Below are 72,089 nucleotides of genomic sequence, written 5' to 3'. Positions count from 1 at the left end.
TGTTTGTCTCATCTGCATATGGGTAGTGCTTTTCTCTTTAGACCTCATTCTATTCTAATCTCTCCCCTCTAAACCCATCAAATGCCTCCGAGACGTGACCCCGGATTTGTCTTTCCACCGGAGCTCACTCAGTTGATCCAACAGCAGAATGCCTTGATGCAGTTGCTAGTCCAGAACCAAGGCAACAACAACAACCCACCGCCACCACCTCCAGTTCACAACTTAGCCCGTTTTCTGAGGTTGAATCCGTCGGTGTTTTCCAGTAGCACCGAGCCGATTGTTGCTAATGACTGGCTACGCAGGATTGGAAGGGCGTTGACCACCGCAGGTTACACAGATGCTGAGAAGGTGCGTTTTGCCGCACACCAACTGGATGGACCCGCAGCCTCATGGTGGGAGAATTACATAGCCACTTTCCCTATAGCAAATGTCACTTGGGATCAGTTTTAGCAAGCTTTTCGTACCGCACATGTCTCAACTGGAGCTATGAGCATGAAGAAGCGTGAGTATCGCAACTTACGCCAGGGAAATCGTACTGTGGAGCAGTACGTGGATGAGTTCAGTAAGTTAGCTCGCTATGCCCTGGATGATGTGGCCACAGACGCCGCGAAGCAGGAGAAGTTTATGGAAGGGCTGAATGATGAGCTGAGTATGCAGTTGATGGTGGCAACATTTGCTAATTACCAGGAGTTGGTAGACAGGGCTCTTATGATTGAAGGGAAGCAGCAGCAGATAGAGAGCCGCAAAAGGAAATATGGACAAGGGAAGTATAATTCAGGAGCTCAGCAGAGACCTCGTTTTACCCCGAACTCGGGAGGACACACCCACCACAACCATGGAGGCCACACTCACAATTGAGGAAGTTCACATAACCATAGCGGCCCCAAGAATGGGAATGGAGGAAGCAGCAACCAGAACCGTTCCAACCCCACTACACCCGCCAAGAAGGATCTAAGTCACATTACTTGTTTGAAGTGCGGGAAGACTGGACACTACGCCATCGAGTGTTCTAAAGAAAAGAATGGAAATGGCAATGGTAGATCTAGGAAGAAGCCCAACCCTTTCAACAGGGGACAGGTGAACAACGTTAACGTGGAGGAGGTTGAAGAGCAGCCAGATGCAGTTATAGGTAAGTTTTTGGTTAAGTCATTTACTGCAATCGTTCTTTTTGATATTGGTGCATCACATTCATACATTTCGAGGGGGTTTGTGGATAAGTATAAGTTGCCCACCAAAGTTCTTAAGACACCTATGTTAGTAAGCTCGCCAGGAGTAGAGTATATGGCAAGCAGAGGATGTTTTCAGATGCCATTGACCGTAGGTAGGCATGTTTTCCCTTCAGACCTAAAAATTCTGGAGTCACAGGGATTGTATGTGATTCTAGGCATGGATTGGCTATCGATGTATGGGGGAAACATCGATTGCGCCAATAAGTCAATTCTGCTCACTACCCCGGAGGGAAAAAGGATTAAGTATGTATCCAGGCATGTGCCAAGGAGGACCCAAGTAAATTCCCTCTCAGGAGTTGTTCAGGAGGAAGTGCCTGTAGTGAAGGATTACCCGGATGTATTTCCGGAGGAACTACCAGGCATGCCGCCGAATCGAGACATAGAATTTTTGATAGAGCTATTGCCAGGCACCGGACCAATATCGAAGAGGCAATACCGGATGCCCGCAAATGATCTGGAGGAAATTAAGAAGCAGATTAAAGAGTTATTAGAGAAAGGTTACATTCGACCAAGTTCGTCACCGTGGGGAGCCCCAGTACTCTTGGTTGAGAAGAAGGATGGATCTTTGAGAATGGTTGTTGATTACCGTGCATTAAATGAAGTGACGACCAAGAACAAGTACCCACTACCGATGATCAACGATTTATTTGACCATCTGCAAGGAGCTAAAGTATTCTCCAAGATTGATCTGTGATCAGGATACCACCAGCTGAAGATCCGAGAATAGGATATGCCTAAGACAGCTTTTACCACAAGGTACGGGCTGTATGAGTACACGGTAATGTCATTTGGATTGACTAATGCCCCTACCTATTTCATGAGCATGATGAATAAGGTGTTCATGGAGTTCTTGGATAAGTTTGTTGTGGTGTTCACTGATGATATTTCGGTATACTTGAAGAATGAAGAGGAGCACAAGGAGCATTTGCGTTTAGTTCTCGAGAAGCTTAGGGAACATCAGTTATATGCCAAGTTCAGCAAATGTGAGTTTTTGTTGAAGGAAGTTGGTTTCCTTGGACATGTTATATCAGGAGAAGGTATAGTAGTAGACCCTACCAAGGTTCAGTCTGTCACTGAGTGGTTGGCACCCACCTCAGCTGGAGAGATCCGTAGTTTCCTAGGACTCGCGGGATATTACCGGAGATTCATTGAGAATTTTTCCAAGATTGCGAAGCCCATGATAGAGTTATTGAAGAAGGACACCAAGTTCAAGTGGACCGAAGAATGTGAGGCCAGTTTTCAGGAGTTGAAGAAACGTTTGGTTACAACCCCAGTGTCGATTCTTCTAGATATACGCAAGGATTTCCAAGTATATTGCGATGCTTCTCGCCAAGGACTTGGAGGTGTACTTATGCAGGACAGAAGAGTTGTTTCATATGCCTCACGTCAGCTTGACCGCATGAGTTGAATTATGCCACGCATGATTTGGAGTTAGCAGCCGTAGTGCATGCGCTCAAGACCTGGAGACATTTTCTTATTGGAAACCGTTGTGATGTGTACACGGATCACAATAGTTTGAAATACATTTTCATGCAGAAGGAGCTGAATCTCAGGCAAAGGAGATGGTTGGAGCTTATAAAGGATTATGATATGAAGCTGCACTATCATCCAGGAAAGGCCAATGTAGTAGCAGACGCTTTGAGCCGGAAGAGCTATGTCAATACCCTCGTGAGCGGAGGATTACCAAAGGAGTTGGCCGAAGATCTCAGGGAGCTTCGTTTGGAGGTAGTTCCTAGAGGTTTTGTTGCAGCAATGGAGGTTCAGTCAACATTATCGGGAAAGATTCGAGAAGCTCTGAAGGATGACAAAGAAATTGCTGAGATAAAGGAGAAGATGAGAAAAGGAAAAGCCAAGGGTTTTCGTGAGGATGAGCACGAAACCTTATGGTTTGAGGACCGTGTATATGTACCCAATAATGCAGAGATCAGGAAGTTAATACTTCTGGAAGCTCATGACTCGCCATACTCGATTCACCTCGGAAACACCAAGATGTATTTGGATTTGAAGGAGCGTTTTTGGTGAACTGGTATGAAGAAGGATATTGCCGAGTATGTAGCAGTATGTGATGTATGTCAGAGAGTGAAGGCAGAACATCAGAAGCCAGCAGGATTACTGCAGCCTATGTCGATACCCGAATGGAAGTGGGACAAGCTTGGCATGGATTTTATCACCGGATTACCCAGGACCCGATCGGGATATGATTCTATCTGGGTAGTAGTGGATCATTTGACCAAAGTAGCTCACTTTATCCTAGTGAAAACCACCTATACGAGTGCGAAGTTGGCCAAGATATATATGACCAGGATCGTATGTCTGCATGGAGTTCCGAGGACCATCGTATCAGATAGAGGAACACAGTTTACCTCGAAGTTTTGGCATCAGTTGCACCAGACTTTGGGTACCAGGCTAGAGTTCAGTACAACTTTTCATCCACAGACAGATGGACAGACCGAGAGAGTCAATCAGATTCTGGAGGACATATGGAGAGCTTGTGCACTAGATTATGGATCCAGTTGGGATGATAATTTGCCTTACGCGGAGTTCTCATACAACAACAGTTATCAAGCCAGTTTGAAGATGGCACCTTTCGAAGCTTGGTATGGGAGAAGGTGCAGGACACCATTGATGTGGGATGAAGTTGGAGATTGTCAGTTGTTTGGACTAGACCTGATCAAGGAATCTGAAGTGAAGGTTAAGTTGATTCACGACAGACTAAAGGTAGCTCAGTCCAGGCAGAAGAGTTATGCAGACTCCAAATGCAAGGAGGTAGTCTATGAGATCGGAGACAGAGCATATCTTCGTGTGTCACCTCTGCGAGGATTTAAACGATTTGGAGTTAAGGGAAAGTTAGCCCCGAGATTTGTAGGACCGTATCGAGTTTTGGAACGTATGGGAGAAGTGGCCTACAAGTTGGAGTTATCCGAAGGATTGTCAGGAGTTCATGATGTGTTCCATGTTTCCCAGTTGAAGAAGTGCCATGCAGAGATGCCCGATATTCCTCTGAGCGATACAGTGCCCCTGGAAGCAATTCAGTTGGACAGTGACCTAACCTACGAGGAGAAACCCGTCAAGATTCTCGAGTTTGCCAGCCGAGTTACACGCACCAAGGTTATCAAGTTTTGCAAAGTTCAGTGGAGCCACCATACCGAGGATGAAGCCACCTGGGAACGAGAGGAAGACCTATGGAAAGACCACCCGCACCTATTTTCTAGCCAACTCGAATCTCGAGGGTGAGATTCATCTTAAGGGGGGTAGGTTTGTAAAATCCCAAATTTTCAATTTGGATGTTATACATAGGTCATCACATGCATATCATATTTTATTTGCATTTTGTTTGTGATCCTAGAAATCTTAAGCAACTCAAGGACTCACGGAGAGAGTTGGGGATTTCATAATTTTCATATTTGAAATTTCACAAATTTGAAAAGAGGATCAATTTGGTTTTAATATTTTTCTCTCTAAATATTTCTAATATTAAAAATAAAAGAGAGAAGATAATATGACTTCTTCAAAAAGAGAGGAATATTGGAGGAAAATTTTTAGAATCATATATATTTTTTATTTGGATTTTATTTGAGATTTTATTCGAATTAGAAAAATATGCATTATTTTAAAATTTGCATTTTAGGCCAGAAAATGTTCACTTTGTTCGAAATATTTTATTTAGACGGTGCAAATTGTTTTTGGCATTTTTAGCATTTTTTTATATTTTATTAGGATTTTGTTTTTCAGCGGAATTTGTTTTAAAAAAACTCCTTCCCGCCCGGCTGGGCCGAAGGCCCAGCCGAGCAGGCCGGCCCGCCCGCGCCACCGCCTCCCCGCGCCGTGCCGCCGCCGGACTCAAATAGGAGTCCGAGCCAGACTCCGCACCGCCGCCCCCTTGCGCAAGCCGCCACGCCGCCCCCAGCCTTTAAATAGGCCGAGGCCCCCGCAGCCACCACCACCCCACAGCCTGCAGCCGCTACCTGCTCGCCGAGCCGCGCCGTCGCCCCACCCCGCCGACGCCGCACCGCCACCGTAGCCCCGCCGCCCAAGCCGGAGCCCCGCCTAGCCCGATCTCGCCTCGCCGCCGCCGGTCTTTTTTCTAAGAACCGGTAAAAACCGCCGCCGTCGCCCGGTTTTTTTGGTTTTCGTTTGGATTGGTTAGATCGGTATTTTTCGGTTCCGCTAATTAGTGAGGGTTCGCCCGAACGCCTCTATTTGCGAACGCATTCGTATGTTCGTCCCTGATAGCGAACGTTCGCTCGTTAGTCTTTTTCCTTTTTCTTTTATTTTCGTCCAGGGACCTATCCACGATTATTTTTATCGCAGATTAGCCCCTGATCTTCAAACCCTCGCAACTTTTTAACGGTTCGTCCAAATCCAGTGAAACCAACACCAAAATCTTCGTCTCGAACCCCTCTTTCCAGTTAACCAACTTGAACATAATTTTGACAATTTAAAATTTGGTTTCAAGCAGATTTGAGTTCGAACTTCTTTTGATCGTAGTTTGAGTTTCGTAGCTCCGATTTGATTGATTCTTTTTGCAAATAGAAGTTCTTCAGTGGAATTTTCAGTTTGGACTTTCTCATCTGAGTTTTACCCTTGCATCTATGCTTGAGTGCTTATGTATGCTATTGTTTGTTTGCGATAGAATTTCCGGAGTGCGAAGCGTGCTATTACGAGTCTCTAGGGTTTGCAGATCGTCAGCAAGGCAAGTAACACTTTGATCATATCCCTTATTACCCAGTTTTTATGCATTAGTTCCAATCCTCAAACATTGCATGAGTAGGATCTGATTAACATGTGGGTTTGGGAAGTAGATGATGAGGTAGAACCTGTTGTCCTTTATATCAAACCCTGGGAGTTACTTCTACGTTATGCTTATACTGCTATGCTATGCTTGTAGACGTGGATTGGTTGAGTGTATTCATGACATATGTGAGAGTTGTTAATTAATGGTTAACTTAAGGTGGCTACTTTAATACACATCTGGGTAGATTGGTTGAGGCACCCTGGAGCACCCAGTGGTTGTCTGGCACCTGGAGAATCCAGTGTTGTCCTAGGATATCTCGGAGTACCCCTGTGATCATCCTATGGTTCGCCACCCAGGCTCAAAGGGATCATAAGATTATTCATGCTAGAAACTTCCGTGTGCAGCCACAAGCCATTATGGGCTCTAGCATAGTTGAGTAAGTTGCGGGAAACCTTTCCATGATGGGCTAGCAGATGCAGGGGATTGTAGGTGTATCGGCCTATCTATCGGTTAAGGGGACCTCTTCGGAAAGACTATGTCTCGGTCATCCGTTTCTCAAACATCATGCAGTGCGAGAAATACAACGGAGGAGATCGAGTCTTGTGGGGAAAAGTGTGCAAACCTCTACAGAGTGTACAAACTAATCATGGTTAGTCGTGTCCCTGGTTATGGACATCTTGAGTATCTGGTTCTTGAATTATTGATTTGATCTCATCACTCTTTTAATTAATTTGTTGGGTTATTAATATTGTTTAATTGGGATTGAGTTGGAGGAACCTTCTCAATGTTTATTAACCAACTTTGTAGTTAAATAAAATATATTCCTTTGCAGTAGGGAAAAATTGGCTTTTCGCAAAAACATGATAACCATAGAGCCTCCACCGGCCATATATGCATGTAGTGTAGCATTTTCCCTGTTCTTTGCTCTACAGTGTTATTTTGCCAGCATATTCCATGTGCTGACCTGTTTCGGGCTGCAACGTATTATGTTGCAGAGTTTTCAGACGAAGAGTAAGGTGCGCTAGGTCGTTGTCGTGCACTCAGCTATGCCGTTGGAGTTGATGGACTCATTTACCTTCGATGCTTCCGCAGTTATCCTATTTAGATGGCCTTAAGCCATATTATTGTAATAAGTTCTCCTTTGAGACATTCAATGTAATAAGTGTGTGATTGCACTCTATTATAAATCCTTCAAGTACTGTGTGTGTCACCATTACCGATCCAGGGATGACACTTATGCACAGAGATTTGACCGTCTGAGGTCGGATCGCTACAATGTGTAAGCTAAGCAGATGCAGTTTAAACTAATTAGGAGTAATACAAGCTAGACACCATATGCAACATGCAACCAGATATAACACTACCAAGTTAGAGCAAGCACCTTGGATGGTGGAGTATGGGAGTGGAGAGTTGGAACTTGTAATGCAGTAGCAGTACAAGGAGAATCCGTACAGATGCTCCGTTTACGTTGCTGCAGAGGACCACCATCATCGCCTTCCTTACTCTTTTCCTTGCTCTTTTTTGATTTTGCCTTGTCAAGTCAAACCAACAAGAAAAAGGAATAAAATTTGCTCTTCAGAGCTCATTGATGCATGATACTGACGAACACTACTTTCATGTAAGACAGCCGCATGATAGGAGGATGGAATATTTATGAAAAACGGGACGGCATGACATATTGACATGTATGATGTATAAAGTGTAAACTAAGCACAAGGTGTTTGAACTAGTTAGAAGCAATGCAAGCTAGAAACCATATGAAAGATGAAACCAATATCACTCTGCCAAATTAAAAGGGTGGCCTAACAAATGTATTTAACCAAATTAGAAGCAATACATTGCAACTGGCAAGAAATAATATGCAATATGCAATGAATAAAGGTGTCTCATCGTAAGTGATTAATGCCGGATACAGTAGAGAGGCAGTTTCATGTAAGAACATGGTTAACACATAGATGTAGTGTGTACCAAAAATAGGAAGGCATGTCATATTCATAGGTATAATGTGTAAACTAAGCAGATGCAATTTACCCTAATTAGAAGCATTACAAGCTAGACACCGTATGCAACATGCAACCACATATCACACTGCGAAGTTAGAGCAAGCACATGCGGTGGTGGTGTAGGGGAAGTGCAGTCTTCAAGTACAGAGCTACGTTCAATATCTTCATTTAGGCTTGTTGTTTCTTGAGAATCATGTGGAGAGGATGAAACTGCACTCTTTATAAGAGTAGCCCGTCTCATACTAACCCACGGGCGTGACTGCCTCATCATAAGCGATAGATGCAGGATACACAAGAACAGTAGTTTGATGTAAGAACATGGTGTGATAGGCGGATGTAGTATGTACCAAAAACAGGAAGGCGTGTCATATTCACATGTATAATGTGTAAGCTAATTAAGGAGATGCAATTTAACATATTAGGAGCAATACAAGCTAGGCACCATATGCAACATGCAACCAGATATCACACTGCCATGTTAGAGCAAGCACCTGGGGTTGTGGAGTAGGGGAGATGAGATTTGGAACTTGCACTGCAGTAGGAGTAGCGGGAGAATCTGCAGATATCATCTGTTTCGGTTGCTCTAGAGGACCACCATCATTCTGTGCCTTCGTCCTTTTAGATTTTGCCTTGTCAAGTAAACACACAAGAAAAAGGAATGAAATTCGCACTTCCAAATTTGTTGATGCATGATACTGACGAACACAACTTTTATGTATGGCAACCACATTGTAGGAGGATGGAATATGTACGAAAAATGCTAAGCAGAAGTCATTTCAACAAATCGGAAGCAATGCAATCTAGACACCATATGAAAGATCCAACCAAAATCACTCTACCAAGTTATATGTGTCTCATTATAAGTGGCACTTCAAAAAATTAGAGGCAATAAATGTTTGAAATGATATGCAAGATGCAACCAATATTACACTGTCAACTTGAAGGTGTCTCGTCAGAAGTGATTGATGAGGGATACACAAGAAAAGTAGTTTGATGTAAGAACATGGTTAATAGAAAGACGTAATCTGTACCAAAAATAGGAATGCATGTCATATTCACAGGTATAATGTGTTAACTAAGCAGATGCAATTTACCCTAATTAGAAGCATTACAAGGTAGACACCATATGCACCAAGCAACAACATATCACACTGCCAAGTAAGAGCAAGCACCTGCGATGGTGGTGTGGGGGAATTGCGGTCATCAACTAGAGAGCTACGTTGACTATCTTTATTTAGCCTTGCTGTTTCTTGAGAATCATGTGGGGAAGATGACACTGCACTCTTTAAACGAGTAGCGGGTCTCACAGTAACCCACTGGGGTGACTGTCTCATCATAAGTGATTGATGAGGGATACAAAAGAGCATTAGTTTGATGTACGAACATGGTTAATAGACATATGTAGTATGTATCAAAAACAGGAAGGCATGTCATTATCAAAGGTATAATGTGTAAAGTAAGATGATGCAATTTAACCAAATTGGAAGCAATACAAGCTAGACACCATATGCAACATGCAACCACATTTGACAGCGCGAAGTTAAAGCAAGCATCTGGGATGGTTGTGTATGGCAATTGAGATCATCAACTGCAGAGCTACGTTTACTGTCTCCATCTGCTGGCACTGCACCCTTTAGAGCGCTGAGACGCTTAGTGCTTATCTTCGAATTACACTGGAGCGACTTCTGTCTTTTCTTTTTTGTATTCATCAACACTGCGTCAGAGTCTGAAATACCCATGCATAAAAAAACAATAGTGTGAGTATGGGTGAAGTGTGTGCACAAGTAGTACAGTGTAAAGGTAGCAGATAGCAGGTCGGTGAGAAATAAATGACGGCAGACATATGATAGCTCTACAAAATGCATGGCACACGAAATTACTAGATTCTACTCCCTTTGTTCCCGAATATTTGTCTTTCTAGACATTTCAAATGGTTACAACATACGGATGTATGTAGACATATTTTAGAGTGTAGATTCACTCATTTTGCTTTGTATGTAGTCATTTGTTGAAATCTCTAGAAAGACAAATATTTGGGAACGGAGGGAGTAGGATTTGAAATATGAGCACACGGATGGCTGGGAAATGCAGATGCTCCTCCAGCACACCACAAGGTGTGGTCCTATGAAAATAATAGTCGACTGAAAACAAATAGGTCAGTCCATTTTTTCTGCACCGTCCGATGTACAAAGAACAGGCAGATCGCCTTCATCTACCTCCAGCCAGTCAGTGTTACGATCTTCCTCGAAACGCCAGTGACCACCGGCCTTGTCCCCTGCCTCCGCCCTCTTCTCGACCTCACCGCACCGCCGTGCTTGGCACCGCCCCCGGCCATCCCTTCAAGCCCCACCGACCTCCAGATCGGGCGCAAGCAGCTCCTGCGCCCCACACCCCTATGATAGACACTGATGCGCCACTTCCCCGGCGAACAGGCGAACTATGTGCTCCGCGCGCCTAAGCGGGTGCTGCTTCTTTTAATTGCGATTCGACTGACCCTGAATTGGAATCCAGGCGGGCTACTGACCTCTAGCAAAGGTGAAATAGTAAATGGGAGGAAACCTTGTGCATTTAGTATCACAAAGAAGATACAGTATGAAGCGCTCAACTAGTTTCTTTCGTGGGATGAATATGGTGAGAGTAGAGACGTGAGATTTGCACGAATAAGGGAAGAGGAGTACCTCTTTCTGCTGGCAGTGTGGTGTCCTCCTTCTATTTTTCCAACGATCTTCTTGTGGTTCGCTGGAAACGAGAATTGTGGAGGACGGTGGAGCCTTGGACAAACCCATGGCCAAGTTGTTGAGTGTGGTGCGGTGGCGGCGGCGGGGAACCAGATCCGAAGCGGCGAACGACGGCGTAGCGGGAACAGCTCCGGTGCGGACGGTTGCGACAGTGGAGCGGCAGCGATGAGGCGCAGGACAGCATGGTCGAAGTGGTTCTGGTACGGCGCACGTCGGCGTCGGCATCGTGGAGGCAGCTCTGCCTCGGCTTCAGCTGCTAAGTCCTTGAGGGCCTTGCGGTTGCGGTTGTGTTGGACGACGACGTCGGGGTACCTGCTCCGGCATGATGGAGGAGGGCGGCGGTGGATTGGGCGCGATGGGGTGGAGGACAGAGGAGGCTTTGGTTTCGGGGATGGTGGAGAGGGCATTTTGGCGCCCACGGAGTATGAATGGGGAAACAGAGGGAGGAGGGAACTAAGGGTGAACAATGTTTCGGTTTGGGACGCGCTTGTTTGAAATTTGGGGAAAGTTACAAACTTTGCCCCCGTCTAAAATTTCGGACATATTGCGGGTTGGGGGTAGGACAATAATCTCAGGTGTGCCAAATGGTGGGCGGGATAGATTTCGGCCGAGCGCATGGGTGTTTAGGTGCCCACGGCGTATGAATGCTTCTCGGAGGCGGTTGAGACTGGCGTCTTGGTGAAGATACAAACCTACCTCGGTTTAGACCTTTGGACATCGGGCCGATAGGCTACACGTGCCAGAGTCAGGATAGTAATTTCCTACCACCAAACATTAGTCTCGCGCGATTTTGGGTGACCAGAGGCTTATTTGGCGCTTCGTTGAATATTTGGGAGCAGAAGCATTAACGTTTTCGGTTCTCTTGAATTGAACTTTCAGGATTTGTCAAACTTCACAAATCTTTACTCTTGAAAATCCTAAAACTATGATTATTTTGGAATGGAGGGGGTACATTTGAATATACATTGTACACGAGTATATATTAAAAAATATGCAACTTACCTCAGTTCATGCATGGTTCCAGATATAATCTCCTTGGTTGAAAAAAAATAGTTAGACATGCGTATGAATATATAGCATGTTCAAACACACAACAAAGATTGATGCCCCCCTTTAGATCTAATTTACAAATGCCATTATCTCGGGTTCATATAGATGAATGCACTTCCTATGAATTCAAATCTTCAAAACCCCCTTTATGTTGAATTCAACATGTATTCTATTTCATAGCTAGCAATTTGGAATGTATCCATGTAAGTGAGAAATGTATAAAGTGCTTCACACTAACAACATGGAGTGCACTAATTAATGTTTATATATGAATTGCAAAAGCAATGCATTGCCTGTATTTCAAGCCGCTCTCACTCTATGGATCGATAATATGAAATAAACACACGCACATGCTAGAATTCAATAGAGTATGGGTGTCTGACAGACCGATTTTCATTCATACACAAATTGTAAAATTCATGATCTCATCCAAAAATAATAATGTCATTTATATTTTAATTCAATACGTAGAACCGCCTTTTACACGTAGATGCACTATGCCTCGGCCCGTTCTCACAAATGCGCTATATCTCTCTCTACTAACGCATAAGTGCACACACTTTATATACATCAGCATTTCTCTTTCACACATGCTCACAATCTCTCCAGGGGTGTCGGGGTGTCTCACGCACACACTCTCTCTGTATCTCTCTCTCTCTCTTTCTGACTACCATGTGTACCACTCTTTTCACTAATCTCAGTTGGAAAACACTATTTCTCTCACATGCATATATACACACGCACGGTCTCTACTAGCCCTCTATACGCACATATATGTGCCTACGTGTCTCCGGCACGCACATTATGTTTAGGCCTCTCTCGCACACATTGCCCCCCCAGACACACCTCTCTCTTAGTAGTTGGCAGATATGATTCCATCGAATCATTCGGTAGGATATCCCTGACTGTTAGGCTGGATGGTAATATGAGGCAAAGTTTTACCCAAGTTCGAACCCTTGCAGTTGAGGAAAAAGCCTACTCCTGGTACTGTATATTAGTGATAGGGGTGTGTACAAAGTACACGTGAATACCAGGCATTGTGCGTGTGTGCATACTATCGACGAACTAGCCCCCAGGCTTCTATAACATACTTGGGGCCTAGGGTTACAAATCATATATAGTCGGCTTATCACCAGTGGGTATAGAGTCCTCCACGACTCCAGTAGCTTCGTGTTGTACGCCGAGTCCTCCACATGGGTCTTCGTATAATGCGTCTCGGTCCAACCTATGTGGCACAGGATGGAACCAACCCATGAGTCCTCATGTTGACCCACCACAACTAGAAATGATGTGCCCACCCCAACTAGAAATGATGTGCCCACCACACCACACACGCAATCGGTCAGTAAGAAAATAAGCATATACAATAGTACAATGTTATACATGAAAGTTAATTGCATGGTGCGTCCAAAAATATTTTTTCTGCATTGTGAATGTTTATATTTTCTCCTAAAATATTAGTCACCGGAAAGAGAAACGAAGGGCATATCTCTCCTTGTCTCCACCGGACACCCCCTCTTTCTACACCACTTTCACGTACGCACACAAACTATCTCTCGGCCCTCTAAAAGTATGCATGCCCATGACACATTCACGCGTGACGGTCATTGTATTTCAAGCGAAAGCACTATACGGTTGCTGGACTTCAGAATATGCTCATTACGGTCACCGTATACATTCTCGTGGTGATCATACGGTATCTAGCTCACGATACGTCTCCGTATTTTGTTGATGACACTAATGGACATTGTATTTGATGCGTGCTCTGTATTTTGTTGAGGACACTTACGGTCATTGTATTTGAAGCGAAAGCACAATATGGTCACTGGACTTCAGAATAAGCTCATCACGGTCAGCACATACATTTTGTGGTGCTAACCAACCTGTGGTTGGATGGTTAGGAGGATAGTGGTTTCTCGAGCCCACCAGGGTTAAAGTCCTGGTGCTCGCATTTATCCTGTGTTAATTTCAGTATTTTTTCGGCGATGCGCGTTCAGTGGGAGGAGACATTCCACTCGACTACGAGGCACCTATGGTGACTTCGTAAAATCTCAAGATCATATGCTGGCTCACTCTCTCGAAGGTGCTCATAGGGGTAGGGTCTGCGTGTGTGCGCTTATAGTGGTGAGTGCTTGCACGTATATATGAGCGCTTGCGTCTGTACCATGTTAATAAAATACATGTCGTGATTATACGGTCACTGGCTCACCCGTACAACTCTGTATTTTGTTGATGACACAATCAATTGACCAGTCAAACGTTCCACGTGGCGCAACTAGTGTTGCACCATCGGGGCGCATAACCGTGGGGCCCACCTGTCAGCGCGTATATGAAAGAAAGAAATGGTAGTTTGAGTCTGTACTGTGTTAATAAAATACATTTTAGGGTGATCATATGGTCACTGGCTCACCATACAGCTCCGTAATTTGTTGATGACACGATCAATTGACCAGTCAAACGGTCCACATTCAGCAGCGCACATTACCATAGGGCCCACCTGTCAGCGCGTATATGAAGGACCGAAATGGTAATAAATTAGTGGTCGGTGGGAATTCGAAGTCATGAGACCTCTGGTTGGCAGTCGCCGGCGGTGGGGGGCGCGGTGATTGGGCGGTGGCGTGGGGATCGCCGGAGAAAAAGCTCGGCGCGGGGGGGGCCTAAAGGGATGGTCGGGGCGACGGCGGACCGGCGGTGGGGAGTGGTTTCAGGGCGGGCAGGGCGGCGTGGCCGCGCAGGCCGGCCGCTGGCGGCGGCGGCCGGTGGTTCGGCCGGTGGTGGATGTTGAAGATAAACTGCAGACCCTTGATTTTGTATCCAACGGCTGGAAAATCTACTGACTAGAGATGAAGAAGTCAGTCGACTGACGTGTAGCCTCACCCCACACATACACATGCACGCACGCAACACTCGCACAAACACTCGCACGCATGCATGCGTGCAACACTGACACGCACACATAACAAACACACGCACGCATGCAGGCGTGCAACACTGACACGTACACATTCACTCACGAACATACGCACGTACGCACACATGCATGCAACACTGAAACGTACACATGCACGCACACAACACTCGCATGCCTGCATGCACACAGCACACGACGCAAGACACACGCTCAACCTATACGTGCATGCACCCTTTGTTACGGACATCGATTGTTACGGGTATTAATCAATCTTATCTGTGATAAGCAAAACATCGATGTTTGCAGCGGTCTTTATGAATCACAACGTATCGAACGGGCTATCAACGTATATATGAAAATTTTAAAATTCTCTTACATTATATACTAGTAGGCTTATCTAGATGAAATAGATGACGTCACACTCAATGAACAATCATTGGTTTATGAAATGCCCGCTTCTGACCGCCCTGGCCCACCAAAAGTTCCTCTGTCGTGCGCTGCCTGCATTGGGTCACTGACATGCAGGCCATGTACCCAAAGATCCCACATGTCAGTGGAAAAACGGCGCGGTGTCGTACGTCAGAGTCGAGGGCGCCACTCGATGCATGCCCGGCTGAACACGCCTCCTTGCCGCATTCAAACGCCTCCATGAAACCCGTGTGGAAACTGAGAAACCCACTCTGGAAACACGTCCATTCATGATCGGGCCGGCATTAAACGCAACGCCGGCCGAGCTCCTCCCGTTCGCTGTCTATTTAATCTCCTATTTCAACGAGGCCAAACGCCGGCCAAGAATCGCACACCTCTGCGCTCCCCTATCTCCTCCTTCACCATTTTGTCCAATCTTACAATGGCTTACGAAGAGTAGTTATCTCGCATCCAAGCCGGCTAGGTGGCCCGCCGAGCCTGCCGGCTACGAGCTATGCAGCTCGCTGATCCACCTCCCTCCCCTCGCCCGACGGAGCCAGTTGCCGCCCCAAGACGGTGCGCAGTTCAGCAACTCGCCGCTCCAGGCCAGCTCGACGAGGAGCGGCACACGGGCGTCGTCGCTGCCGTCCACGCCGCCGCCTCGTACTGTGCCTCCCGTGTCTGTGTCCGCGTCTCCCATTTCTGTGGCCGAGACTTCCATGCCGGCGGCCGTGCCATGCAAGCAAAGACAGAAGCCGGGTGCGCGGAGAGCGAGGAGTCGGTGGCCAGCGCCTCCGCGTCCGCCGCCATCATCGAGGAGAAGTACAACACGGGAGGCCGCCGCCGCTTGGGTCCCATGAAGGCCACCGCGGAGGCGACGCCGGCATACACAGCAGGTGTCTTTCCGGATCCTTTTGTTGCGAGGACCTTCGTCGACCCCGCATGGGCTCCATGGAAGCGGAGAAGCCCCCTTCCACCATCATCTTGGGCATCAGCCAACCATATCAGTTGGGTAGTGGGGAAGCGAGCGTCCTTTGCGCTGAAGCATATACCTCCGGGGCTCCCAGCAGTCCGGTGATCGTGCTGCCGGACATGAGGAACACAAATGGATCAGCGGGCGACCATTTAGGCCAGGTATTATATACCTGTGCTGTCGAGAACTAGCACCGCTTAGTTGATTTGAATGTAATGAAATCCGTCATGTTTGTATGAAAATCTGGTATTTTATATGAATTCCGTCATTGTTTATGAGAAATATCGCCGTGTTTGCATGAATTTGTCCGGTTGGTTGAGTTGCTGTCAGAATGTGTGCGGCTACGGTTGGATGGCGTAATATGCGGGTCATCGGTCGGTCTGCGGCAGGCTCGGGTGGCGTGGTGGGACAAAAAAAGCACAGCTCGTGCGAGCTCGTCTCCAACGTGCGCGCTGGAGGATGCATGAGCACCCGAGCCATTCCTCGTTCATCGGTGGCAAAGGCACCGGTGGACAAAAGGGTCGCCAATATTTTGGCTACCCCGGGCAAAATCCAAACAGCCCCTCCTAGCAGATTCAAATCCCTCGTTCGCCGTGAAATTTTGCCATGTGTTGTTTTCATGGACTAGCAAGATGCCCGTGCATTGCACGGAACATCAAGATGCATTTTTTTACAAAACACCTGTTGTTATTGACCCATGCTGGAGTAATCCCATGTGTAAAAACTAATGATATCTAGAGAATTTTATCGAAAAAATGGTATCTTGAGAATTTCATCGAAAAAATGATATCTCGAGAAAGATGAGAGATAAGGTGAGGAGGAGTGGGGCATGGTGGTGACTGGTGGTCGGACTGGGTGGAGGCATGGGGATGGACGGCGCATTATGTCTAGGTTTGTATCTCTCTCACACACACCCACGTAGGTGGGGAACGTGCACGAAGAGAAGAGGTGCACGCACGGCGCACGTACTCCCGTCTCTTTCCCAACCACACCCGCGCGGGTACACGGTGGAGCTCATTTCTGTACGAAAAGGCAGCCCACGTGGTAATTTGACACGTGTACTGGTTGTCCACTTGATGGAGGATCGTCTACCACGGGTGGACAAACAAATTGCGACTTGACGCGTTATGTTAAAAAAGAGGCAAACCATGTGGGGCCTACCTTAGAGGCAAGGTTCTATACACTCGAGATGCTATGTACGTATTACTTTTGATGTGTCCCGTCAACTCGCAGAACGAGGAGAAGCTTGCTTACTACACCGTCTCCCCCGCCCACGGGCGCGGTGGCTCGCAGGACGATGTGAAGCTTGCTTACTACTGCTCATTGTATATTGGTTTATTGGTCCCCATTGTATATTGTGTCAAATTTTGACTATAGATTGAACTAAGAAAACGTTCGTCCATGTTACCAAAAATTATATCATTGAAAACTATGTTGAAATACGAATCCAACGATATAATTTTTGTTGACATGCATTAACATTTTCTTAGCTAAATATTTGGTCAAAATTTGGCACGAACTACAAAGGTGACCTATAAACCAGGACGGAGGTAGTAGTACTACACCTTACGCCCATTCCCTCGCCCACGAGCGCGGTGGCTCGCAGGATGAGGAGAAAATTTTACTACTCCCTCCGTTTACTCCTCGTCCCTACCTTGGTTAGAGAGATTATCACCGATATTATTTGGAATATATGCCTTTTAGTAGTAGTAGGAATAGTATAGTGGTATATAGGAGTAGTACTACTACAACAATTTCCTTGGAGTCCGTGGTGCAGCAAGCTACCCTAGGCTATGTTACTACTCCCTCCTTTCCAGTTTATTGCTCAATTTCAAAATCTCTCCAACCAAGGTAGACGGTGAGTGGTGGAATTAATTTCGTAGTTTGCACAAGTAATGTACGCAGAAGCTATGTTTACCGAGGCATTAATTAGAATGAATGCATGCATGACCACTAAATTTCCATGAACTTCTACATGCATTGGTGAGTTTTCTCTTGACAATGCTTGCGTCGGGTGATTTAACGCACCTCGAAATCCAACATGTGATGGTACTACTACTAGTAGTAGAATTGAGACTTATAAAATGGAAAAACGATTTTTTTAGACGAGCCCTATAAACCGGAAAGGAGGGAGTAGTAAGTAGTATACTACCTCCATAGTGGGTACGTACTCCGTAAAATCAGTTTTTCCCAAAACTAAGTCACTCAACCTTTATTTGCTTGTTTCCCTTCCTACCTCGTTGCCTCGAACAGACTATGCCAAACTCCCCTGCCTGCCGCGCGGGAAAAGACCCGCCCTCTCCTTTTTTAGTCCGGGTTTGTATCGATGGATCACGCGAAGCAGCAAAAACCAAGTCGTGTCTTGTACTACTCCGTCGACGCTCGCTTTCATGAATTCTGTACTTCCTCTCGCCGACATCTGGGACATATAGCAACCGGGTCAACGTGTCATGCACCAAATAACAATGCAGAACAGCAGGGGGGACGCACCCCAGTCGTGCTGCCCCAGTAGTAGTAACGAGCAATGAGACGTAAAATCACAATGCCGCACCTTGCCAGGCGGACGAAGCAACCATTATTTCACACTTCGCTTCGCCATCATCTCCTTCAAGAAAACCATGTAGTATTGCTTCTGCCATTGTTCTGCCTCAAGAGGGACACACGCATCGCCTTGGTACATCATGACACGTGGGACCGCGTGACAGGCCATGCTCCCCCGCCCATCGCTCGGTAAAATCACCTCATTTTTACTACTTCCTCCGTATCGGTTTACAGGGCATGCACGTCGTTCTAGGTTGAGAATATAACCGGCTATATTTGTGATGAACAGTATATGTTTATAAACTACATTTGCTTAAGAATCGAATGATATACTTTTTGTGACATAGTAACTCATATTAGTTAGTCAAATGGATGACCGAGAACTACGTGCGCGCCCTATAAACCGAGACGGAGAGGGTAGTACAGTACGTATCTTTTTAGATCAATATAGTCGGGATTCACCAAGGAGCAAAACCAAGTGGTAGGCTGCTCCTGTCGTGTTGGCGTAGCAACTCAAGCAAGGTCAGTCCACACACGAAGTGGTGACACACTTAACAGAACCCCTTTGGCCGACATGTGGCTCATCCACCGTCTTGTTCCACGTGCGATGCACCAAATTACAGTTCGGAGCAGCGGTTGGACTTGGAGGCACCCCGGTCATAGCACCACAGTAGTAGTAAATGAGCGATGAGGGGTCAAATCATAAAGCCCCACCTTTCCCGCATTAAGCTGGACGGAGGAAGCAACCATCATTTCACTCTAGGGAACAAGAGCATAAAGAAAATAGAAAACCAATGATGCGTGCGGCAGCTACCTAGGGCACCCTAGGGTAGAGGCCTCCACTACAAATCCATTTTTTTGAAAGCACCTCCACTACAAATCCACTTCTCCCTCGTCCTCTTGAAGAAAACCGATGATGCGTGCGGCAGTAGGGTTTGTAGGAGTACTACGGCATGCGGGGCCACGTCGTACTAAACGAGAGAGGGATTGAGTTCGAGTCGATGTCTTAATATGTGTGGGCCGCTTGGTTTTATGGGAACGAGGCAACATTTTGGGTTCGGGGACCAGTGGAGATATACGTACAAAAAATTGTGGACGTAGGTTCGACCGAAAGGCAATGATGCATGGGCCCTGCATTTTGATATACCCGCGACCACGTGAATTTTGCTACTCTACTCAAAACTAGTAAGGTACACATGCATTGAACACATGAGATTTGGAAACCAAATTATGAATAAATACATAGTATAACATGTAAAGCTTTGAGTCATATATGCATGATGTAGATGTTCGTTTAGTTCTTATAGTTAATCTCACTCAAAATCAATTAGTTTTATAAAAAGGTTAAGATTGATGGGATTGTGCATTGTAAAGCATAAAGTAAAAAACAAATAATGGCAATTCATTTAGAACAAAGGAGAACTGCTTGTGTTTTGGGAAAGCATGCATGGCCCACATCTCTTATTGGTTGATATGTCATGAAACAAGAAACGAGGAGGGAGTTAATGTACCGTGCCAAAGTGTTTTGGGATTATTTGGTTTTTGGAAAATGACTTACACACCTAGACGGAGGGAGTACAATGAGAAAAAATGAATTGCAGTTAAAAGAATGACATTTCTAACAAAAATGTGAATGTGAACTACATATGTGTGCACGTGACCAACACATACATTGTCAATACAAAATTTAATGCAAGAAATAACTTATGAGTTACATGCACGAATTGATGATGTGGTGCTTGCATGCATAGAGTAGAAAAACAATGTGATTTATGACTTGCATGCATGACGTGTTCTTGTGCCATAGTTGCATGTCTAGGGAAAAAGCTACTAGTGGGTTGTACTAGTTATTTAGGAATAGAAGATGTATACATGGAAGTTGTAGGGAAAGAGATGACATGTATCTCAATTCCTATGAGTAGGGATTGGAAAAGAGATGTCATTTGGTTCAACACATAAGAACTTTTCTATTGAATCTAGAGATGACATGTATCTCGATTCCTACGAGGGGGGATTAGAAAAGAGATGTCATTTGGTTCACATCATACGAACTTTTCTATTGAATATACGCTAATGTTTATTTTCCTTTGAAATTATGGGAGTATACGAATCCATTCATATGAACCAAGTGGCTCTAATGCTACAAAAATGATATCATGTTTATTTCCTTTGAAATGTGGAGTATATGAATCTATTCCTATGAACCAATTGGCTCTAAAGGAAAAAAATCCTATAAAAATCATATCATATAGAGTTCCTATGATATTCCTCCACACCAAAGGATGGTTGAAATTGCTGTAGGTGATACGACGGTCTTTCTTTGTAGACTCCTCCCCCATCTTTATAGTTACCTCTCGAAGATGAATGAAATGATATATATTGGGTATTCTATATGTGCATTTTGGTACATGAAAACTCGGTAAAAGTTTGCGAGGTTCGAATTTTCAATAAAGCTATATGCACTGCATTTTGGAACGGAGGGAGGAGCATACGGCAGTTGCTAACACTCACGTGGAAGATTTGTGTGTAGGAGGAGTGGCTGTTCTGTTAAATGACATGGCAAAACTGACATTGTCGGATGCCGATCTAACGGTTCTTACGGCGTTCGTCAGGAAACGGCTTGTGGCGAACGTTTGTCGGATAATGATTTACGGACACATGCATTGCATTGATTCGTGCCCCCCCTCTCTCATGCACACGTGCACCCTCACGAGTCACGACTCTCCCGAGTCCTCTTGCACCCACCGTCTATCTGCAGGTAGACGTCACACACATATGTGCTCTTCACACCCTACACTCAGAACTTCTAAAAAACAAAAGACGTCGCGCAACTTTTATTTTAGCTCACACGTCACACACTTATACTATTACTCTTGTGGCGAACATTCTTTGGGCATAGTATATTGTACTCTCACGAAGAGAAGCGGTGCACGCACGCACTATTTCTCTCACACCCACTCGCGGGTACACGTAGGAGCGCATTTTTTGAAGCTGGTACAACAAAATCACTCCACTATATATATAAGCAGGAGCCTTAGCGCTTGCTTTACTAGGGTTCTTGTCTTTCACTCTCTCATGCTCTTCAGATCTAAGCAAGACATAGGTGGCCACACTCTCTCTGCTCACGGCTGGTCACAAATCCGGCCGAACCACCTCGACCGGGGCAGGGGTGTAGGTGCATCGTTCACGCTGTTGTCAGCGGCGAGGGAGGAGACCAACGGCTGCCCGCGCGTCCCGATCGGCGGCCGTGCCGTTCTCTCCGATAGGGCGCCGGCTCGGGAGGGCCTCCGACCCCTTCTTCCTCCCTGCGGTATTGTGGCCAAGATGCAGCCTCCCGACGCCGTCTTTGCCACATGCCGACGACCCTCAGGTATATATTCATTCGAAACCTGCCTTGCTCTACTGCCCCAGCTCCCCATGTGGCTGCGTGTGGATCTTTTCTACTTCCGTCGGCTGTTCCAAAGCCACCTAGACTTTTACTATTATTAGAGGTAAAGGTAGTTCATATAGTCGAATCTAAGAGTTGGTTCAAATAGGGAAGAAAGTGGGAAAGCTGTAGCATGAATCTAGGACTTGGTTCTAAGAGGAAACGGGGGAAAGTAGTAGATACTGGCTACCCAACCGGTCTCTTGGTTGAAAAGGCGAAGAAAGCATGGTGGATGGCGAAGGGTGGGGGGAAGTGGAGTCTCTTGGTTGAAAAGGGAAAGAAAGTGAGGGGTGTTGGGGGACAACGCAAATGAGAATGAGCAGGTCTAGATTTCCTGTGCTCACATAGGAAAATGTCGATGAGGAGATAAAAATGGGACAAATGCAGACATGCTGCCTGAGTGTTTGCCGCTCTCGGCAACCACATCTGCCTCACCACTTTATGCCCCTGCTGTCCCTACGCCCATATCGCTACCGTTAATGTAAAATCACATGAAGCATTAAGCAATGCCACCTAATGTCACCATAAGTAATGGTCTAGTGCCGTCGATAAATTGAAGCAATACCACCACCATTTTATGAAGTGCTTCCGTCTTGCTTTATTTCCCATGAATTGTGTTTTTGCATTTACACTTAAATCTCACACCGCTAACATTGCTTCATCCCAATGGAACTGCACAAATTTGATTGCACATTTACTGACCATGTGCTACTCTCATGACAGTAATACTAATGCTATTGTTCTGCATGTTAATCTAGTGGCAGTGTTGATGTGATGTGATGCTACTTACTTAAGGGCACTTTCATACTGTCAATCTAGTGCCAATTATAACACAATAGATGCTGCTGTTAATCATACGCCACTGCAAATATTTGTCACTGTTTAAATAACCGTATTTCGTATTTGCGCAAACAGAGATGTCTGTCTCCATATCGTTTCTATCTGCGCAATCAAAAGTACACACCTCAGTCACAAAATGAGATGGCTATTCCTAGCTGCCGTCCTCTAACCTCCAGTGTTCTAGGTATTCCTACATTGGTAGTAACTAGGTAGAATGACCAACGCAATCTAAAAGAAGCTGATTCGTACGTTTTACTTCCTGATTGCAGTGCAGGGACGAGCGAAAACAACTGCATCCTAGTCCGGAATGCACTTTCTACGAGTTAATCCATGGGCCGAGGACTAGCTAGCACGGCTGCACGGAGGTTTTTGGGACAGGTGCACGGACAAGAGGCATTGTGGTCTGCTTATTTCTGCAAATAGCGGTGTTTAAATTTAGTGGAATGCACAAGAATTTCAGCTGGTTAGTACACTACATGGTTCAGTTCAGCATTCCAGAGTGAACTCCAGGAAAAACCAGGGCGAACTCCAGGAAATTTAAGCCTGCCTAGGGAGGCTCTTTGCTCAGAGAAGCCTTGCTTATTTTTTCCTGATTTGTAAACCTTCTCACAACTTTGTCTTTTGCTATGAACTAGTATCTGTTTGTTATGTTCTATGAATCATTGAGATGTATATAATTGCTTAACTTATGCTTTTCAAGTTTTTTATGAAGCCGAGTTTAATGTGAGTGTTCCACATGAACGCTGGACTAGCGTATTAACGTTTGGAATTTACATTGTGGCCTCAGTTAACTGCATGAACCACTGTAACAAGATACGTAGTTGCTTATATGTCAGACAACAGATTATTGATTGTTAGCTGGTCGATAGCCTAGTGTTGAAGCAAGCTGAGCCATTGTGCCGTGTTTTGCACAACTGCTTACAAGTGGGGTAGCACCAATAGTTTTTACAAGTACTTATGTATCATCAGCGCACAGTTCTCGAACGAGTAATCTATTTCATCAAACACACACTGCTCGTATGATAAACCATGAAAACTTATGTCTTACCATGCCATATTCATGAAAAAACTAGTGATGACACATCTGTCTCGGCAACAATTATGATGGTTCTCACATGATTCACGGGCACACAGAAGTAGCAGCAGTTCCCATATATGGATTCAAACAAAGTACTAGCCCCAGAGGGCTCGATAATAGGCAAGGTTCGGATAATTAGACACAATCCAAACTACTATTAAACACTAGCTGTGGTAACTATTTCATGCCTCGATCTAATTTGGGCTGGACACAAGACGGACCTTGCCATGAACATCATCGAGGACATCCGGCAGCAGCTCAATTCTGTGAACCTTCATGAAGATAACCTTGTGGCCTTGCCACTCATAAACTTGTTTGTGGAGGAATGCCACGTCATCTTCCTGCGTAAGCTTGACAAGAACAGTATGCCTCACAAATGAAGGAGTAGCTTTGAACTTCTTGTGCTTCAGTACACCCTGGACAACACGCCTGACAACAGTGAGGCTGGAATACAACTGAACATCGGTATAACCGCAAATGGCTTGCAGGATCCAACAGCCTAAGAACTCTGTTTTCCCAGTGCGTATATTCAGGTCATCCGCCTCATAGCGAGTGACATGTACAACCACACAATCCTTGTCTGCATCAGGGCTCTAATTGAAACAGAAACAAATTCTGAATTACTTTCCAGTATAAGAGACACAAGTTATTTAAACCACTATGTATAGCATGGCATCGAAGCTAATAGAATTTTGCATTATTCATCACCACATACTTTGATGAAAAACCACAATCGAGATCGGCAAAGAAGAAAATCACCTTGGGCAGCTCAGCGGGGGGGGGGGGGGGGGGACACATCCTCGAAGGGGAAAACTGCTCCTGCAGTGCCACGGGGGGTGTAACCTCAAACGGGGTGTTGACCATCTCATTAGTGGCCGTGAGCATATCTGGGGTCGGCTCGGTGGCCGGCTCCATCTTCTTGGAGCTCTCTGTCTCATGGGGATCAGCCTCCCGCGTCTACTCCAATATCGGCAGATCTTTGCCTGGTTCTCCTTGGTCCCTCATGAAACTGACGAATACTAGGAGACCACTGAAAGGAAAACACAATCATAATGACAATGAAACAAAAAAAAGAGTGAGGATCGGTTACTGCTTTGCAAAAGTTCTTTTTTTTCTCTGAACGAAAATATACCAATATCGCGAATCCGCTTACCTTCCCTTCGTTGGGAGAGAAGAACAGTGGCAGATGCGAGTGTTGGGTTTCTTGAACACCATGAGGGAGAAGGGGATTCAGCGAAGAGTGAAATAATGGTTGCTTCGTCCGTCAAACTTAGACTGCGGGGAGGTGGGGTTTTGTGTTACGACGGCTCGTTACTGCCGCACTACGACCAGGGTGACTCTCCGCCTGCATACTTCCTTCTAATTTGGTGGATGGCATTTGGGCCCGCGCGCGGCATGGCCCGCATGTCGGTGAACAAAAGTAAAACGGCATTCAGTAGAGGGAGACGTTTCGATGACCTAGGAGGAGCCAGAAGCGGTAGTGTATCCACTGTACTAGTAGTAATTGTTTTTCTGGTAGCTGTAGAGTGTCTCCATTGTACTAGTACTAATTGTTTCTCTGGGCCCAAGACAAAACAGCCCATCCACCCTAGTAAATAATAAAATCAATTCAAAAGCCCATATATTTACTTAATGAGAGGCGCTACCCACACCCAGCACACCGCCCCCCAAAAAAACATGGGTGCTCTTCTTCCTCCTCACTCCCACCCACCTCACGCCAGCTCGCTCCACTCGTACCCCCAAATTCCTCACCTCACTCCTACAGAAAACCCCAGCTCCCCTTCTTCCTCACTACTACAGAAAAACCGCAGCTCCCCTTCTTCTTCACTCGCACTACAACTAGGCTCGTCATTCGTTACTCTGCTCAAATCCGTGACCGCGACGCGACGCCCTCGTGGAAAATGGAGTCGGCTGACCCTAGCGCCAAGAAGATGAGGCTCCCGCCAGCGGCGACGCCTGTTGTAGATCCCGCACCCCGCAGCGCGGCGAGAAGCAGCAACCCCGCCCCCACCGGATCCCAGGAACCCGTAGAATCTCGGGTGGACCGCATCAGCGATCTCCCGGACACCGTCCTTGGGGAGATCATCTCGCTTCTCCCCACCAAGGATGGCCGTCGCACCCAAGTCCTCTCAATTTGGTGGCACCCTCTATGGCACGTCGTGCCTCTTAATCTCGACTGTCGTCAGCTATCTCTCTTCAATGATTTGGAAATCCCCAGAGCCATCATATCCTCCCACCAGGGCTCCGTTCAAAGCCTTTGCATCCCGTCATGCTACCTGAGCAAGCATACCATGCCCTGCGCGGTGGACGCATGGCTGAAATCCCCTAAATTCACAGAACTACAGCTGCTTGAGTTCTACTATTCCCCAAGAAATCACCTACCAGATACCGAACGCCATCTACCTGTGCCCTCAGCACCGATGTCCATCTCGCGGTTTTCCTCCTCTCTCCACACCGCCACCTTTGCGCTGTGCGACCTACCGGACAATCTGGTACTAAACCTTCGACTCCCATTTCTCAAGAAACTTTCACTTGTGCAGGTTCGTATATCGGAGGCCTCATTGCACAACATCGTCCACTCCAATTGCCCTGCCCTGGAGTGCTTGGTGCTTGTTTTCACAGTTAGAATCGGTTGTCTCCAAATAAAGTCACCTAACCTTGTAAGAATTGGAATTTCTTTTGACGGAAGGCAGATCATCATCCAAGATGCCCCTTCACTTCAAAGGTTGATCCTTGATTCTAGTTATTCACCGTCGCAAATAACCGTCCTCTCTGCGCCTAAACTGGAGACCTTGGGTGTAATACATGATCTCTGTGCTCATTTCAAGATGGTGTTTGGCTCCACAGTTCTTCAGGTACTTTATATTATCATCTGCACTTGTAACCATAAGCTGCATTTTAAATTTCTGCGCATAAGTTATATATCATCTCGGAGTACACATTTTGTACTAATATTATGTTCTATGCTCAATGAAGAGTTTCTCCATGGATAGCCTATCAATGGTGCTGGATTCTGTCAAGATCTTATATATCCAAATGAATAGTTTTGATCTGAACAAGATTATTGGCTTGCTGCAATGCTTTCCATGTCTGGAGAAGTTATATATAAAGGTGATTATTTCACGCACATTGGAAGCCCGCATATAGTGTACTAGAATTAACCGTTCAGCTGTTGCTCTTTCCACACTCTTTTTTTAGACCTTAACTGTTTTCAATCTTCATGTCTATTTAGGCAACAGGACGGGGTAAGAAAGTTATAACCAATCGGTGGATTCATAAGCACCGGGATTTTCTCACTTCTCATGACATTTGATTGAAGACAATAACGCTAGAACGATATGTAGCCAACCATGCAAACACTAGATTTGTCACATTCTTCCTACTGAATGCGAGGTTACTATTGTCCATCAGGCTTAAGTTTATCAGCAGCATGGTTTTGACGGATGGGCATGTCGAAGAGCAAAAAAAAGGAGTTTCAGGTGGGCAAAAGAGCTTCTGAACGTGCCGGGCTTCTATTTACAACATATTGTGGTCATAATCCAGTAAATTTTACGACACAGGATGTTCATTCTATGGACCTGACCAATCCATTTGACTGTGACTGCCGAAATCACCGCTGGAGTTAGATGTTGTTACCCTTTTCAACCTGGGTTTTGTCTAAACCTGATGAACAATTAATCCTCGTGCTTTTGTACAGTTTGTAAGCTGGAGTTAGATGTTCTTGCCCTTTTCAACTCGGCTGTGACTGTCATATTTTCTTTGAAACAAGGCAAATGGCTTGCCATTCGTTTAATTTAGAGTGAAATATTGTAACAAATCCCAACCAAGGGAATTAACATCACTCTCGCCAGCTGCTTGAGCTCACTGTGCATTACAGAAGCCAAGTGATTAGCCCCCACCAGCACCCACAAACTTATTTCGAACTAGCACAACAAATGGGCTGTAAATTTTCATAGGAAAGGCTGCATGACCGTGACAGATTTGGATTCTGACATTTGGGACCCACGAGGAAATAGCCTATCCAAGGTGGTGTCGACTTACTAGCTAGTCAACAAACGATTCTGCCTACCAGCCATTGGATTGAGATCCAACATCTATCGTGTATCTTCTATCTCTTGTCTTCTTCCTCCAGCCGCCCAAACCAAACGACCCCGTCGGCTCCGCTTGCTCTCGCCTTCCATGGCTGGCTGCTCCTCCGCCGCCCTACCGTACCCTCCAATGTTGGCCAGTCCCTCCCTCTATTCCCCCACACGTCCTGTTATTGTCCGGCGACGTCAGCCCCAACACGCACCTGCACCTGAACCAGTCAACCCTCGTACTCCCCTTCGCGTGCGACTGGACCGGCGCATCTTCCAGGGCTCCTGTTCGTTCCGTCCGAGTCCTCACCGTCGTCCTTGGCCTTGGTTCGCTCGCCGTGCGCTGTGCGCCGCCCTCTTGCGTTGTCAACGTCGTCAACAACCAAGAGGAATAAGGAGATGAATGTACGTGGAGAGGATGACAGTAGGGACCCACCAGCGTCATGGCAGTACGCAAGCAAGTGCCTCGTTATTAAAAGCCCAAAAAATGGTTCCTCCTAATGGTTAGACATCTGGGGCTCACGCCATTGTCAACGTAGTCAATAAACGAGAGAATTACACAACGAGCGACTGACACGAGGAACCCAGCAGGTCGCGCAGTTGTTATTTACTTTTTTAGGAACAAGCCGTTGTTATTTATACTAGTTTTAGCGACGGATCAGGGTAAGAACGGGGTTGTGCAGGGGCTGTGGCCCGTCTAGCCAGGGTTTTATTTATCTTTACCACATCATGAGCCCAGTTTTTTTTCTTGCTGAAAATGGCTAGCCCATTTCTATTTTTTTTAAGAAATACCCAAATGAGGCATGCTTGCTTTATCAGCGCTGCTGGGCTGCAAATCTTTCAAGACGAGGAGAGTTTCATTCGGTTTGCCCAGAAATGGGCTGTATATTTTTAAAACACATCAAACCGGGAATTAGTTTCAATTTTTTTTGTTACAAGATTTTAAATTCCGTTGATTTTTATGCGTGGACAATTATTTGGATTTTATATTTATATAAATTATTTTTCAAAATAGTTTGCATGTGACTCGATATTTCGGGATTAAAAACAGTTGACCGTACTGAAATATGTAAAATTTCGTATAATTTTTAACCATGGCCGCAATATGGGGTGTAATGCTAACAAAAAGAAGATGGGCTCCAAAAAAATTCTTAAGAATTGGCAAATGGGCTGTAAATTATTGGAAATATTGGCAGATGGGCTGTATGCTATTTTCCACAGATTTGATCTGACTTGTGCGCGTACTACAGGTTGACGCATATGCTTTCCTAAAAAAAGGTTGACGCACATGCAATGCCGTGTCAACTTAGTCAACACACGAGAGCGGTGACTGTTGGATGTCCATCCAACGGCCGTCGTGCTTCTTCAATCTCTGCTCTTCCTGCTCCATCCGCTCAAACAAGCGCCGGCGGGACTGCCTGCTGCCTGCTCCCGCGGCCGGCTATCCTGCCGCGCAGGCCTCACCCCTGCATCGTTCTCCCATCGCTAACCTAGCCATCCCTCTACTCACCCACACCTGCTATTATTTTCCAGCGACGGAAGACAAACCAGTAAACCCTCGTACTCCCCTCCGCGTGGGAAACAACTGCCGAGTCTTCCTTGGCTCCGTGTCGTTCCCTTCCTAGGCCTCGCTGTCGTCCGCCGCCCTGGTGCTCTCGGCGCGGCGTGGTCAACATGGTCAACGAACGACATGCATCGGAAGTGGACTGTACGTGGAGAGGCTGACAGCTGGGTCCATGGCCGCACGCAAGGAAATGCCCCCTTATTACGTGCAAAATAATGATTCCTGCACCTGACAGCTGAGACCCACCGGAAGGGCCACTGTATTTCGCGAAAAAAATGTTACCCCGCTGACAGGTCGGACCCACCAGCTATATCTTCGCACGCAAGGAAGTGCCTCCTTACTGCGCACAAAATAATGAATACTCCCCTGCTAGCTGGGACCCACCATAGTGGGAGGCTGACTTGGGCCTACTAAGATGACAGGGACGGAGGGCTTTGTCAACTTAGTCAGTATGAACGATTCTAGCTCCAGTGACCGTACGATGTCCATCCAACGGCCATAGTGCTTCTTCAACCTCTGGTCTTCTTGCTCCAGCCGCCCAAACAAGCATCGGCCGTGCCGCCGGCTCTTGCCTCCCGTGTCCGGCTGTGCTGCCACCGCTGGCCATGCCATCCCTCTATACTCACCCACACCTCATGTTATTCTCCGACGACGGCAGCCTCACACCGCAGCCAAAGCAGTCAACCCACGTACTCCCCTCCACGTGGGCATCCACTGGCACGTCTTCCCCGGCAACGCGTCGTCCCCTTCCTAGGCCTCGCTGTCATCCATCGCCCTGGTGCTCTCGCCGCGGCGTGGTCAATGTGGTCAACGAACGACTTCCATCGGAAGAGTACTGTACGTGGAGAGGCTGACAGCTGGGTCCACGGCCGCAGCAAGGAAGTGCCTCCTTATGACGCGAAAAAAATTGTCCCCCCTGACTGCTGGGACCCACCATCTACATCTTCGCACGCAAGGAAGTGCGTCCATATTACGGGCAAAAAAATGATTCTCCCCCTGACTGTTGGGACCCACCAGCTACATCTTCGCACGCAAGGAAGTGCCTGACAGTCAGGACCCACTCGGTCGAAGCGTACGTAGCGTTGTCATTTTGGTCACGAACGTGTACGTACATACTGGTCGATGTAGAGACGCGCACGTGTGGTAGTAGAGGCGCGCACGTAGCATGTACACGTACGTACAGCGGCCAGGGTGCAAGAAAGTAAATACGGCCACGTACGTACATACATGCGGGGTCTAGAACGCTTAATCGCGCATACGTACGACCAGGGCTCGTGTACATGGCTGTGGCTAGGTCGGAACGGAGAAACTGCGCCGTCGTCGTGTTCATGGGGAGGTAACGGAATGCGTCGTGTTCATCGGGAGGCAACGAAATGCGTGTTGTTCATCAGGAGCCAACCGGCTTGGACGGAACAACCGATGGAAACGAGGCCTGGCGTACCGCAGAACGGAGGAAACGGCCTTGTGTTCGACCGGCCACGGTGGAAACGGGATCCTGTTCATCGGGAGGGGTCTGGCGTACCGCAAAACGGAGGAAACGGACCTCCTACGGTCGAAACGGGGTCCTGTTGATCGGGAGGGGTGTGGCGTACCGCAAAACGGAGGAAACGGAATTGTGTTGGAGCGCTACGGTCGAAACGGGGGTCTTGTTCATCGGGAGGGGTGTGGCGTATCGCAAAACGGGACTCCACGGGATACTGTTCATCTCCACCGTCGACCTCCTCCAGCCTCCACGGGCTACTGTTCATCCACCGTCGACCTCCTCCAGCCTCCATCTGTGACTGTTCATCCATGGGCTCCTGTTCATCCACCCTCCACCGCGCGCTCCTCCACCGGCTACTGTTCAACCAGCCCTCTCTAGAGGGTCCTGTTCAACCACTGAGGGAGTCCTGGATTATGGGGTCCTCGGACTGCCGGACTATATACTTTGGCCGGACTGCTGGACTATGAAGATACAAGATTGAAGACTGTGTCCCGTGTCCGGGTGGGACTCTCCTTTGCGTGGAAGGCAAGCTTGGCAATTCGAATATGTAGATCTCCTCCCTTGTAACCGACTCTGTGTAACCCTAGCCCCCTCCGGTGTCTATATAAACCGGAGGGTTTAGTCCGTAGGACAACAACAATCATAATCATAGGCTAGCTTCTAGGGTTTAGCCTCTACGATCTCGTGGTAGATGAACTCTTGTAGTACTCATATCATCAAGATCAATCAAGCAGGAAGTAGGGTATTACCTCCATCGAGAGGGCCCGAACCTGGGTAAACATTGTGTCCCCCGCCTCCTGTTACCATCCGCCTTAGACGCACAGTTCGGGACCCCCTACCCGAGATCCGCCGGTTTTGACACCGACATTGGTGCTTTCATTGAGAGTTCCACTGTGCCGTCACGTTAAAGGCTTGATGGCTCCTTCGATCATCGGCAACGATGCGATCCAGGGTGAGGTTTTTCTCCCCAGACAGATCTTCGTATTCGGCGGCTTCGTACTGCGGGCCAACTCGCTTGGCCATCTGGAGCAGATCGAGAGCTATGCCCCTGGCTGTCAGGTCAGGTTTGGAAACTTAAACTATACCGCCGACATCCGCAGAGACTTGATCTTCTACGGATTCGATCCCATGTCAGGTGCGCCGCACAGTCACGACGAACATGACTTAGCTCTGTCGTCGGACGGTGTTCGGGAGATCACACCTGTGGCTACTCCGGCCCTCAATCCGGAGCAGATTGCGCCGTCCGAGGACGGGTGGATGGACCCCGCCACGGAGGCCGCACACTCAGCGGCGATAGAGCCGAATACTGACTTCACCTTCTACGAGACCTGTATTGCCGGACCCTTGGATTCGTCCCCGGCCACGGGCTCCGAACCGCCTGCGTCCGTGCCTATCGAATCTGATTGGGCGCCGATCATGGAGTTTTCGTTCGCGGATATCTTTCAGCACTCGCCGTTGGGCGACGTGCTGAATTCATTAAGGTCTCTCTCCTTCTCAGGAGGCCCTTGGCCGAACTATGTCCGGCTCGAGTGGGAGGCGGACGACGAAGAAATTCGTTCCCCACCCACCACCCACTTAATAGCCACTATCGATGACTTAACCGACATGCTCGATTTCAGCTCCGAAGACATCAACAGTATGGACGACGATGCAGGAGAAGAACAGGAACCACCGCCCATAGGGCGCTGGACTGCCACCTCATCATATGATATATACATGGTGGACACCCCCAAAGAAAGCGATGGCAATAAGGCAACGGAGGATAATCCCCTCGAGAAGCAATCTAAGCACCGGCGTCATCGGCGCCGCTCTAAGCCCCGCCATAGCAACAGCGGCGATACCGGCACAAGAGACAATAACGCTGCAGATAGTGCCGAAGACGACGACAATCCCTTCCAGCCAGGCTTGGAGCGCGAGGATGGGCAAGCTAGCCCTAAGGAACAGGCAGCAGACGGAGAATCAGAGGATGACAATTACATGCCTCTCTCCGAAAACGAGGTGAGCCTCGGCGACGAAGAATTTATCATGCCTGAGGGTCCCGTCGAGCAGGAGCGCTTCAAGCGCCAGCTTATAGCCACAGCAAAAAGCCTGAAGAAAAAGCAACAACAGCTTCAAGCTGACCAGGATCTGCTAGCGGATAGATGGACTGAGGTCCTGGCGGCCGAGGAATACGAACTCGAGCGCCCAACCAAAAGTTACCCAAAGCGCAGGTTGCTACCCCAACTCGAGGAGGAAGCATTAAAGCCTACGCTTCCAGCGTATGATGCGGCTGACCGGCCACCTCATGGCCGAGACAAAACGGCATGTCAGGCCGAAGTCCAGCCCGCACCCCGTCGCCGATTAAACAAAAACACCAAGGCCCGGGGCAACACGCGGAACCTGCAAGACGTATTGGAAAACAAAGTAGGACATAAAAGATCGATCTACGAATCACGGGGGCGCGCCCCAACGCGTGACGACGACCGTCACGCCGGATATACTAAAAGCAAATCCGGCCGGGCCGAACACAGCAGACAAGACTCGTATGAACTGCATCATGATATAGCCAGCCACAGAGGCGCCGCACACCCCCTATGCTTCACTGATGAAGTAATGGATCATGAATTCCCAGAAGGGTTTAAACCCGTGAGCATTGAATCATATGATGGTACTACAGACCACGCGGTATGGATAGAGGATTTCTTCCTCCACATTCACATGGCCCGCGGGGATGATCTACATGCCATCAAGTATCTCCCGCTAAAACTCAACGAGCCGGCTCGGCATTGGCTGAGTAGCTTGCCGCCAAACTCCATCAGAAGTTGGGAAAACCTGGCAGACGCATTCCTGGACAACTTCCAGGGCACTTATGTGCGACCACCGGATGCTGATGATTTAAGTCACATAACACAACAGCCCGGAGAGTCAGCCAGGAAATTCTGGACTCGGTTCCTAACTAAAAAGAACCAAATTGTCGACTGTCCGGATGCCGAAAGCCCTAGCGGCCTTTAAACATAACATCCGTGACGACTGGCTCGCCCGACATCTTGGCCAAGAGAAGCCAAAATCCATGGCAGCCCTCACGACACTCATGACCCACTTTTGCGCGGGCGAAGATAGCTGGTTGGCTCGTAGCAACAACACAGCAAGCAACCCTGGCACATCAAAGGCCAGAGATAGCAATGGCAAACCCCGATGCAACAAACACAAGCGCCGCAAAAATGATGAAAACGCCGAAGATATGGCAGTCAATGCTGGATTTAGTGGCTCTAAGTCCGATCAGCGGAATGGGCCACTCAAAAATTACAATTCGGGTCCGTCCAGTCTGGACCGCATACTCGACCGCCCATGCCAAATTCATGGCACCCCAGGAACACCACTAATCATACCAACAGAGAATGCTGGGTCTTCAAACAAGCCGGCAGGGCAGGCGCCAAAAACAAAGATAAGGGATCTCAAAGCGATGATGGCGACGAGGAGCCCAGATCACCGAATACAGGAGGGCAAAAGAAATTTCCCCCGCAAATCCAAACGGTGAATGTGGTAAACGGCACCCACACTCCCAACCCGGACCGGATGCGCACCCTTGGGGATGTCGACTTAACGGAACCAGTCGCCCCACAATATAAACTAGGGCCGATCACCTTCAACCACACGGATCGTCCGGTTAACACCAATCAGGGCAATCCAGCCGCACTAGTCCTCGACCCAATAATTGAAGGGTTCCACCTCACACGAGTCCTTATGGACGGAGGCAGCAGTCTAAACCTGCTTTACCAGGACACAGTGCGCAAGATGGGCATCGATCATTCGGTGATCAAGCCCACTAAAGCCACCTTCAGAGATATTATACCAGGCGTGGAGGCCAGCTGTACAGGCTCCATCACCCTTGAGGTAGTCTTCGGATCACCAGACAATTACTGTGCCGAAGAGTTAATCTTCGACATCGTCCCCTTCCGCAGTGACTATCAGGCACTGCTCAGACGAACCGCGTTCGCTCGATTAAACGCGGTGCCACATTACGCCTACCATAAGCTCAAGATGCCCGGTCCGCACGGCGTCATCACGGTTAATGGCAAGGCCGAACTTTCCCTCGTCACCAAGGAGTATACCGCTGCTTTAACATCAGAAGCAACAAGTGGCACCTTCCAATCGAACCTCGAGTCGACGGCTAGGCTCCCGGACACCGCCAAAGGACTCCGAACTACTTCGCGGCAGGATAGCCCGGCTCGTCCAGAGCTCAATTAAACACTTCGGCGGAGGCCAGGACAGGCCGCATATCGCGGCTCAACCGCTCTCCGGCACAAAAACATTTCTTACATTTCCTTTGCAGGTTCACCCTTGCGCCGACCAGGACTGGCGATATGGAAGCAGCTCGAACACGCAAGGGAATCCTTAGATATTCCCCGCAATGACCATCCGACTATACTCCGGATCCGCACACAGCTTCTTCCCCCTGGTCTCAGCAGGTTCCACAGTCATATCTCTTTTTTATCACATTACATGTACTCATACGCATCGACGTACCATTCAAATACAACGTGTGGATTTATATGACGCTTATCTGCTGTTATTTCTTAATGAAATTCTTTTTTCAAGTGGCATCCGTACACCGCGATATGCCTTAAATATGCCAGGGGCTTCGTTTTACCCACAATACGGCAATAAAGTCCGGACACCTTCATGGAAGTTCGGCACCCTGAACTTATAGCATTATATGCATCAGCTCCGAATCATGTCTTGGGTCAAATGTTGGGTTTGCCCGACTCCCATGTTTTGCTGCCTTACGTTCCGCTATATCGGCTAAGGCGGCACAGGGAGAACTACTGCGATTGAGTCCTGGTTCTTTCGGACGAGCACCTCAGTAGAGAAAGCCGAAAACTGATTGTCATGATACGGCGAGAGCTGGTCAGCTGTTCGAGAGGTTGTAAAATCTTTAAGGATTTCTCCCGCATAATGCCATAACCAATGCAGCATGCGATGGATCGGTTTTTCTTTCGATCAGGTGCTTATAGAGCCCCTCGTGCGGTCTTCCGAACACCAGGGGCTGCGCCTACCTTCCTTTCCTAAAGCTCCTATGGCTAAGTGAGAGTGATAAAGCCCTATAGTCCGATTGCCTGGTTCATTGTGCTGAACACCTCCTTCGAAGGACCCAAAACTGGGATAAAGGGTGATTAGGTTTATCCCGAACACCCCCGTACTTCTTACGTGGGGGCAGAAGCCGACGACTGGCCAACTCTCAGGATTAATAATAAAACGGCCGCACAGGAGGATAAACTTTTATAACAGGCAATAAATAATAGAAATGACCTTGTTCAACATTAAAAAGGACAACATGATCGTATTCATGGAAACATAATGTCCTTGGTGCATTGCTCCGCCGCAAGGCAAGATCCTTTCAGGACACTTTCATAATATAATTCGGCTTACGGTGCTCCTTTCCCTCTAGCGGTCCCTCGGTCATCAGCTTTTCGGCATCCATCTTCCCCCAGTGCACCTTTGCACGGGCGAAGGCCATTCGTGCACCCTCTATGCAGACCGACCGCTTGACGACGTCAAGTCGAGGGCAGGCACTCACGAGCCGCTTCACGAGCCCGAAGTAGCTGCTTGGAATCGGCTCGGCGGGCCATAGCTGGATAATCAAATCCTTCATGGCTAGTTCGGCCGCCCTATGCAGTTCGATCAGCTGTTTCAGTTGATCGGCAAAAGGCACCGGATAATTCGATGCTAGATACTGCGACCAGAAGAGCTTATCCGCATTGTTCCTTTCTTCGGCTCGGTAGAATTGGGCGGCATCCGATATGCTGCGGGGCAGTTCTGCAAATACCCCTGGAGAAATCCGAACTCAAAATTAGAAACATGATTTTCTCCTCAAATACTTGCTTTACATGAAAAAAGCCTTACCCGCCGCGATCTTCCTCGCCTCTTGGATCTCCTGTAGGGCGCCTTGGGTTTCCCCCCGGCAATCGCGTGCGACCTGATGAGCCTTGGCAAGTTCGGATTCTTTCTCCGTTAAACTCTGCCGCAAGGTCTCGCATTTCTTCATGGCCTCTTGAAGCTCCTGCTCAGCTTCAATAACCCTGGCCTCGTGCTTCTCACGAAGAGCCTGCCCTGCGGCTGCCTTTTCCTCGGCCTCGGCAACAGCCTTCCTCAGAGCCTCGACTTCGGTCATCGCCCCTGGCGCAAATCATGAAACATATTTTATCATACTGGAAATTCGTTCGCACTGAACGCGAACAAGGCTTGCGCATACCTTGTTTATCTTCCAACTACCTTTTCAACTGGCCAAGTTCTTCTTTGGCCCGCTCCAGACTTTGATTCAGTCCGGAGACCTCCGCAGTATGAGAGGCAGCAGCCGCTGCAGAACCCTGCTTATCAAAGAAGAGAGATAGATGTCATCAAGTGAGTCTTCCTGCGAACATAAATTGATCCTCTGTCCGGTTCTTTCTTTCACCGAACAGTGTATCGGGGGCTACTATTCATACTATGACACTCTTCGAAACCTCATAAAACATACCTCAAAGCCTCTTATAAGGCTGATATAGGCTTCATTCAGTCCACTCTCAGCAGACTGAATCTTCTCAATCACCGCACCCATAAGGGCACGGTGTTCATCGACGATGGAGGCGCTCTTCAGCACCGCCAACAAAGTATCCGGCACCTCTGGTTGGACAGAGGTTGCCGGTGGAACAGGCACGCCCTCTCCAGCCGAGGGAGGACGCCTACTTGATTCTGGAGCCGTATTGGTCTCCGGAATCGCGTTCGGCTGAGGGCCAAATTCAAGATGGCCCCCGCCGTTGACTCCCATGGGAATCTTCTCCCCCATGTCTCCGGCCCCTGAAGTTTGACCTCCAGGCGCCGCCTTCACGATATCCCCCCCTCCTTAGTCGGGGTCCTTCTGGAATGAAGCCTCGGTGTTATTCACATATTTGGGGGAAGGGGCCTTCGGGGGCGTCCCGCTCTCCATAGCATCCGAGCTCAGCAAATCCTCTGATGAGGATTGTTCGGTGCGGGACCTCGCCGGACTACAAAAAATATGGCTCAGGTTAAAATATTATGCCATGATGAGTCTGGACGAACAAATGTGTTCGGATTTTATATACTCACGAGTTCACCAGGGGCTGGGCCCTGGGATCCCACGCCGGGCTGCTGTCGGCGGCGGCAGTGGACTCTTCCGGAAGAGGAGTTTTCCCCCTTTTTGGCGACTCGGCCTCCAAGTGTATGGAGGCCGTCCTCTTCTTTCTTCCCCCCGCCGAGGATTCGTCTTCCTCCTCCTCGTCCTCTTCGGAGTCAGAACGGGCGTTGGAGCCTTCGGATATTGTGTCCGAAGTGCCACGGCGACGAAGGCCGCCCCGGGTCTTTTTGGCCTCCTTCTCGGTCTTCTTCTTCGGCGCCTTGTAAGGCGCCGGGACCAGCATCTTCGTCAGAAGTGGGTCGGCCGGTTCTTCGGGCAGCGGGGCCGGACAGTGGATCTGCTCCGCCTTCTTCGTCCAGCCCTAGGAGAGTTGTGGAAAACACATCAAGCATTTCCCTTGGGTTATGCGGATAAAACGTATAATGACTTACCGAGCTTGCAGGGCGGGACCGTTGGTACCCACGGTCCTCGGCTGAGTCCGGCCATGATTTGCCGGACTTAAAAAGCACCTTCCAGATGTCTTTGTGCGAGGAGCCAAAGAGCTCTCGCAGGGTCTGGTGCTTGGCCGGATCGAATTCCCATAGATTGCAAGTCCGGTGTTGACAAGGCAGGATCCGGCAAACTAACATCACCTGGACTACATTGACAAGTTCGATGTTCTTGTCTTCCATATCCTTAACGCGCGTCTGGAGCACAGACAGTTCGTCAGACGAAGACTAGTTCAGGCCCTTCTTGGGCCAGGACATAAGCCGCAGAGGGGCTCCGGATCCGAACTCGGAGCAGCGGCCCATTCCGTGCCGCGTGGCTCAGTGATGTAAAACCACTGCTGTTGCCACTCTTTGATGGAATCATTAAAAGTACCTGTTGGCCATGTGACGTTGGGCATCTTGCTCACCATAGCGCCTCCGCACTCGGCGTGCTCGCCGCTCACTACCTTGGGCTTCACATTAAAGATCTTCAGCCATAAGCCGAAGTGTGGCAAGATGCGGAGAAAAGCCTCGCACACGAGTATGAATGTCGAGATATTGAGGAAGGAATTGGGGGATAGATCATGAAAATCGATCCCCTAATAATACATGATGCCGTGAACGAACGGGTGGAGGGGAAACCCTAGCCCGCGGACAAAATGAGGGAGGAATACAACCCTCTCGTGGGGTTCCGGAGTAGGGACGATCTGTCCCGCCGTCGAGAGACCGTGGTTGATTTTCTTGGCCAGGTACCTGGCCTCCCCAAGCTTTTTGATATCCTTCTCCCGGACGGTAGAGGCCATCCACTTGCCTCCTACTCCGGATCCGGACATTTTCGGAAGGCCTTTGTGGGCGGAGAAGACGAACGCTCGGGCGCTGGAGCTCGAGCGAAGGGGAATGGATCAGGAAGAAGAAGGCGTGGGTGCGAAAGGGAGTCCTTATCCCCTTATAAAGGCAGCAGGGATTCTGCGCCTCCCCACTTGCCTGGTAAACTCGCTTATTCCCCAAGCGTCGTGATTGATGGCGCGGTTGGGATATCCACACCCGTATTGATGAGAATCCCGTGATAAGGGGACACGATCTCTGCTTCGACAAGACGTGCCAGGGAAACTGCCTCACAATATGTGCAGTAGCTGGTTGAGAAAAAAAGGGTTCGAATAACGACCGGGCCATGGCGTGATGTCACGCTATGAAATTTGTCAGCAGATTAGATTTGTGGGATATTGTACTCTCTACGGTGGTATGTGGAATTTGTTTTGCAGAGTCAGACACGATCCTTGTGTTCAAAATCTTCTATGGAGTATTCAGAGGAGGAACCCGCCTTGCAATGCCGAAGACAATATGAGCGCCGGACTCATCGTCATTCAAGCCTGGTTCAGGGGCTACTGAGGGAGTCCTGGATTAGGGGGTCCTCGGACTGTCGGACTATATACTTTGGCCGGACTGTTGGACTATGAAGATACAAGATTGAACACTTCGTCCCGTGTCCGGGTGGGACTCTCCTTTGCATGGAAGGCAAGCTTGGCAATTCGGATATGTAGATCCTCCCTTGTAACCGACTCTGTGTAACCCTAGCCCCCTCCGGTGTCTATATAAACCGGAGGGTTTAGTCCGTAGGACAACAACAATCATAATCATAGGCTAGCTTCTAGGGTTTAGCCTCTACGATCTCGTGGTAGATTAACTCTTGTAATACTCATATCATCAAGATCAATCAAGCAGGAAGTAGGGTATTACCTCCATCGAGAGGGCCTGAACCTGGGTAAACATTGTGTCCCCCGCCTCCTGTTACCATCCGCCTTAGACGCACAGTTCGGGACCCCCTACCCGAGATCCACCGGTTTTGACACCGACAACCACCCCTCCAAGGGCTACTGTTCATCCAGACCTCCACCGGCTACTGTTCAACCAGCCCTCCACCGACTACTGTTCAACCAGCCCTCCACGGGGTCCTGTTCATCCAGCCCTCCATGGGGTCCTGTTCATCCACCGGCTCGATCGATCGGGGTACTGTTCATCCAGCGGCAACGACCTCTACTACCACGGGGTCCTGTTCATCCAACCCCCACCGGGAACTGTTCATCCAAACCCCCCAACAACACTCACTATTCATCCAGAGGCAGCATCGATCGGCTTCAATTAGCAGTAGTAGCGAAGGAATCGCTCGATCGGGTTCAGTTAACAGCAATTGATCGATCGCTCGGGTTTAGTAACACGTAGCCTACAGTGCAATCGCTCGGGTTCAGTTAGAGCCCAACTCCTCGCTTGGGTTCAGTTAGAGCACAACGCCTCGCACACACGCGCGGACGTACGAGAGAAACGCGCATCGCCCGACCCCCGACCAGCCACCGTAACCGGAAACTCCCTCGATATTTTCCTCGCCCTCGCTTCTACCACAGTTTTCTCCGTCATGGACGGCCCAAAGAATGTCATGCAGCTGCGTCTCCGGCCCGCCCAGGACGAAAAGCCCATTTTCTGTCATGATTTTTTGTCATAGAAGTAGGATCCCACCACATCTATGATAATACCGGGTTTTGTCACAATTATCGTCATAGAAGTGTCATAAGCATGACAGAAAAAATTCCGTTCGGCCCAAAATGTCACGGATGTGTCTTTTTTTGTAGTGCCTGGAGGTGATGTGGAAGGTACTCGACCAATTCATCACCTGAAGACGAAGGAACTCGAGTGCAGTACAGTCGTGAGCAGGCGCTCCATGTCATCCTTTGGGATGCAGACGGCGACGAGCTCGAGGTGCTTCAGTCGTGGTAGAAAAAGAGCGGGCGCGTCATTAAGGGGGGATAGCAGTTCATGAACTTGGCGAGGCGCAGCGTGGGCACGAAGCGGAGCGCGGACGATGGCAGCAAGCGCATATGCCCATCATTGAAACTGAGCTCCTCGAGCTGATCTAGGGCAGGGGATCGGAACCACTCGTCAAGCTTGGCTCGGTCCTTACCATAGGAATGGAACTTGCCGTGATAAGGCCTCTGATCGGGCCATGGTGACTGCCGAGGATCTAGGAGAATGCATCCAAGCTTTTGCGATAGCCATGGAAGAGCTCGTGGGCGTCGAGGAGGTCGACAGGGGTGCGTCTAGGAGAATGCATCCAAGCTTTCCCGGCGCCACCGCCGGGAAAGGGCGGTTTTCCTCGCCCCATATTTGATTGGGAGGAGGGATATGATGACTGTCAACATATTATCGGGGAGGTGCTGATGAAGTCTAGGCCTGCTGGAGTCGCTTGCAGTTCTTTCTTGACCCGCCTCCGCTTGTTGGCAGCCTCGTTCTCCACCTCGTCGGCGGTGACGGAATCCTCTGTCTCCATATTCACGCCGTGCTCCGGTGCTTCAGCAGCGCCGGCGTCGCCACTCCCTCCGATGGGGCACTTCGACGGCATCCTCATACACTGACGGCTTTGAGGACTAAGAGTGGCTTCGAGGATGCGAGCGGAGAGAGAGGATTGTGTGTGTGGCGAGGATGGGGGTGCCCGCTTTGAGGACTGAGAGCGGCATCGAAGATGCGGGCGGAGAGAGAGGATTGTGTGTGTGGCGAGGATGGGGATGCCGGCTTTGAGGACTGAGAGCGGCGTCGAGGATGCGGGCGGAGAGAGAGGATTGTGTGTGTGGCGAGGCTGGGGGTGCGGCCACTCGAGCGCGCCAATAATACAGACCAGTGGGAGCAAGGCGGGCGGTGGTCAAAGGCTGTCTCGCTTCCCGGTGAGCCTACGCGGCGGACTTCTGGCATTCATATACCATCATCTCATGGAGCAAGGCGGGCGCGCCATTAATATGGAGTAGTGGGAGTGAGGTGGGTGGCGGTCAAAGGGCTAGCTCGCCTCCCGGTGAGCCTGCGCGGCGGACTGCTGGCACGCCTACCGTCATTTCAAATAGTTAGTAGCACGCCTCGGCCTCCCGGTCTGCTTGCTAGCATACGTCTCATCAACTCAAGCATGCCCGTACGGCACACGGGACCCGTGCGCGACACGCATTATATTGATTTTCCTTTTTAATGATTAATTATGCCGCTTTATTGCTTAACCGAAGCACGACACTTACATTGTTGGTCTAACGCCCACGGTTTGAATAAAGAGTTCGTTTGCGATATTGGTTGATAATTATTTATAATTTCCTGTATGTAAGAAGATTATATCAAAACTTGTCTCAAATGTGAAAAAAATATCACAGTCTATTGGTGTCCATATGACACCACAATAAATTTCATGAATTTGAACTTAGTTTTGCATTTATTGAATTTTAAAATCAAGATTCTAGATGTTAGAAATTTCTTGCATGGGGACTAAACATGCACCCAGGGACACGTACGCATATGATTTTGCAATCCATTTTCATGCACTATCACGGGTCTCATGTAGATCAAATTTGATTTTGCACATTTAAATCCCTGGGAAATCAACCAATGTATAAAACACGAATAGATGTTATCTATTTTTTTCAATTTTCAACATTAAACTCCTTTGGTCGCATGTTCTCTGCAGAAAAACTTTGACATGCATTTTTGGGCCACATGCACGCGGTGGTCCTAGGACACTCACTCGAGTGTGCCCGTGAGGTCGCCGCCATCACTATGACATGCGATGAGAGAGGTTAATTTGACCAACAAGGATGGTCATTTTTTGTTTTTGTTATATGCACGGTAGGAGTATATATATAGTACGTGTTGAAGAGGGTGGCCGGGGGCAATACTATGCGTCATATAGGACACTCACTCGCATGCGATGCTTCCATCCGTGGGCCCGCAAGGTTGTCCTCCATCACTTTGACCCAGCAAGGAGGTTTCTTTTTGGGTTGTGTTGCGGTAGGAGTATATAGTACGCGTCGAAGAGGGGAGGAGGGGGCCGGGGCAGCACATATATACTACACACACGTCATTAATCGATCTCGCTCCATGTGGGGACTTTTCGGTTTTCGAGGCAGGTGCCGCAAACATGTTGTGCATATTGGGTATTAAAAACATCACCAACACATTGGGCCACATGCATACGATGGTAGTCACTCATCCGCCTGCGACTCTTCCCTCCATGGGCCCGCGAGGTCGTCCTCCATCTAATATATGACACAACGAGAAAGGTAATTTGACGGACAAGGAGGATTACTTTTGGGTTGTGTTACGGTACGTACGCAGGAGTATATATTACGCGTCGGAGAGGGGAGGGGGCAACACACACACACATATATATATACATACACACACATACAGCCGGTCTATTTTGCTAATATTAGCAGAATAACTATTCTGATAACACTTCCGCAGTGCACGCTCAACATATTTTGATTTTTTTGAATTTTTCGGTACTATTTTTGCTCCAGTTTTACAACCATTTGTCGAAACGAGGCGTGCGATACGCTGTTGGAAAGCTACGGACGAGGCACAACTTTTATATGTCGAAATGTTTTTGAGATTCCTTACGGTTTTAAGCTAATTTTGAACATCGTGCGGCTGACGACGAGTGGCAGCGGCCGTTTTTCGCGAAATTTTACAACCGTTGGTCGGAATGATTCAAATTATACGCCATTGGAAAGATATCGATGAGGCGCACTTTTTCATGTAGAACACTCTCTCTGTTTCCTTACGGTTTAAGAGCAGTTTTAAGATTACTGAAATGCGGGCACTCTGTTTTTCGTGGCACCAAAATCGACGGGTGAACCAGATCAGAGAGATAACCGCACTGCATCAGACGGAAAACCGCACCGCATCAGACGGGTAAGTGAACTTCATGATTTATTATGTCGGACGTAAACTTTCTCAGGCAAGTTTTTGTTGCCTTTTTTTCAACATTTTTTATGAACGAGTGGACCTCAGAGACGAGGGTAAATGAATCGCACGAATATCAAAAGTGAACCACATTAGAAAAATGCTTTTTCTTCGACACAATTTTTGCACTTCATATTTGGCGTAAGTGATCGGCGACACTACCAAAAATGAACCGCATCACTATCGAAAATGAACCGCATTGCTTTTTTTCCCTAGAAAATTTTCGCACAAATGCACAAGTGAACATCTTCACTTTTTAAAAGTGAAACGTAACACGCTCTCTAAGAGGAAACTGCAGTGCACTCTAGTCTTAAAAAAAGTCCACTCCAAAGGACTTTGAAGAACACTCTAAACATTATTGTTCTCTATAGAGCTTGGTTTTTCGATAGTGCACTGCATACATTATTTTGGTTAATGAAATTTGCACTGCGGGGACGAGGCAAGTGGACTGCATTGTTTGTTTGCACGCTACACACTACACACAAGAATTCATCCACATCTCTTTACTCTCTGCATTTTCTCAAACAACAAAATGAACTTCTTTTAAAGGAAAAGTGATGCTCTCTTGTCCTTCGTTGTTGAGTGCACAACAAATTATTTTTCCAACAAATGAAAAACATGGGTGTAGTGGGCTGCATCAATCAGCTGCAATAACCCTTTTTTCATGAAAATGAACCTCTCTAACATACCAATCGAACTGCATTTGACCAAACTTAAACAAAAACAAAAAAGAGTCAACTTGTGAAAGAAGCGAACTACTCCAACATACACAACAAACTGCATCATCACTGGACAAAAATATTCTTTGCACTTTTTTGAAGCTACTCCAACGAGACACAGGGAGTTCGGCGGCAAGGGGCTCGCCCACCTCCAGGAACCTTTGCTATCGATGTACTTCCTATAGGGGAAGACAGAGCTACAAGTGCCCGTGCTATGGACTGCAGTCACAGGTGAAATCCGGGCAGGACGGGGGTCGCCGGTTCTTAGTAGATCGGCGGAGGTTGGAGGAGTTGTACGTTGGCCCAAGGACAAGGGGAACAGCGTGCCTGCCCGACAACGGAGGAGGTGCACAACCCACAGGGTGGGGGCAGTAGTTTTACGAGCCCAGCGTTCGCTGAGTTGCACTTCCCCGTGAGCAGGACTGCACGCCCGTGTGCAGAATCGCAGTCGCCGGCTTGGACAACAACACGAGCATCAAGGACGTAGGCGGCCTCGCCGGAGAGGAGTGAGGTAGGCTGCCTCCTCTTCTCATCGGGGATCTTCTCCTGCCGGATCCATGGCAGAGAGGAGTAGCTGGGGTCGGGCTCACCGGATCCGCGACGGAGAGAGAGGTCAGGCTTGGTGGGGAGCCCTCTCCTCCATGGTTGCCGGGCGGCGATTGTCGGAGAAGTGGGAGGAAGAAGAAGGAAAGGAGAGGGGGGAGGGTGGCTCGCCTCCGGTGCTGCTATGGCCGTCCGGCGCGGTAGCGTGAGGAGAGGAAGGACGACAGGAACCCATGTGGCGGTGGCGATCTTGAGGAGGGGAAGACGAGGGGAGGTGGAGCCAGATCTGCCGGATCCGGCGGCTGCTGGGCGGGGCTTGGCCGCCGGATGTAGTTTGTTGGTCGGGGCACGACCTTGTGTAGCGGCGGTGGGCGAAATAGGAAGGTGGGGCGGGAGGATGATGGTGGTGGGGTGGGGCACCGCGGTGGCTGGGGCTGTCCCCGTGGTCACTGGCTGTCGGAAGTGGAGGCGGGAGGAGGCGGCGGGGGAGTAAGAAGGTGGGAGGGATGGGGGCGTTGGGGCGGCGGAAGGGTGGGGATGGTGGGGAGCCGCACAGTAGGAGGTGGTGGGGCGCCGGAGGGATGGGGATGGTGGGGCCACGGGAGTGGGGGCGGTGGGGCACCGTGTAGTCGTGGTGGTGGGGAAGAAGGTGGGCAACGAGCGCTAGGTGGGGTGGGGGTGGGTGGGCTAGCGTAGTTTTCTCCGGTTGTTGTGCAGTTCGGGTCAGGTGGACGGAGGAGTTCAGAAGTGTGAGCAGAATAACACTAGTCTCTATTCCTAATAGAGCAGTTGGTAGTCTCCATTTCGGGGTTTTTTTCGTCCCACCTCCCACCTTGGTCTGATTTTTTTCGCTGGATTTTTCGTCTGTTTTTTTCCTTACTCCCCTCTCCCCGTAACGAAAAAAATCGGCTGACCACCTAGCGAGTCCCCTCGCACGAAAAACAATCGGACGGAGTGAGGCACCCTCGCATGAGAAAAAATCAGACGAACGAGGCCGCCCTCGATCTATTCTCTATGTCGACGGAAACCACGCCGCTGCCGCCATCGCAGATCCCTTCGCCGCCGCCGATCTATTCGCTATCTCTACGTCGACGGGAACCATGCCCTAGCCTCCATCGCGGATCCTTTTGCTGGCGTCGAGGTCCTAGAAGAGCCGCCACCGCCTTCATTGCGGACCCCCAGGACGTCGTCGGGACACCGCCGCTGAGGTCCGCCATCGCCGCCGTCGAGGTCCGGGAGGGGCATGATCCCAGGGTGATTTGCATCCCGGGGCACCACCCGCTCATTGCCGGGATGCCCGAGCCCGCCAAGAAGTCCGCCATGCCGCGAAGGGGCTCCTGGGGGCACGAACCATAGCTGCACCGTCAGACCATCGCGCTCAACTTCGAGGAGAGGATGCCCGTCAAGGAGCGACGACCCTCCTCCTCCTCCGAACAAGATCCCAAAGTGCCTGTTCCACCTGTATGTGCTCTGCACACCTGAATTGAACATGTTATGTCTTCCTGCTTCTGAAGCTTAAACTGTATGTGCAGGAGAAGAGAGCTCGATGAGCTGCACGGCCTCACGCACAATGAGCAGGACGCCCAGGGAAATGGAGCCCTACTCGCCGGTCTCCGACCGCCGGCGTCGGCAGCACCGCTGCCTCCTCCAACCCTCCTTGTCGGTCGCCCGCGTGCTGGTGCGAGGTAAGCTCAATGCTCTCGGCAAGGTATGTGATCAGATTCAGATGGGCTCTTCTTCAGTTGCTCTATTTGCCTTTTATTTGAACTGATCCGACGCTGGGAAATTTTATTTCAGGAAGCCATGGAGTAGAGGGAGCAGACGCAGAATCTATTGTACACATCAAATCGAATCAATGGTGGTTTTCTACAAGCACATCAGTGCAAAAAATGACAATTGATAGCCTCTCCTGTAGCTATCATACCATGTGTTGTGTCACTAAGTTACAGTATCAACTGCAGTCTACATATTTTCAGATTAATGAAGTTTATAGCCCTCCAATGCAGTATCAGTATGCTTTATAAAATTATTCGAGTATTGCAAAATTGCATGATACATCAAATTGGAGCGTATCCTACTTTTTATGGACTGTGGACTTATGTTGCTTATTTAGAGGCTGCCATACATGGATCAGGTATGATATTGATTGCAGAAATTTCTATACGACTGTTGTGAATTTTGACCTATTTCTTCCTGATTTAGGAGAACTACAATTTTTTGGTGCATGATCTAAAATAGTTTCAACAAATCCTCCCCTAATGTTCTTAATGTTCTGTGGTACACAATTTGGGTAAAGGAGAGCACATTACTCTAATGTTTCTGCAGATGATATTAAATTGGACATTTCAATGGATAATATATGGTATTGACTTGGACATTGGTGTTGTGGAACACTCTAGCAGGTTTTGGATCTTATAGAAGTATCAGTTGGCAGGGTCTGAAAATCACGGTGTAAGTGTTTCAGCCTATTAATCTGTAGATAAAAAAGTCCGTACATCTCTACCAATAAGGCAATAATCCCGAAGAAAGTTCTACTATTGCAAACGCTCCAACTGAACAAGGAATATGAATGTTTAAATGAAGAAAGAAGCCAGTTTCTCCAGAAGGAATACAGAATAATATTTTGGATTATTTACTTGAGGTATTTCCTTGACTTCATTCTTTATTTTCTCATCCCTCATTATTGGTACTATATAATGGCAATTTGGGACGTTGCAGCTTAATTTTTTGGCAACATATGTTGCTTATTAGATGGCCATTTAGGATGCATCCGTGAATTTCTGAATTTACTCTCTTTTAGCTCTGCTAGGAGTGGGATTAATCTTTCTTTATATTGATTGCTCTTTGTTAGTACAACCAATATTTTACTGAATAAAAACTTAACTCTTGATTAATTAAGTGGTAGTTGGTGGAGTACATAATTGATCAATTGTATGGCAGTGAATAAAAATGTAACTCAATTGTATGGCAGTGACCATAATTGAACTGTTGATTAGTTGTCAACGATGTTTTCATAAACAAAATAATAATTTTTTTCTTATATTGGGAAAGTTGGGCTATAGATCGTGATCATTAATCGAGTTCACTTTTTGGGCAGTGTAAGTAATAGACATTGGGCAGTAATCTGGCTAAATTTACTGCAGTATAAAATTTGTAGAAGGTGGCGTAGCATTTTAGTTGTTATTACTATTCAAAGGAGATGCATGTGCTGATTCATTTTAGCAGGAGAAAGTGGTTCTTTATTCCGTGAAAAAATGACAGAACTTGATTCACACACTCCATCTAATTCATGGCCAAAATTCAGGTTATGGGGAAGTGTGTGTTCAAATGAATCTAGCATGCCAATAACATTTGTTGGTTCCTGAGAACTCACATGAAGTAGTACTATATCACACTCTTCCGTGCCAAGGAAGGCTGGATCGCTAGCAAGTCGTCCATCATGCTGGCTGCTGTACACCAAGAATGCCAGCGAGAACATGTATATTCCATAAACTTTTTCATTGTATTATACTCCCTCCGTCCTTGAAAGAGTGTACTTCCAACTTTGTTGGAATGTTTGACTGTATTTATACAATAATACGTCAACATTTATGCCTTCAATTTGGTAGCATTAGATTCATGATAAAATATATTTTCACCATGTACCTTTTGGTTTCACAAACATTGATATATTTTTGCACGAACTCGGTCAAACATTGAGATAGTTTGACCCTCCAACAAAATTGAAAGTACACGATTTCAAGGACAGAGGGAGTATTATGTAAAAGTGGCAAAGTACTGTTCTTGTCATTGCTTTAGTAAACATACATATGCAGTATGGCTATGAAGCTGAATGAATGCTCAATGTTGAGTTGAAGACTTCAAGATATTCATAATTTGTTGTGTGTGTTTTGATTAAAATGTTAAAGTTGGCCGGCCTCAAGCTGCCAGACTATGGATAGAGGGATATATGCCCGTCTCTCTTTTTTGCATGTTCTCTAAATACATGCAACTTATATGGCACAATTTCCATGCCACTTGGAAGTTGTAACACCACATGATTTGGTGATTTGTCAAAGGTCCGTGGTGTCGGAGAAGAAGAGGGGGGCACTGGGCCAACGGAGGAGGCGGCTAGGGTAGGGCAGGCCGACGAGGCATACCACGGTAGTTGCTATGAGAGGGGATTAGGGTGGAGAGTAGGGCGGTATGCTGGGACTCCTTGGTGATTCATGGGGAAGGACGGTGTGAAGGAGAGAGAGCTCTATGACGAAGGTGAGGTGGGTGTCATCCGGTTTTAAAGGAGAGGGCTCCAGCGAGAAATGTCCCGCTAGGGTGGAAACAGAGCGGGAAGGGAAGGATCGACTTGAAAATTGGTGCGTCGTGGGGTGTTTTTTTATGTTGGGCACGTGTGTTGGAGATAACATGGCGGATAGTCTGGACAATCATATTTATTCCCCACATATGGTATGAGCTTTGGGGAAGCCTGGACTGTCCAGACGGTTGAATTTTGAGAAGTCTACTGGTCGCCTGTTTGATGTTCGAAGTTCGAACACACTCAGACGCATGAGGAAGAAATGCGGCTCGACCTTGAAGACGATTTTAATCATTTGTTTTATTTATTTCTATGTATTATAGCGCGTAGCAACGCACGGGCGTTCTACTAGTATTAGCAGAATAAGACTCTTAAGAGGTGTTAGCAGAATATATAGGGCGGGTCTATTCTATTAACTGCACGCGTTGTTTTTTCGGTACTGTTCTCATTCTAGTTTTTTAACCGTTTATCGGAACGATGCGTGTAATATACCGTTGAGAAGCTATGGATTAGGCGCAACTTCGCCATGTTGAAAACTTTTCGAGATTCATCATATTTTAAGAGCAGTTTCGAAAATTGTGCGGCTCACGACGAATGTCAGCAAGCGTTGTTTCGCGTTTTCTTCTAAACCGCTCGTCGAAATGAATCAAATGATATACCGTCGGAAAGATATCGTCGAGGCGCATATTTTTCATATCTATTATTTTCTCTAATTCGTTACGGTTTAAGAGCAGTTTCAAATTTACTAAATCACGAAATTGTGTTTTTGATTTTTTTTTAATTTTTCGGTACTGTTTTCACTCCAATTTTTGAACCATTTGTCGAAACGAGGCGTGCGATACGCCGTTGGAAAGCTACGGACGAGGCACAACTTTCATATGTCAAAATGTTTTTGAGATTACTTAGGGTTTTAAGTTAATTTTGAAAATCGTGCGGCTGACGACAAGTGGCAGCGACCTTTTTTGCAAATTTTTACAAACCGTTGGTCGGAATGATTCAAATTACACGCCATTGGAAAGATATCGATGAGGCGCAACTTTTTCATGTAGAACACTCTGTTTCCTTACAATTTAAGAACTGTTTTAAGATTACCGAAATGCGGGCACTTTGTTTTTCACGGCACCAAAATCAACGGGTGAACCGGATCACAAAGAAAACCGCACTGCATCGGACGAAAAACCGCACTGCATCAGACGGAAAACCGCACTGCATCAGACGGGTAAGTGAACTTCATGATTTATTTTGTCGGACGTAAACTTTCTGAGGCGTTTTTTGTGAGCTTTTGTTGCCTTTTTTTCAACATTTTTTATGAACGAGTGGACCTCATAGACGAGGGCAAGTGAATCGCACGAATATCAAAAGTGAACCACATTAGAAAAATGCTTTTTCTCCGACACAATTTTTGCACTTCATATTTGGCGTAAGTGATCCGCGGCACTACCAAAATAGAACCGCGTCACTACCGAAAGTGAACCGCATTGCTTTTTTTTGTTTCCCTAGAAAATTTTCGCACAAATGCACAAGTGAACATCTTCACTTTTTAAAAGTGAACCGTAACACGCTCTCTAAGAGGAAACTGCAGTGCACTCTGGTCTTAAAAAAAGTCCACTCCGAAGGAGTTTGAAGTACACTCTACACATTATTATTCTCTATAGAGTTTGGTTTTTCGATAGTGCACTGCATATCTTATTTTGGTTAATGAAATTTGCAGTGCGGGGACGAGGCGAGTGGACTGCATTGTTTGTTTGCACGCTACACACTACATACAAGAATTCATACACATCACTTTACTCTCATTTCCTCTCTGCATTTTCTCAAACTACAAAATGAACTTCTTTTAAAGGAAATGTGATGCTCTCTTGTCCTTCGTTATTGAGTGCACAACAAATTATTTTTCCTACAAATGAAAAACATGGGTGTAGTGGGCTGCATCAATCGGCTGCAATAACCCTTTTTCTTCATGAAAATGAACCTCTCTAACATACCAATCAAACTGCACTGGACCAAACTTAAACAAAAACAAAAAAGAGTCAACTTGTGAAAGAAGCGAACTACTCCAACATACACAGCAAACTGCATCATCACTGGACAAAAATATTCTTTGCACTTTTTTGAAGCTACGCCAACGAGACACATGGAGTTCGGCGGCAAGGGGCTCGCCCACATCCAGGCACCTTTGCTGTCGATGTACTTCCTATAGGGGAAGACAGAGCTGCAAGTGCCCGTGCTATGGACTATAGTCACAGGTGAAATCCGGGCAGGACGGGGGTCGCCGGTTCTTAGTAGATCGGCGGAGGTTGGAGGAGTTGTACGTTGTCCCAAGGAAAAGGGGAACTACGTACCTGCTCGACAACGGAGGAGGTGCACAACCCACGGGGTGGGGGCAATAGTTTTACAAGCCCGACGTTGGCCGAGCTGCACTTCCCCGTGGGCAGGACTGCACGCCCGTGTGCAGAGTCGCAGTCGCCAGCTTGGACAACGGCGCGAGCAGCAAGGACGAAGGCGGCCTTGCCGGAGAGGAGTGAGGGTAGGCTGCCTCCTCTTCTCATCAGGGATCTTCTCCTGCCGGATCCATGGCAGAGAGGAGTAGCTGGGGTCGGGCTCACCGAATCTGCGGCGGAGAGTGAGGTCAGGCTTGGTGGGGAGCCCTCTCCTCCATGGTCGCCGGGCGGCGATTATCGGAGAAGTGGGAGGAAGAAGAAGGAAAGAAAAGGGGGGAGGGTGGCTCGCCTCCGGTGCTGCTATGGCCGTCCGGCGCGGCGGCGTGAGGAGAGGCAAGACGACAGGAACCCATGCGGTGGTGGCGATCTTGAGGAGGGGAAGACGAGGGAAGGTGGAGCCAGATCTGCCGGATCCGGTGGCTGCTAGGCAGGGCTTGGCCGCCGGATGTAGTTTGTTGGGCGGGGGCACGACCCTGTGCAGCGGCGGCGGGCGAAATAGGAAGGTGGGGCGGGGGGATGATTGTGGTGGGGTGGGGCGGCGCGGTGGTCGAGGTTGTCCCAGTGGTCGCCGGCTGTCGGTAGTGGAGGTGGGAAGAGGCGGGGGGGAGGGGGGGAGTAAGAAGGTGGGAGGGATGGGGGCGGTGGGGCACCGGAAGGGTGGGGGTGGTGGGGAGCCGCGCGGTGGGAGGTGGTGGAGCGCCGGAGGGATGGGGATGGTGGGGGCCACGGGAGTGGGGGCGGTGGGGCGCCGGGTAGTTGTGGTGGTGGGGAAGAAGGTGGGCAACGAGCGCTAGGTGGGGTGCGGGGGTGGGTGGGCCAGCGCGGTTTTCTCCGGTTGCTGTGCGGTTCGGGTCAGATGGACGGAGGAGTGCATAAGTGTTAGCAGAATAAGACTCTTAAGAGGTGTTAGCAGAATAAGACTCTTAAGGGGTCTTATTCTGCACACCAAATCGCTTATTTTGCTAACACTACATCCGGACTCCCAGCGGCGCTCGGTCAACCCCCACCCCGGGGCAACTTCCCCCGCCACTCCATAGTGCCCGTCCCACCCACTCCCTCTCCTACCAACCTTCTTCCCAGCATCGCCCACCCTCTCCACCTACCTCTCGCCAGATCTCGCCATCACGTCCTGGTTGGCGACGGATCCGGTCCTCCCTTGGGCGCATGCCTCCCCCTCCCCAATGAACTCGCTCCGACCACCCACCCATCGACTGCCTCTGCTCGCCTAGATTCTACCGGAGGCTCCGCAGGCCTCGATCTGGTCCGGCTGCCACAAATGCCGGCGGATTCATCAGGGGAAGGAGCGACCATGAGTGAGGTCTTCGAGGGCTACGCAGGGCAGTACTACGAGATCTCCGCTGCCCACTCCCGCAAGTGCGCCACCGCCTCCACCGCCGACGACGGTACGCACGCACGACCCCCCCCCCCCTCTCTCTCGCGCCAGAACCCCAGATCCCGATTGTTTCTTCTGTATCTTGGTCTCGTCCTCTTCTCTGCCTGTTCGCTTCACCAGAGAAGAAGCGGAAGAAGTTGTGTGAGATCCACGCCGACGTGCAGGAGTCTGAATCGCTGGTAAGAACCGGCTGAACTCTCTACAATTTTTGTTTTGTTAGTCTTCCTTCCATGCTCAGCTGTCAGTTCTAGCTATGTTGTGCATCCAATTTCTGTTTGGCTGGCTTCCCGTAGATCAGGAGGATGGATTTGGAGGTCCGGAAGCACTCCCTGTGTTGGCCACAAAGGTGAAAACCTACGGCAGTCCAGCTCACTCCATCGGGTGATATTTTTTGTTTAGATGCAGCTCACTTTCACAACAGCGTCCGACGAATCGCTGGAGCAGTCCACACAACATGCACGTGCGGCCATCAACGACTCCCTATGCAGTGCACTTGCAGGCGCCGGCTCTTCCATCTTCAAAATTTGTTGGTAGCCACTGGAGATGGTCTAGTCCAGGTCGGCTGGGTGACCCCGCGGTTCACACTTTGTTCACAATAGTTTGTTCAGTGCGCTTGGTTTTATGGCCATTAGCTATTGGATTTTTATTTTAAAATAATCGCTGAAGTGGTTCTGCCTCTGGATGCCGCAGACGTGCAGTTCGGTAGGAGATAATTGCACGTATCATCCCGGAACTTGCTGGCGAGGTCCAATTCAGTCCTGGAAGTTGAGTATTGATCCAATACGGTCCTGATTCTTGAAAATACGTCCACACTACGGTCCTGGAACTTGGGCGGGCAGTCCTGGCTCTACACTTGGCGTACGTACCGCGTATCAGCCCCTGTGCCACGTCATCACAGGTCTCGCCCGTCAGCCTCGGGCCCAGCAGTCAGCGCGGTGCCCACCCGTCAGTGCGCGACGCGGTGGTCATTTTGCGTTGCCCCCTCTCCCCCGTCTCTCTGTCTCTCCACTTCTCCTTCTCTTCCCCGATTGAAAACAGAGGAGGGAGCAGAGCACTGTGAGACGGCACGACGGCGGATGATCGGTGACCCGGCGACCGTCCGATGGTAGTTCCTGAGGCGGAGGAAGCGACTGCGACGTCGCCGAAACCCATAGGGCTGATTTCTACGGTGATGGAGGGCCCTCGACGGCAACTCGATGGCGAGCCTGCTCCGACGTACGGTAAGATTCGCCGACGAACTACTTAGGCACGGTTTTGGGCCGAATTGCGCTCTTTGTTTTGATTAGGTCGTCTGCACATATGTAGTCATTTGTGTTAGTACATTTTCTGCAATTGGGGGGAATTCGGCTAGGGTTTTGTTACTGTACAGTTCAAAGACTGAACTTCTAGTGATTTTTTTTTGCAGTGGAGCGCAGTGGGTGGTTCACTGTTGAGGTGATACATGGTGGATTTTTCTTTGGCAGTGGCAACAATAGGTGCTATTTGGATGGACAGAAGGTTTGCTATGATTACTGTCATGTGGAGAGGGCATATTCCAGATTTTTTGAAGAGTTAGTAGAGCAGTTGGGTTATGAAAAGGCTGGCAGAATTGATATGTACTGGTTGCCCCATGGGTCTCAGATTAATGAAGGTGCTGCTAGGCTATTGTGCAATGATGCAGACATAGATGCTATGTATTTAATGATCAATCGAGGGCACCATTTTCAAATGATATACCTTGATCATGTAGACAGCCATATTTCAGGAGGAGCTGAATGGGATGATGTAGTGGCTAATCCAGTAGCCCAAATTCCTGTTGTTTTCAGTCCAAAGAAGATGCCAAGTAGATATGGAAATGAAAGCAATACATCCTGTAGTGTTGTGGATGAAAGTCAAGATATTCAGAGTCATGACCAGTTATTTGTAAAACTCAGACCAAGAGGACAGAAAATAGAAGAGGAGGAAGAACCAAATGCAGATTCAGATTCAGATTCTGATAGTGATTATGTCTGGGATTATTGATAGTGATTATGACTTGGAGGATGGGGATGAGGATTTGTTCCAGGAGCAGCTACAACCATTGGAAGATACGAAAGGGAAGAAGGTGGTGGAGGACTGCAACTCTGAAGATGAGGAATTGGATGCTCCAGCTTCAGAAGAAGATGAAATGAAATTCAATTTCAAATCATTTACTGATGCAGACATGCATGAGCCAAAGTTCCATGCAGGACAATTGTTCTCTTCAGTGGAGCTTATGAGGAAAGCAGTTAGAGAGTATAGTTGCAAAGAGAGAGTGAACATCACATTCCCAAAAAATGACAAAATTAGGCTTGGTGCAAAGTGTGAGAAAGGATGCCCCTGGTATCTCTATGCACCTTGGGATAACAGGACAAATTCAATAATGGTGAAAACATTTAATGGCGAGCACACTTGTGAGAAGAAGTGGCAAGTCACGGCCTTTACAGCCGGTACATTGCTGACAAATATGTTGACAAGATTAGGGCATGTGAGAAGATAACATTGAAGGCCTTAGCAGGTTTTGTGCAGGAAGATTGGATATGACAATTAAAAGGGGCAAGCTAGGGAGAGCTAGGAGAATTCCATATGATATTATATATGGTGATGAGATTGCACAATACAACTTGCCGTGGGACTATGCAAATGAGCTGAGGAGATCTAATCCTGGTACTACTTTCTTTGTTGAACTTTCAGATGAGGGGCAATTTCAAAAATATTACTTCTCATTTGATGCATGCAAAAGGGGGTTCTTATTAGCTTGTAGGCCCATTATTTTCCTAGATGGCTGCCACTTGAAGACACAATATGGAGGTGTGCTTTTAAGTGCTGTAGGAATGGATCCTAATGATTGGATATTTCCTGTGGCTCATGTAGTAGTGCAAAGTGAAGATACAAAAGCATGGAGATGGTTCTTGATTGCTTTGAAGCAAGATCTTGGCATAAATAACACAGATCTCTGGACCATCATGTCTGACAAGCAAAAAGTAATTCCTTTGCATTATTATCTTACTTCAATATGTATCAGAACTTATGTGCATGCTTATATAGTTTGTAATGTGTGAAATGTCAATGTTTTTGCATGGTTTAATTAAAGCAGTCAAGGAATTGTTCCCTCTCTCACCACATAGATTTTGTGTGAGGCATCTATGGCAGAATTTCAACAAGAGCCTTTAAGAATCATTTATGGAAATGTGCTAGAAGTACTACAGAGGGAAGGTTTAGGGAAAATATGAACCAAATGTTGGTTCTCAGCAAAGAGGCCCATGATTGGCTAGATGAGTTGGATCCTAAAACATGGGTCAGCGCTTATCAAAATGATTTCGCAAAGTGTGATGTGCTGCTCAATAACAATTGTGAAGTCTTCAACAGATACATCCTGGAAGCTAGGGAAATGCCAATCATAAGCATGTGCCAGAGGATCAAGGGCCAGAACATGGGAAAGAATTATGGAAAACAACAAGAGGCCTTGAAGTGGCATGATACTCAGAGAGCACAGGGCCACGGTCAATCACCTCCTTCATGTGACAAATGACAGGATACACAATCGTCTTCTTCCTCGGCGACGATGGCCCGTACGACGACACAATTTCACACGCGACAAACTCTTCAAGTGATTGTGGAGGAGGATCTGTACACAGCGCAATCTTAGGCTCGAGTATCTCCACATCCAGCACTTTGCCAACTTTGGACGGCTCGCGGAGCCACACCATTACCTCAAGCTCGCGCCGGTTCTTTGGCGGTATGATCTCTATCAGTTCACCTCCTAAACCATTGAGCACATCTGACACTGATTGCGTCTACCATGCCTGATCTGGGAGCCCTTCGAAGCTTAACTTACTCTTGTACTCAAGCGCATCCGGAGTGCCGCGAACTCTCTGAGCCAACGCTGAAACTGAATCCACCGACGGCAACACTTGAGCTTCATCGATGGGTGCAGCACCACCGTGCACTTCTCCTTCGTTGAGAAAAACAGCCATAGGTCATGCGGGGGGCAGGCTACCTCGATGCTCACCTCTGACTACAGCACGCCGCAACGCGCCTCAATGGCGCCATGCAGAGCGGCCGGCGTCACAGCCTCATCGTCGTCTCCAACTGCCTTGGACACAAGAACAAGCTTGTTGTACCGAGCCTCCAATGCATCCATTGATGTCGTCTGGGCCAGCAAGACACGGCTCCTCTCCAGACGGATACAGGGCTCACCCCGACGCCAAACCTCCTGGGATACGCCCTCTCCAGCAAACTGTGCCCGTATCCATCACCGCCGGCGACCGCCGCCGACGGGCCATCGCCGTCTTTTCTCTCCGCAGCGAGGGAAATGCTGGAGGTCATGCTCGCGCCGCCCATCGCTGCTGCAAGAGAGAAGCTAGGGTTCATGGGTGGGGAATTGGGGATCCCCCCACCCACCGAATGGTCAACCGTGTTAACCACCGCGTCGCGCACTGATGGGTGGGCATCGCGCTGATTGCTAGGCCTGGGGCTGACGGGCAGGACCCGTGATGACGTGGCACAGGGGCTGACATGCGGTACGTACGCCAAGTGTAGAGCCGGGACTGGCTGCCCAAGTTCCAGGACCGTAGTGTGGACGTAGTTTCAAGAATCAGGACCGTATTGGATCAATACTCAACTTCCAGGACCGAGTTGGACCTCGCCGGCAAGTTCCGGGATGATACGTGCAATTATCTCGTCCGGTAGCGCCCCATTGCAGTTTGGTATTACTTTTCCTGCAGATAGGTGTCTTAGTGCAGTTTGGCTCGATCGGCAATGCAGTTCGGCTGGTTTGTGGATGCAGGTTTCTGTGTGTACTGCTTGTGTTAAATAATGATATGTGTAAATTGCAGGGACTTGTTTTGTAAGAAAATGTTACCCGAGATGCAGTTCATTTTAAAATTCCTTTGTGGTTAATTTTGTAAAACGAGAAAAAAACATGAAAAATAAGGAATGGATATGTATGTTTTGAAGCTCACTTTGTTCTCTCACATAGTTCCCTATAAAACTCCTTTGTGGCTCACTTGGTACTCCGAAACAAAAACACCTCAGAAGAAGCTCGCTTCTCATTACATGAAGTGTGTTTGGTCCTCAAATGTGGTTCACTTTTGAGAGTGATGTTGTTCACTTGCGTCCAGCATGAAAATGCAGAAAAACTAGCGAAACAACAAAATAGTAATGCCGTTCACTTCGATATATGATGCGGTGCACTTGCCCCCGTCTCTCTGGTCCACTCTTGTTTATTAAAAGTGTTATAAAAGACAATAAAAACTCACAAAAACTTGTCTGAGAAAAGTTTACGTCCGACAAAAGAAATCATGAAGTTCACTTGACCGTTTGCTGCAGTACGGTTTTTAGTCTAAAGGTGTGCGGTTTTCTGTCTGATGCAGTACTTACGACGATTTTGGTGTCGCGAAAAAACAGAGTGTCCGCATTTCCTTAAAATGAAAATTGCTCTTAAACCGTAAGGAATTGGAGAGAGTGTTCTACATGAAAAAGTTGCGCCTCATCGATATTTCCAACGACGTATAATTTGAATCATTTCGACCAGCGGTTTGTAAAAAAACGCGAAAAAAGGCCGCTGCCTGTCGTCGTCAGCCGCATGATTTTCAGAATGAACTAAAAACCGTAAGGAATCTCAAAAGCATTTCAACATATGAATGTTGCGCCTCGTACGTAGATATCCAACGGCGTATCATACGCCTCATTTCAACAAACGGTTCAAAAACTGGAGCAAAAACAGTACTGAAAATTGCAAAAATTTCAAAAAAACCCGAATTCCGCGATTTAGTAAATTAAAACTGCTCTTAAACCGTAACAAATTAGAGAAAATAATAGATATGAAAAATATGCGCCTCGACGATATCTTTCCAACGGTGTATCATTTGCTTCATTCCGACGAGCGGTTTAGAAAAAAACATGCAAAAAACGCTCCTTGCCATTCATTGTGAGCCGCACCGTTTTTGAAAGCTGCTCTTAAACTATGATGAATCTCGAAAAGTGTTCAACATGGCGAAGTTGCGTCTAATCCATAGCTTCTCAACGGTATATTACACGCGTCGTTCCGACAAACGGTTAAAAAATTAGAGCAAAAAAGGTATCGAAAAAACACCGCGTGCAGTTTTTCCGACACGAAGTTCACTAGTCTCTGTATTGCAGTACCTTTGCTATTGATAGTGCAATGCCCTCGCGTTGAGCGTGTAGTGCGGAAGTGTTGTCAGAATAGTTATTCTGCTAATATTAGCAGAATAGACCAGCTGTATATATATAGGGAAAATACATCCTACCACCCAGGGATAGTTACCCCACATTTCTTATATACTACCATATGATATTCTGTATACTATTTTATCATTATAAATATGTTCATATATTATATATAAGATAATCCAAAGTGGATAACATGAAAAAATTGCAAGTTGGCCCATGATTTTTATTATATTTGTGAAATACGTATATATTTGTACGTAAAATGAGGCATACTAAAAATACGATGCATACTACCTAAAAAGTTATATATATATATATACTACATAAACATTCTTATATACTACATACTACACGCACATACTCTCCGAATTGATAGATACTACATACAATAATATTCTGTTACCCCCCGGCCCTATATAGGCGCGACGCGCCTACACAGTAGAATCCCCCCGAGCCAGCCCGAACCCAACCTGCCTTCTTCCGCCGGAGGCAGCCGCCGCGGGCGATCGAGCGACGGCGGCAACCGGAGCGAGGGAGCCCGCGGCGCCGTGACTGGCCGGCGACGGATCCACCGCCGCCATCCCCTTCCTCACCGGGATACTTCACCGGGGCCGTGATCCGCGCCAGCCGCCTGCTCCCTCACCGGGCTCCTTCGCCAGGGCTGTGATCCGCGCCAGCCGCCTCCCTCGCTCGTCGGGGCTCCTTCGCTGGGCCCGTGATCTGCGCCTCCTGTCTCCCTCCCTCGCCGGGGCTCCTTCGCCGGGCCCGTGATCCGCGCCTCCTATCTTCCTCCCTCGCCGGGGCTCCTTCGTCGGGGTCGTGATCCCCGCCAGCAGTTGCCTCCCCGGACCTCATCGCCGGACATCCACCACAAGCAGGAGCGCCGTCGTCTCCCCAAGCTTCTTGCCTGCATCAATGGCGCCGCCTCCCAAGAACATGACAGTACACCGCCCAAGAGAGGAGGAAGAAGAAGTCAGATCCAAGAACATGCCACTAGAGGTGATGTCTGCTTCCCACACTAATTTTCCTCAAAAATTGAATCTGTTCAAAAAATGTTTTCATGTCCGGGTTTGCCTGAAGAAAAATACCACGTTTGTGTTCAGTTCATCAGTCCTGCAATGAAGAAGATTTAGTTTAAAAATTGCACACACTATGATCTGCCTACATGTTACACTATCAGATTCATCAGTACTACATGTGTACTGCATCAGTGACACATGTTCCTATGATGCAGAAGCAGATAGTACATTGCAAAAATGCTTGCATCAGTTCATTACACCCCTGCCACTTGATGCACAGTTTGGATGTCGAGGTTACTGTCAGTACCTCTAATATGCTAGCTTCAGTCAAGCCAAAAAACATAAACTTATGCATCAGTCCAAGTAGCTACTAGGCTTTATATAAGGTTTAAATACCACTGCAAGTTGTATGATGTTATTTCTACTAGTGCATGCCGTGTAGTTGAGTCAGTTCGAACTAGTAAAAGAATGTTGTTGAAAAAAAATACAATTGTTACACAGTAAGTTCAATGATACATAAACTAGGAGTACTTCTAGTGTAGTTGCATAAGCCATAGATGAAAAAAAGAGAGAAGACATGCATCAGTTATATATATATATATATATATATATATATATATATATATATATGCATATCCATACATATTTGAAGTTCAATGTTCAGTTTGCAAGCAGTGCACCAAATGTTTATGCATCAGTTATAGGGAAAAGGATAAAAAACTTTCCATAACACATGAAGTTCAATGTTCAGTTTACAAGCAGTGCTAAAAATCAGTACATCGGTATATCAATGCTGAACATGTATGTTCATCAGTTCGACTGAAAACTAAACCAGATACGAAATAGAGAACAAAGTTTAGTAACGGCCAGCGATGCAAGTTCAACTTGTACATTGCCTTCAGTGCATGACATGTTACCCATAGCATGTATACGAGAAAAATGCAGAAAAGATTAATCCCAAAACTGTTGAATGTCATTGCAGAAACATGCAAGGCGGCACACACAGCGAGGGTTTGATGAGCCAAGCAGATATGGGGCACCGCCTGGTTGGGTAACACCAGAAATAGCACCAGGATATTTCAACAATATAGGCAGATTTCAAGCTACACCAGAATCATCAGAAGCACAGACAGGTTCTTCTATGCAGCAAACACCAATATCTGGGAATACAAGCTTTGCCACTGCTGGGTTGCAACAAGGTCAACAATTTCCCAACGACACATGTTTTCCTTCCCTAGCGCATGTAGAAAGGCAAGGACACACAGGCTTCCACCAGTCGCTCCGTCAACATCAATCATCCGTGCTGCAAAAGCGGTTGCGACGGGAAGACCAGGCCAAAGAGACAAAAAATTGGTCACTCTAGCAGGGTGCAAAGTACAAGATATGAGCCATATAGATAGGAGCAACCTCACAACGAATCTGAGGGGAGACGGCCGTACAATGAGAGACGGAGAGCTTCGTCAACATTGCTCCCTCCAAGAGATGCATTGCTGCATGTGCCAAGGGTGACACCACCCGCGCCCATACACCAGGGTGAACAGCAAACACCGGAGGCAGCACAGAGCTATACACATGTAAGTATCCATTCACTAAAAAACATACAAGAACAGTCCATACCATGGTACTGTGACCACCCCATCCTAACATTTCATAACTGCGTTTTTGTTTGCTCACTGTTGCGTGCAGCAACCTAACATTGAAGCTTATGTTCTGCCAAGGCTAGAGATGCGCTTTGAAACTTTCAAAGAAGCAAGGGACTTCTACAACGTCTATGCAAAGCACGCGGGTTTTGCTGTCAGGGAAGGCTCCAAGGTTGAGACCAGAGTCTACCTTTATTGCACGTGCCATGGAGTCTACGAATCGAAGGTGTCATAAGCAAATAGACAGCGGAACAAGATGGCAGCCAGGACTAACCACGGGGCTAAAATGAGGCTGAAGAGGGAAAAGGATGGAACACTTGTCGTAAAAGAGATAGTCTCGGAACACAACCACAGGCAACAGCTCACCCCCAAATGCTCGTCTTCTTGCACTCCCACAAAAACTTTGACAAAACAATCTTGGAGTACGTCAAGTACCTGCAGTTCAAAGGCATTGAAAACGCGCAAATCATGAGCATACTGGGTGGCGATGACCCCGGTAGCTACTTCCTCGAAATGAATGCCAAAGACCTGATTAACCTATAAGTACAAACTTGCTCTCCTCCCATAAACCCCCTCCGTCTTTTTTCCTCTGTCAGTACACACATATTATGCAACGCATGACCTGACGCCAGTTCAACATGCTTTTTTGAATGACCGTTCACTTTTAAATATGCAGCAAAGCAAAGAATTCAAGGATGGATGATGTGGACGATGTCCTAAAGACTGTCAACTTCTTTAGGGAGATGAAAGCTATAAACAGAGAATTCTTCTGTGACATGCAACTTGATGAGTCCGACAGAGTTAAGAACATATTCTGGGCGAACACAAGCTGCCGAGGGGCGTATCAGGACTTCGGTGACTGCGTAACGTTTGACACCACATATAAGAACAACAAGTACCATATGCCACTTGAGGTGTTTGTGGGTACTAACAACCACTTACAGACTACATTCTTTGGTTTTACCCTGATAAGAGATGAGGATGCAGATTCATTCAGAAGGTTGTTCGAGACATTTTAAGGTGCATGAGAGGGAAGGCTCCTACATGCATCCTCACAGGTACAACTGCCAAAACCACCCCCAACCACCACCCCCCCCCCCAAAAAAAGGAAAATAACACAGTAAAAATGTTGTGTTAGTTCTATTGGTATATATGCACTACCATCTGCTAACCACTCCACGTCTCTTTTCTCATTACCATACCAGTGCCCGACAATGGCTTTGGCGATCCCAGATGCTTTCAATAACACAATACACAAGCTGTGCCGCTGGCACATTATGAAGAAGTACAGGGAACACCTCGCATACCTGTACAACCTGCACGAAGACTTTAAGGATGAATTCACATCAATCCTCAACTGGCCCCTCATGCCAACTGAGTTTGAGGCTGCCTGGAAAAGACTCATGGATAAGTACAACCTCCATGATGATGCCAGGATGGTGGGCATGTGGAACGAGCGTGAGAGATGGATATCAGCCTACTTCAAAGAAATTTTCTGCGCCAAAATGACATCCACACAACGAAGTGAGAGCATGAACTATGTGCTCAAGAAGAACTTCGTAAGTGAGAGACAAAACCCACACCGGTTTGTCAGCCAGGTAAACTCCTGCGTCAAAACCAGGAGGCAGACAAAGAACCAGGAGACAATGGGTAACCGGGTATAGCTCTATCACCTGTCGTAAGACAAAATAACACGCTTACTAAAGTAAAACTTTATTAGTTAGACAAGTTTTTGCTGTGAGAAAACTAATAATTTGGTCATCATTCTTGCATGGGCAGAAGGAACAAAACACGCTGACCTTTTATGGGTTTGACACCCAGATGGCAAAGCTTTACTCATGAGCTGTGTACGGCGAGATCAGAAAAAGGCTAAAACTAAGCACACTCTTCACGGCGACAGAGACGGAAGAGCCCACAAAGTACCTCGTGCGCTACAACAACCCACAAAAACTGTCTGCGTGGTCTCAGCACGCGTTGCAGGTGGTTGCAGACCCCGTGGGAGAAATATATGCCTGTGAGTGCAAGCTATGGGACCACACATGTGAGGACTAAAAAAAGATGTTACATACTGTACTACTTATTTTTTGCAAAGTTTTTGTTCGAAAGAAATGACAAAACACATGCACCTCTTCAAAAAAATACAAGTATTTTCTGCATGCATGTCCTGTGCATGATGCAGACAATTAAGTCTGCCAGCGTTCCAGAGAAATACATCCTCAGGAGATACACCAAACGCCCGAACATCCAGCTAACATTCAACAGAAATGACTTGAGGACAGTAGCATCAAACAAGCCATCCCAATACTGCATTGAAAGCTCACTGCTGACGCTGAACATGAGGGTGCATAGAAAAAGCTTGAGAAGCCAAGAGCAAATGGCGAGGTCACGGGTCGTCATGGACAAAACTTGAACAAGAACTCGACGCCATGCATTCTGCTAAAAACGGAGGTGTCGCGAACAATGAAGCCATTGAGCAGGATATTACTACAATGTTATCCGAGATGAACTATCTGGGAGCTATTGACCCATTCGAGAACGAGGAAGATGAGCGACAGCAACCAGAGCTTGCACATGTGCACACTCAAGAGCAGCAACATGCTCACATGCAAGATCATGAGTTTGATGGTGCTGTAGGCGAACGACATGACAACAGGACATCCTACAAGTAGCAGCAGGAAAGGGTGATTAAACCACCCATATTATCAAACACAAAGGGGAGGAAGAGTAAGACGCAAGCAGCGAAAGCAGCAGCCAAAAAGCCGCCATGCCCCATCAGGCGCGTGGAATTTGGCCCGGACGGCAAACCTCTCGGGATAAGGGCATGCGGATTCTGCAACGTCGTGACCAACCATAATTACCGCACATGCCCACTCCGCACAGATGCCACTGTCAACAAGCAAAAGCTGCAGAAGCAGATTGGAGCCTCCTAGGTTTCTACCAATGGAGATGACACACGTAACAGCTACACTTGCCGCAATTGTGGGGGAACTGACGGACATAATGCCCGCACGTGCAAAGTGGGCAAGGAGGTCAGTGGCGCTGAACAGAAACAGGGCAAAGTCCAGAGTTCCAAAAAATCAAAAGAAGAGGATGAAGAAGAAGAGTTTGATGAGAATGACGACCAATTACACGAAGACAATGAAGATGACAGTGTTGGGGACGAGGAAACTGAAACTGACGATGAAGCTGCCAAGGCTCAAGCAGGAAAGGGCGCCGGCAAGGGACAACATTCGGGGCCAGTTAGGAGGAGCTCAAGACTGAAGAATCCATAGTGGTTATGCTGCTGCGTCAATTGAAAAAATAAGCTTGTACTCTCATTTGCCTCGGTACACAATGAGGAAACATATCAGAAACACTATCGTTACCAAAACTTATTTAGCTTTATCATCGACTTCTTGATCAATACTATAGTTAAGATATAATTTGTGATTTGTGCCCGCTGGACAAGTGACATTATTATGTAAACCATTTGATAATCCTTTTGAATGCAGTCACAAATACATTTCAAAAAATTATCTGGATTTATGTAACGCCAACACTACTGTCGACCAGTAACTCAGCAAAAATATGCTAAGGAAAATTTAAACTCTTAGAGTACATCAGTACTGATAATTCTCACTCGTCAGTACAAGGCATAGTAACCAAACACACCCGTGAACACCTCAAAAAACATCGTTTCAAAAACAAGCTATGTCTGCTTCTGCCGGTCCTAGTTCAGAAAGTCCATCAGTACATAAAAATAATTACCTCAAGCAAATGCAAAATATAATACACATGTACTGATGAAAAACTAATTTATCTGTAAAAAAATACTTTCAAAGATTATCTGGATATAAACAATCCTTTCAAAAAAACAAAAAATGTTTTAAGAAACATTAGCATGCCACACATAGTCCGACTGGTATTTGGTAAGTTCAATTACACTACAATCACCAGTCCAAGTACCCGCAGTAGAGGAGTACAAACCTCCACCATCACCAACCCTGACACGTGAAAGTGGGATAAGCAGCTGATAAGTACAGCTTGACAAGACGGATCAGTGCGACAGTAAAATGCCATCATCACCTACCCTGAGACGAGCAAGTGGGATAAGCAGCTAGTAAGTACAACTTGACAAGACTACTTAGTGCGACCAGATTAATACCCTGGCAAACAAATTTGCTTGGACGGCTGGTTCTTCCAGGCCACTGCCTGTGCCACCCACTGGACGGTTGCCACAAGGGGCTGCAAATGGTGACCCCACACCACGCCACCACCCACGCCCCCGACGAACCGCCTCCCACACATCCCCGTCGACGGACTTCAAAATACCCCATTCTCTTCCATCTCTGCCTCATTCCCAGAAACAACCATTGCCGCTTCCATCTCCACTGCAGACAAACAACAAACTTCTCTCTCCCAAGCCCACAGTCGCCGGAGGAGGGCGATGGCGGAGGAACCGTCCGCCAAGCGTCATCATGGCGAGACGTCGGACAAGAGCAGCAACCTCGTCGACGTTCACGTCCCCGGCGAGAAGCGCGAGTACACCAAAACCCTCACAAGGGTTGAGCTCCACGACAAGGAGACTGTCACATCCCTAGTTCTGGTATGCACTAGGCTAGCCCTTCATGTGTGCATCATGTTTAAATTTCTCAGGAACTTGAAATGGGGATGACAGAAACCCCAGCATCACTTAATCCAACTAGGGTTACTAAAATACTTTTTCAATGAATCTGAAATGCCCTTAAAAATGTTCACCATTTTTTTCTTGGTAGAACCACTGCCAAAATTGGTTCACATTTTTCCAGGACAACTTAGGGTCACTCGATTAAATCATACTCTATTTGCATTTGGGCATTTAAATGCTATAAAATATTTTAAATGTCCTAATAATCATAAACTAAAATGTTTACTGTTGGAAATATTCCAAACAGTGGGCATGAGCAGTTTCATGATTTTTGAGTTGGTTTTAGTATTTATAGAAAAGCCACAAAGATACAGAAGGAAATAGAAAACTGAAACAAAAAGATAAGAGAGAGAGAGAGAGAGGAAGGAAACGTACCTGGGCTTACCTCCTATGCAGCCCACCTGGCAGTCCAGCCACCTGGTGGCTCAGCCCACCCGCAGCAGCCAGTCATCGCCAACCTTCCGTTAGGAGGATGAGGGGCGCGTGCTCGCTGCGCGCGTCCATGCGCGAGGCCACCTCCTGCTTCTGCCGACGCAGGAGAGGGTCCAGGAGCCGCCACGCGCCACGCCGGTCCCTCTCGCCCGTCGCTCGTCCTTGTCCCCTCCTCTAGCCCCTCTCCCGAACGCGCCCGAGCACCTCCGTCGCCGCCGTCCACTGCCACCGCGGCCACCAGCCCTCCCTAGTCCACCCAGTGTGTTCAAGAGAACCGCCTCGGCTCCGTCTTCCTCCTCGCTGCTCCACGCAACCGGGGACGCACCACAGTGCCTGCATCGCCCTCTTCTTCGAGCTCGGCCGACCGAGATTGCCGCCGTTGTTCCGTCGTCACCAAGCCATCCCCGAGCCCACTGAGCTTCTCTTCGACCTCCAAGTGAGCTCCTTCGCCGCCAACTCCTATCCCCATGGCCTATAGCTCGCCGTAGAATCATTCCCTGCCGTGCCCGTGAGCTTCTTGCCGCCGTCCATGACGCAGCCGCGGCCACAGACGCTGCCGATCGCATACGAGCCCGCCAACGCGCTCAACACGTCCCCAGGAGACGAACGCGACCACCCCCACGTCCTGCCGTGCAGCCTAGCGTGTTTTCGCCGAGGCCCGAGCTCCGGCCGCCGCACTTGTGGTCGCCGGCGTTGATTTAGGCAGCCCCGCGATGCGCCACTTGCACCACCCGACGCGCCTCGCGCTGCTTCCGTAGAGCCCAGCCGCACGAGCTCTCGTCGCCGGAGATGGCCGGACGAGGAGCGCCACCGCGTCCAGCTTAGCACCGACGCCTAATCGCCGTTTAGCTGACGTGGCTAGTTTAGATTAGGTGCTAACTAACCCCCACAGCCGCTGACATGTGGGCCCAGCGCCCCGCTAATTTTTAGTTAGTGCTAAAACTAACTTCTTAACCCTGAGTCACTGACCAGTGGGACGCACTGCTCAGGTTTGACCCTAGCCGCCCAGTTGACCCGATGATATCACCATGACATAATGCTGATGCAATAAAGCATTTTCTGGATTTGGTTTATTTTAATAACCAGGAAATTCCAAAAAATGTTATAAACTTCAGAAAATCATAGAAAATAATCTGTAACTCAGTATGAAATAATTTATATATGAAAAATGATCAGAAAAATCCAATCTATCCATCTGTACTGGTTTCATGCATGTTTAAGCAACTTAACCTTGCTGTTTAGTGCAAACCATGATAAGGCACTATTTAAATTCATAAGTTGAGTTTGGGATTGAACCCTTGGTTCAAAATGACTCAAACCCAGCTGGTTGTAGTTGTATTAGCCCAACACACTCATTTTGCCATGTCATGATCATGCATCATATTGTGCATTGCATTGATTGTGTTTTCTCTCTGTTGCCGGTAATTGTCCCCTCTCAGTAAACGTGGTTCCGATGATGAGATTGATGACACCGATGAACAACTATATATCTTCAGAAGTGCTAGGCAAATAAAACCCCCTTATTCATTCCGATACAATCCCACTCTCTCGCTCCTACTCTCTTTTACTGCATTAGGACAACAACGATTCAACTGTTACATGTTGCGGTAGTTGAACCCCTTTTCCTCTGCATGACCTATCATTGCCACAGTAAATAGATGAAACCCACTAGCATGAGTAGGAATTGTTTGAGCCCTGATGCGCCTACTCATTCATGCTTGTTTGTCATGCCTGCTACTGCTTAGAGTTGAGTCAGGTCTGATTCATCGGGGATGAATTGGAATGGTGATGAACATGTCCTACTGTGTGTGAGCTAAGTGTGTGAACACGATTTGGTAAAGGTAGCGGTGAGAGGCCATGTAGGAGTACATGGTGGGTTGTCTCATTGAAGCCGTCCTCAGGAACTGAGTTCCGTGTTTGTGATCCATGAACAGCTACTACCACTCATTGGGATCCTTAATTGACCCTCTCGACTTATTAGCCGCCCTTGTCCGCTGTCCAGGAGTTGCAAGTAGTTTCTGGTGTTTGTAGTTGCTGGAGGCCGTGTGAAGTGCTGACCCGAGGGGTGGGCTGTGATGCGGATGTGGCCGGGTAGGCCGGCGCCCGTTTTGTGTTGCGGAACCCTGTACACATCGTTCGGGGCCGTATGTGGAAACCTCGGCCGGACTCCCTGCGGATGGAACCTGAATAGGCGATAAACCTGGACTAGGGACTTGTGTGGTTAGTCAGGTCGTGGCCGACACCCTCGCCAGGCTTCCGCTTGAAGGTTGCCAAGATACATGACGTGTACATGGCGGTAAGTGGCGAGAGCATGTGTGAAGAAGTACACCCCTGCAGGGTTAACATCATCTATTCGAATAGCCGCGTCCGCGGTAAAGGACCTCTGGGTTGCCTATACAGTTCATAGATAACTTGAAGTGGATACTCTAAAACTCGCAAGATAAGGGTGAGTGCTATGGATGGCCTTCTCGTAGGGAGACGAGAGCAGATCCATAGTGGTGTATTGATATGGTGAATATGTGGACTCGTGTGCGCAACCTCAAAAGAGTTACTTGTAGACGTAGTTCAGGATAGCCACTGTGTCAAAGCTGGCTTGCTGCAGTTAAACTCCACCACCCCCTTTGTTGATACTGATGCATATGTAGCTAGTTCTGATGTAAGTCTTGCTGGGTACATTTGTACTCACGTTTGCTTAATTTATGTTTTGCAGAGATACTTCAGTCTCGCTAGTAGTTCCGCACGAACTTCGACATTTAGCTTGTTACCTCAGCTACGATCTTGTGCCCTCGGCAGGGTCTTGTAGATAGTCAGGCTTCTCAGCCTTTTTCTTTTGTAGTTGTCTGTACTCAGACAAGATAAGCTTCCGCTTGTGCTATTGCTTGTATGACTTGAATGCTGGGTCATGAGACCCATGTTTGTAATATCTGGCTCTTCGGAGCCTAATGAATAAATACTTTGAGTCGTAGAGTTTTGTTGTGATGCCATGTTGTATTTACACATATCGAGCATATTGCGTGTATGATTGAAATGCTTGGTATGTGTGGGATCCGACAACCTAGTTGTCTATCCTTGGTAGCCTCTCTTATGGGGAAATGTAGTCTAGTGCTTCCACTGAGCCATGGTAGTCTGCTACAGCCCGGTTTACCGGAGTCTTGTTAGCCCAGTTGCTACTGCTCCGGAACACTTAGACTGGCTGGCATGTGTCCTACTTTGATCCCGTGTCTGTCCCTTCGGGGAAATGTCATGCGGTGTCTTTCGGAGTCCTGTTAGCCTGCTACAGCCCGGATTCCCGGAGTCCTGCTAGCCCAGTTGCTACAGCCCGAATTCACCCGCTGATGACCGACACGTTCGTTGCTGGGTCATGTATGCTTGTCCCTGTAAGTTAGTGCCACTTTGGGTTCACGACTAGTCATGTCGGCCCGGGTTCTCTGTCATATGGATGCTAGCGACACTATCATATACGTGAGCCAAAAGGCGCAAACGGTCCCGGGCCAAGTAAGGTGGCACCCGTGGGAATACCGTGCGTGAGGCCGCAAAGTGATATGATGTGTTACATGCTAGATCAATGTGGCTTAGGATCGGGGTCCTGACAAAATTCTCGAAAGCATTCCGTGATGCTACTTAGTAGTAGGTATTCTACTCCTGGGTTTTGAGCCCAAAATTCACCCTACTTACTTCATGTTGATAGTTTTTGCTAGTTCCTTTAGGATATTAGTAACCTTTGCGATAGTCCCCAAGGTTCGTGGTAAATCCTTCTTCCAATACCATGAACTACTTATGGCAGAAGTTCCTTGTTGAACCAAAATATCACAATAAGAGTTCTCTTGATGAGTTCTCCATTCTGCACTGTGAATCTGCCAGTCCTACCTTTCTGCATAGATTATTTGGAAGAACTATGTTGAACTTGTTTGACATACTAAATCTATGCATCTGCAACTCAGAAAACCATATGTTCCTTTGAGTTGTCTCTCTTTAGTTCTATTCTGACCTCTGTCTATCAATTGATAGTCAGGATTGGGTCAAAGCCATCCTATTCCGGAATGACTAGGAGAAACAAACTCCAATACCTCATCCATTTCCAGGATTGGGTCAAAGTAGTTGTGCTCCACAGATCAAAATGCCAATCTAGCTTTTGTTCTGTTCTACCTTGGACTGCTACCCTCTTTATGCCGGGAATATCATAGGAATTGCACAACCTCTTATGAGTTCTTGATGTAGTGATACTTCTCGCCATAACTATTCATTCCTCGGTCACCGTGTTATTGTAACTGGAATGCTGACGGATGAATCGTGATGTATGAAATCAATACTCCTAGCAACCTCGTTGCTTGGTAGTAAATGGACAATCAT

General features: G+C 47.8%; 3 long non-coding RNA genes across 3 annotated transcripts; 2 read left to right on the top strand and 1 right to left on the bottom strand.

Annotated features, from left to right (window-relative positions):
* The first annotated feature begins 46,577 nt into the window (after positions 1-46,577).
* Positions 46,578-49,250, top strand: LOC141023356 (uncharacterized). The gene is made up of 4 exons (XR_012184515.1): positions 46,578-47,126; positions 47,198-47,373; positions 47,463-48,306; positions 48,970-49,250. It is a non-coding gene; the product is annotated as an uncharacterized lncRNA (long non-coding RNA).
* A 2,715-nt stretch (positions 49,251-51,965) lies between these two features.
* LOC141023357 (uncharacterized) lies at positions 51,966-52,997 on the bottom strand. Its single transcript, XR_012184516.1, has 2 exons — positions 52,687-52,997; positions 51,966-52,567 (listed from the first exon to the last, which is right to left on the bottom strand). It is a non-coding gene; the product is annotated as an uncharacterized lncRNA (long non-coding RNA).
* A 385-nt stretch (positions 52,998-53,382) lies between these two features.
* Positions 53,383-56,910, top strand: LOC109757708 (uncharacterized). The gene is made up of 4 exons (XR_012184514.1): positions 53,383-53,969; positions 54,084-54,347; positions 54,481-55,010; positions 55,196-56,910. It is a non-coding gene; the product is annotated as an uncharacterized lncRNA (long non-coding RNA).
* Positions 56,911-72,089: the final 15,179 nt, after the last annotated feature.

Source organism: Aegilops tauschii, chromosome 5 (genome assembly GCF_002575655.3).
Source record: "Aegilops tauschii subsp. strangulata cultivar AL8/78 chromosome 5, Aet v6.0, whole genome shotgun sequence".
Taxonomy (NCBI): Eukaryota; Viridiplantae; Streptophyta; class Magnoliopsida; order Poales; family Poaceae; genus Aegilops; species Aegilops tauschii.
The sequence above is the reverse complement of the archived record's forward strand: the minus strand, read 5'-3'. Positions and strand labels throughout refer to the sequence as shown.